The sequence below is a fragment of the Xenopus tropicalis genome, chromosome 2, assembly GCF_000004195.4.
Source record: "Xenopus tropicalis strain Nigerian chromosome 2, UCB_Xtro_10.0, whole genome shotgun sequence".
NCBI lineage: Eukaryota > Metazoa > Chordata > Amphibia > Anura > Pipidae > Xenopus > Xenopus tropicalis.
This window is the reverse complement of record NC_030678.2, coordinates 77,765,648-77,837,736: the sequence shown is the minus strand read 5'-3', so window position 1 is coordinate 77,837,736 and position 72,089 is coordinate 77,765,648. Positions and strand designations below refer to the sequence as shown.

General features: G+C 39.6%; 4 protein-coding genes across 6 annotated transcripts; 2 read left to right on the top strand and 2 right to left on the bottom strand.

Annotated features, from left to right (window-relative positions):
* Positions 1–14,538: 14,538 nt before the first annotated feature.
* On the bottom strand, positions 14,539–18,874 carry trnp1 (TMF1 regulated nuclear protein 1). The gene is made up of 2 exons (XM_004911547.4): positions 18,776–18,874; positions 14,539–18,679 (listed from the first exon to the last, which is right to left on the bottom strand). Exon 2 carries the CDS (start codon positions 18,399–18,401, stop codon positions 17,220–17,222), a length of 1,182 nt encoding a protein of 393 aa, XP_004911604.1. The 5' UTR covers positions 18,402–18,679; positions 18,776–18,874; the 3' UTR covers positions 14,539–17,219.
* An 11,096-nt stretch (positions 18,875–29,970) lies between these two features.
* kdf1 (keratinocyte differentiation factor 1) lies at positions 29,971–40,776 on the top strand. 3 transcript variants are annotated; one of them, XM_031896165.1, is made up of 5 exons: positions 29,973–30,189; positions 30,794–31,740; positions 32,748–32,822; positions 38,436–38,494; positions 39,964–40,776. In XM_031896165.1, exons 2-4 carry the CDS (start codon positions 30,810–30,812, stop codon positions 38,471–38,473), a joined length of 1,044 nt encoding a protein of 347 aa, XP_031752025.1. In that variant the 5' UTR covers positions 29,973–30,189; positions 30,794–30,809; the 3' UTR covers positions 38,474–38,494; positions 39,964–40,776. The 3 variants fall into 3 exon arrangements, with proteins under 3 accessions (XP_031752024.1, XP_031752025.1, NP_001072939.1); XM_031896164.1 differs by lacking the exon at positions 38,436–38,494 and having other exon boundaries at positions 29,971–30,163; positions 39,964–40,393; NM_001079471.1 differs by lacking the exon at positions 38,436–38,494 and having other exon boundaries at positions 30,090–30,189; positions 39,964–40,772.
* Positions 40,777–40,834: 58 nt separating this feature from the next.
* On the bottom strand, positions 40,835–51,303 carry nudc (nudC nuclear distribution protein). Its single transcript, NM_001253789.1, has 9 exons — positions 51,211–51,303; positions 48,778–48,855; positions 47,810–48,004; positions 47,668–47,724; positions 47,396–47,524; positions 43,356–43,550; positions 43,193–43,276; positions 41,315–41,433; positions 40,835–40,886 (listed from the first exon to the last, which is right to left on the bottom strand). The coding sequence occupies exons 1-9, from the start codon at positions 51,289–51,291 to the stop codon at positions 40,835–40,837; spliced, it is 990 nt and encodes a 329-aa protein (NP_001240718.1). The 5' UTR covers positions 51,292–51,303.
* Positions 51,304–51,693: 390 nt separating this feature from the next.
* gpatch3 (G-patch domain containing 3) lies at positions 51,694–65,876 on the top strand. Its single transcript, NM_001126999.1, is given in 6 exon segments — positions 51,694–52,022; positions 53,873–54,279; positions 56,006–56,180; positions 56,831–57,009; positions 65,264–65,391; positions 65,473–65,876. Coding segments are annotated over 6 exon segments (1,368 nt in total). The 5' UTR covers positions 51,694–51,712; the 3' UTR covers positions 65,642–65,876.
* The last annotated feature ends 6,213 nt before the right edge of the window (positions 65,877–72,089 follow it).

Genomic DNA, 72,089 nt, shown 5'->3' with positions numbered 1-72,089 from the left:
GAGTTTCCAACGATGGAGCGATTCTATTTCCCAGGAATCCAGGTGTCATATTCCACACCCACAATTAGAAATTACATTCAGTGCAATGGGGAAATCACAGCAACTTCCCGCTCAGTGGGTTTTAATTTCAGCGAATCCAATAGTTTGAATGACAATGCTTTCTTTGTAAAATCTCTAGATGAAGGGTCTCAGCGATTCGAAGTAGTATCAGTATAGGTACTGGCAATTTATATTCTTCTCTATGTAGAGACAAAATAAGCGACTTGTCACTAGAATTCGCTTTTTAAAAATCGCAGCGACTAATCTCTCCGTGGGACATTAGCCTAATGCCTCCCCATACAGTCATAAGTCCCTGGCTTAAGGTGGCCATACAGGGGCCGATTGTAGCTGCCGATATCGGTCCCTTGGACCTATTCGGCAGCTTATCGGCCCGTGTAGGGGCAGAAACGATGGCCATACCCAACCGATATCTGGCCTGAAATTGGCCAGATATCGATCAGGCAGGTTTAAAGATTCAGTCGGATCCGGGACCTCGCTCGTTGATGCGGTCCCCGAACCGACTGCCCCATTGCCACCACTATAATTTGATTGTTTGGCCCAGGGCCAAACAATCGAATTAGCCTAGATGTTCCCAGATATCACCCACCCGTAGGTGGGGATATTGGGTGAAGGTCCGCTCGCTTGGCGACCTCTATATATTTATGTGTATGGGCACCTTTAGTAAGCCTGCCAATCAGATTATGGCCTTTAAGGTTAAAGGCTGGTTGGAAATTGGGCTGGTGGTTTGAGGTCTGTGGTTCAGATGCTACCCTTCTACTAACCCATGTGCAGTCCTTTTACTGCATATGCTTTGCATAAATTAATTTTATATTTGACCCATGAAAATGTAGTTGGTAAACCATATAAATGATCCATTACATAGAAAAAGTTGTCTGGAATTGCAGTGTCAGCATTATCATTTAATGTTTTTAATTAGGATTGGAGTGACACTGACAGAAGTTGATATGCAGGTAAATCTGCTAGTCATAGAGATAAAACCCTTTTAACAGTAGCTGGCACCCTGCTTTGCTTTGTATCTCCTATTAAACCAGGTAATTGCATATTTTGCATATATTATCAAGGGGAAATATGAGGATTTACACAAATTACCAAAAGGATCCAAAGCAAGGTCAACATAGAATGGGTTTGCTGAGTAAAACTTCCCAAAGTGATATTGACATTTTCTTAGAAATAATAGGACTGTGTTAGTATAATTAATAAAAGCTATCTGCTGAAGGTTAATACACCGGCCAAAAAAACAGCGACATTCGACCATAGCCTAAACGTTCATGTGTCACGTGGCATTTGTAAATAGGCAGAGAGAAGCAGATCTGCACTCATACAAAACTTCGTGTAGCTGCACTGACAGGCACAGTTGATGAGCGGAGATTGGTCCAAAAAACATGCAATTTCACCTAATTTTCTCTCTATGTAGCTGTGCACTCAGGCCACCGCTGTGCCTATCCATGTAAGTATACACACGATCATATAGGAGCAGATCTGCTTTTCTCCATCCGCCTACAAAACATATGTGTGTGACTGTGGCCTTAGGCCAATGCCACACAGGGCGGATTCTCAGCCTGTGTATAAATGCAGGCCAAGAATACGCCCCATGCTCCTAAAAGCTTTTTGATGTGCCCGAGCTTTTGTGTTGGTCCGGGAGCAGCCACGCAGAGTGGATTTCAACACTAAACTGCTTATATATGCAGTTTTGAGCAACCGTGTCTGCCTGCACCCAGACCAATGCAATGATTCGGGGTTCAGGCACATCAATACGCTTTTTGGAGCATAGGGGTGGATTCTAGGCCTGTGTTTGTCCACCATCCAAAAATCGGCCCCCTGTGGCACTGGCCTTAGGCTGGAGTACAAATGTAAATGGTACACCACCCTTAGTGGGATCTTATCATTTACAGGAACAACTATGTCAGTGCATGTGGCAAAAGACTCTTTGTATTATCTATTGCCTATCTGTGCTATACACTTATTTATGTACTACCTCACACCAAGGGAATTTTACATTCCATACCATACAAACAGGAATCTAGCATGCCCTTGCATTTAACAAAATCTCAGTATACGAAGCTGGGACATGCTCTTTTAAGTCTATACAACACCCTCTGACTATGCTCTGACTATGTCTTGTTTTTTTTATACAAACGTACTGCAAGAGACTCGCCCAGGTTATATAATTAGTTAACACTTAAAAGGGGAACTACGGCTTCTGAACCAAAATTTGTTAAAGAGCCCCACACAATACAGAAACCCCTAATATACCTATCACTCTAATCAAAAAGTATAAATAAATATAATTTTGAAATCCAGCTGCAAAACAAGTCTTCATTTTCTGCATCATTTGAAATCCTGGCAGGGGGGGAGGGACTAGAACATTCATGTTACAAATTGTAACAACTTCTCCACAGCTTAAAGAAAGTATACAGGAACTACATTACACTGTGATGTTTCTTTCCTTAGTTACATTACATTTGAAGGGAATTGCTGCAGCTCATGTGAATATGGAGGATTGTGTGCCTGCTCCACAATGACTGTGATTTAAATATTATTTCTGAGCATGCTGGACCTTTATTTAGCTGGTCTGCTAGGCAGACATGACAATAGAGCATGTTTCTCACTGGGTACTAATCTAGACTGGGATTCTTAAAGTCCCTGACATTTCAAATACACAGGGACCAAAACAGCCCCCCACCATCCCAATAGTGACTGTCTATGGCATCTTACAGCAGCCTTTCTGGCATTTACCAGAATCCAGAAGATTGCCAGTCCGGGCCTGCTAGGTACCTCATGTGGTACTGGGATTGGCAAGGAATGAGCACTAGGGTGGGGGGATGACAGTGCCAGATGCTTTTAAAGGAGAAGGAAAGGTTAATAAAGAGTTAATCTCAAGCTGCAGGCATACCTTCAGTTGTCTCAATAGTGCCCTTAAGTCTCCCCATATTTCACCTGTTCAGATGATCATTGGTAAACAAGGCTTTTGGAGTACTAAAGAGCCAAAAACACAGTGTTGTCAGGAACTCTCCAGTTCTGGAAATGAACAGAAAAAAATGTTCTGCCATGTATCGTACCATATTTTGTTACTTTTCTATGGTACATTACATACACAGGCAGGTACAACACTTTTTATGCTCCAATTAGGAAGCACAAACGGTTGTTTCTGGGGACATCAAGCACAGCATGGGGGTGGCATGGTGCCTTGTACCTATATTTGCACTGTGTGTATCTATTGTAAATGAGTACTAATATCAAAAATATTTATGACTAATGAACATTTCCCTTAGGAATGTGCCAAATCCATAAAAACATAATGATTTCCTTTAATATGTGGCATTTACAGTTTGGATTTGGTTCAGCCAGGCACTTTGATTCCAAGAAAAAGGCTTAAATTTAGCTAGATCCCGCACCGAATCCTGGATTAGGTGCATCCCTAGTTTCCTTTCCTGTTGGCTCTCTCATAACATATCTTGGGACCAGGGCTGCCATCAGGAATCATGCACCATACTATGGGGTGGAGAGCCCCCAATAAAAAAAATTGCACACACAGCCCTGTCCACACCCAAATATGCCAAAACCCTGCCCACCTTCCGCAATGTAATTATGAAAAATGGCAAAAGTGACACTATCCTGATTTGCGTCAAATGGGTGAAAAGGCTGCAATGTAGCTAAAATCATGGTGATTGCATTCAAAATTGCACTTTCCACACTGTAGATCTGTAAGTAAATGACCCCTTTTGTGTTTCTTTACTCATTAATACAGAATTACAGAAATAGCCTATTGCAGGCACCGAGTCTGTTGCCTTTGTTTTTAACATTGTTTTTCTGAATATTCGTATTTGCTTTGCAGTTAGTCTTTCTTCAAAGACTTTATAATATAAACACCATACGGACATAAGTATCCCACTAAAGTAACGTCCTCAGAAGAGATTATATAACAGCAAAAGGAAGACCAACTTGCAACTTGAATACCCTTGCTTTTGGGAGCGAGATGCAGATGTCTGGATACATTTGACAATGTACTTTGTGTGTTATGTGCAAATCCACATAAGGACACATGAGAATTGGCAGCAGCTTGAAGAGTTGATGTGAGAGGCTTGCTCTGAGCTTGTCCATAACAAACACCAACCAGGAGAAGGAAGCCCTCAATCTGTCAGTATCCACTTGCGCCCCCCTTCTTAGCATTCCATGCGTAGTATGTTAGTGAGTAACACAAAATGTTTCAGCCAAAGAGAGAGTATGTTTATATTCAGGAGAATCATCCTTATATGGCTACTCATGGGGCAGAGAAAAACCAGGCAAAGGTAAGTGACAGCAGCTAGATGATTATAAATATGTATTTCTCACTCTGTGACAATGATATGGAGAAAGGCACAACGCTACTGTATCTGTTTAGGCCACTCCATAATATAACTTGACCTGTAGCTCTGCAACTCCATCCAGTGGAGAACTGAGATATTGCCAAGACTGTGTCTGTAATACCAGTTCAGCTAAATTGCCAACACCCTTTCATGTCAAAACCTGTTCCTCTAGATGCTTTCTGTACATCACTATCATTACTCATATGGGAATGCCCAATGCTTTACTTACATGTCTTATTGTGACAAGCCTAAATTCATTTTGAATTACCAGCTGGGTTGTACAGAAGGAGACATATATCTAGTAGTGGGTATTTATAAAGATGACACAGTACTGAATAGAAGGAATACAAGTCTTTAGCCTTCAAAATGCTTGTAAGCAGCCCATTTGCCCTAAAGACAATAAACATAATGTGTGCCAGCACCTGGCGGGGTCAGCTTTACAGGCAGAGAGGACAATTGCCCTGGGCCCCAATGATGTTATTTATTTTTAATATATACATCAGGGAAATTATTCTGCAGTCCTTCAGCTGTTGAATTGTAGATACCATCCAACCGACACTGCATTGTAGTTCAACTATAGCTAGAGAACTGGGCAACATCCCAAAATATTCTTTCACTTCATTTCTTTTCACAATGCCGAGGCTCCTAAATCTTTAACTCAAGCCCTGGTCTTAATGTATATCCAAAAAGAAGCAGTGAAATGGCTAAAGATGAGTGGCGAGTGGCAGCACTTTATACTTGTTTTAGAGGATGCACCATCGCATATTTGAGGGTGTTATATATTACCGAGTTCTCAGCTCAGCAAGCTCTGCACCCATGAGTATCTTTTCTATGTTTGCTTTTCATCTCTGTCCCTGAGACAACCACATCTATAATTGCCTGGGGATACATATCCTTAAAGCATAATATATTTTAAAATAACAATGACATAAAAGGTATAGTAAAGGTATATAAAACCTAAGGAGAGGCTAAGGACAAATAAAATGCAACAAAGGGCTGCGTCTGGCCAACAGGCTTCCAGCCAGACTACTCTGACACCGAGGTTTAGAATGGTGTATTATGTAAGTACAGGACCTGCTGAAATTACACATCTGGTAAACAGGGTCGCAAAATGTGCTCCCAGGGCATATATTCCAGCAGCTACTCTATTTAAGATGACATGCTGTACACAGACAAATTTGCCTCTTGCCAATATCCTTCCTATATAGTAGTATACCAGCTGTCACACTCAGGGCCGTCACCGGACGGAAGAGTGGGTACTGGTGTGCCGGGGCAAAACTCCAGTTCTGACCAGTGAATTAAAAACTTAAGGTAATTTCCACTGCCCCCAATGAACTTACTGACTTAGCACATTATTTAACTATTTTATTAACTATTTATATGAACTGCTTATTATAGAGCAACATCAGCTGTTTCAATTGGGATCTATTTACATGAGTATCTCCTACATTTTTCAGCAGGGGAATGACTGGTTTATAGGCCACACAGCAACATCATTGGGCCCTTACGTTTACGCAATTTACGTAACTTATGCAAAAACTTACGTTACTTCAGAGAACCTTTGCAACTTATTTTTAAACCCCACTTCCCCCCCCAATTTGCACATTTTTTTTACTATATTTATGACCTAATACTGAGTAGTTATTGGGCCCCCTGAAATTTACATAGTTTATGTAACTTGTGCAAAAATTCATGTAACTTTTTAAGCTTATTAAGCTAAGGCAGCGCAGAGCTGGGGCAGTGTAGGGTTTAAACTTAGGGCAAACTCCATTGACTGTTAATGAACTGACTGTTAATTAGCACATTAATTAATAGAACTCTATATATGAACTGCCTATTAGTAACATCTGTTATATTGCACACAGAAGTGGCGTGGCCAAAATTTCAGTACTGCGCGCTTGTGTTTATATGTTTATAAATAAATTGTGTGGGGCCCCACATTTTCTTATTGCGGCCCTGGTTACACTGACAACAATGAGTTGGGGACTACACTATTCTGGCATTCAGCAGCAGCCACCCCAAGTCTTCTCCCACTCATGCTCACTGGCTCAGCTTGTTTGCTTCCTTTCTGAACAGAAGACTCTTTTTGCATTTCACTGCAGACACTGGTAAAGAGAACAATAAACTGTTATTTCCTCATTAACAGCTTCAGACCAGATTTTAATTGCTGGCTGTGCTTTACCAGGACACTGTACATAAAGTAAAAGTCTGCTTTATTTCCAAATCTAATGAACTATCAATAACAACTGTATGACTCTGCTATGTCTATGTCTGCTGTTAACTCTAGAGACATCAGATAATAGTGTCCTTGGACCCTGGGTGGGGGAGGGGGGTCACAGATTGGCACGCTTGCCTTTGATGCCAAAAATGCTTAGCCCACCTCCAGGACATGGAATTTTCAATACTACTTTAGAATACAGCACATATTAAATCCATATTTACAATTTAAAGGCACATGTGACTTGATTTGTAGATAATTACTGACCCCCTCACTCCCCAGATCCTGCTCCCACATCATTTTTGCAACTGGAGAAAAGTAAAATCTATTTGGGCAGCAAGTGTCTCCAGGAAAAGGTTCATTATATTAATTCAATAAATATATATATTGTATCTGATCTCAGTTTAGGGGGTTAAGCTTTTAAAGCCTTCACTATTCTCTGTCTCCATCATTTTCTATAAATGATTTTTAGCTGGGAATATCTGTAGATGTCAATATTGTACCCACTGCATTGTGGCTATAAGTGCCAACCCTGAGGTTGAGGTGCTCAATGCCAGTGCCCCCCAGACTCCTCTGCTTGTTTCCTACACCTAAATCGGGGCACACCCCCTCCCCTTTGTATTTTTTTCCAACTTAGTGGAATGCACAGTGTTACTGGTATTTATACAGACTGTGTTTATTTAGTGTCTGGTCAAAAGTTCCGTTCTTGAGTTAGGATCGAATATTTCCGCTTTGAGGAAAACGGCAAATTGCTGGATCAAACCATGACATAGTTGTATGTTAAAATATTTTAATTGGACAGACATCTGTTAATTATACACATTCATAAACACTGGAACTCATTCATGCAAGAAAAGTAGGTTGAATTAGCTCATCCCATAGGTCATGAGCAGTACCCCTGTGACATGGCAAATATTCGATGGCCCAAAATTAATATTTTCATCAATGTGGGTGAAAAATTGATATAATGAGCAAAGTTGGTGTAAATAAAGTAATAAGATAAAGATCATATGGGTTGGCAGCCAGCTGCCTTCAGTAGCTAAAGGTTTGTCAGCTTTGTACTGACTGCACTTCAAGAAGTGATGCATGCTGCTAAAAAATGTATTATTGCACTGGTTCTTTGAAAACTACTGCTATATATAGTACAGCTCTATCTTAAAGGAGAACTATACCCCTGGGCACTAAAAGCCCTCTTAACTATCACTGCCTTGACCCCACCTCTCCTCTCCCTTATCGCAACGTTCCTAAGTTTAAACACTGTCCCTATCACTAACCCCTAGCTAAAAATGCATAGTAGCGCAGCGCATACCTGGCCAACATCTTCTTACCAACTGAAGACACTTTGGGGCAGATTTATCAAATCCTGAATGGGATAAATTCGGATTGGATATGAAAATTTCTGTAGATCGCAAACACGAAATCACGAAAATGCTAACGAAAAAATCGTATTAGTCACGATAATATCATATTGGCGATCTGAAAGTCACTAAATTTTCGTACCGAACGATTGTAAAAAGCGGGAAAACCTTTCCAATTTTTTGTGCAAGCATCCGAAAAAGTAGCGCGGGCATACGAAAAATTTGTGCGGGAGTCGACAAAGCCACGCAAGCGCTGAAAAATTTGGCGCAAATACGCTCGGAGCCAGGCCCGGATTTGTGGAGAGGCCACAAAGGCCCGGGCCTAGGGCGGCAGAAGTTTAGGGGCGGCATGCCGCCCCGCCGCAAAAATTTTTTAAAATTTGGCTCCCATACGGAGCAGTCGGGACCTCTCCCCACTGCTCCGTATGGGAGTTTAAAGGAGCGCATGCGCACTGGTGGGGTCGCTCTCGCGCATGTGCGGGGGGGGGGGGGCGCGCTTTTGCGCATGCGCACTGGGGGGGGCGCGCTTTTGCGCATGCGCACAGGTGGGGAGGGGGCGACCGACAGGGGCGGCCTCGGGGCGCCCAAAACAGAAATCCGGCCCTGCTCGGAGCGTTCGAATGAATGTGACCCTTAGGGTCTCACTGCCGATACGAACCTGCTTGCGCACGCGCAGTTGGAGGTAGCGGGAAATCAGCTTCTACTGTGCATGCACAAGCAGGTTCAGTGTCGGCGGTGAGACCCAAAGTGTCTTCAATTGGTCTTTTAATTAGAGGATCAGTGGAGTTTATATGTAAGTTCTTTAAAAGTCAACATTAGTTTTTTCATAAGTTACATAAATTGTGTAATCATAGGGCCCCAATGATGTTGCTGTGGGGCCAATAACCAGTCATTCCACTGCTGAAAAGTTCAAATTGGAGACACTGATATAATTCAGTAAATAGATCCCAAAATAAACAGCAGACATTAATCTACTATAAGTAGTTGGTATAAATAGTTAAAATGATTAGTTAATGTGCTTCATTAGTTAGTTAATTAGGGGGGGGTAGAATTTACCTTAAAGTGATACTGACACTAAAAAACTACTCTTCAAAATATTAATGTGAATTAAAATTTACCTATAGGTCATATTGATCATTTTTCTCTAATAGGGCTGTTTTTGTAAGTAATTGTTACTGGAAGTTCCTAAACCTGACTGTTTTGCCAACCTGACTGTCCCTTCTCAGCCTGTCAGTTATAGCTTCTAATGCCAACGGCCTACTGCTGCACAAATATGGCTGCCCCCTCATAGAGAAACATGGGTTATCAGCTAGATATTGTAAAATCACTGTGGAAATACTTTTAAGGCAAAATTATAAATAGCATGCAGAGACAATGTTATAATAGATGTAAAAAAAGGTATTATTTTTGGTGTCTCTTTAAGCTTGATGTAAGTTTATACTTAATTTATTCAATTTGCATAACTTTCGCATCGCTGCTGGGCCCCACTTGCAAAGATTATTTCTCAGGGCCTGGTACAGTTATAACTCCTCTTTCCCCTTTGCAGCACTTACACCACCTCTTATGCACCTTTTATTGCACAGAATTTGTCTCTCTCCTTCCTGGATGCAGAACAATAGAGCCTAGTCAGGTTGAAAAAATGTCATGTACTTTGAAGGATTAACACCTGCATCAATGAGAATCATGGTACCATTGTGACTGGATCATACCTTCTTATACCTGTCAGTTTCAGCTAACACCTAACTGAATAAGTTCAAAGGAACTATGGATGTCTGTGACTGTACTACCATCAAGGGTTTAAATACCAGGGAATTCCCTACCAGTCATTTGAAATGAAGAAGCCACTCGGATGAGTGTACTAGATACTGTATATCATGACCTGGATGAATGAGAATCTTTATAGACAACTGTCAAAGTGCCACCACCAATGTAGCCACTGCATATGCATGGAAATAGGCAGTGACAGTATACATGGATTTTACGTTCTGGATGTTGGGAATTAATTATTTATGGTTGACTAATGGCAGAGTTTAATAGCACTGAGCAGTGAGGGTGGGATCCTTCTTTGCTGTTGGCATTACAAGACCAAGGTGGTGGTCCAAAATATTTGAGACTTGGTAACCACTGGGGACCTGTCTGACATTGCTTATGTTTGTATTTCAGCAGTAGAGAAGCCAGGTCAACATTTTAACAACCTGCACCACCCCTAGCCTGCCCTTCCCAGTGCACACCTTACCCGATATTCCCCCACAAATGTTATTCTTGTTCCTGACATCAAAGGTGGCCAGGGTATTGGCACACGTGTCAACTCAGAGAGTGGGGTAAGGGCAGTGGCATCACAGGCTGTGACAGGCCATTCACCAGAAATGAAGGCCAGTGGAAGAAGTTAAACCCACCAAATGTAGTGTTTTGTTAGCACCATTGCACCTGACCTGCAGGTTTTGGGAAGTCATGGTAGAAATTATGTTTGTCACTTACCGTACATTATAAAATAAAGCCATGAGGTTTCTCTTATTGTCATATAGTATTATTGTGGTAACCAAGCAGAATACTGGTGGAGTCACAAAGAATTTTAAAAACTGCAGGAAAATAATTTGTTTGTTAGTTAATGAAACATCTTAATAAACTATGTAATATTCTATTCATAAAAGGTTAATAAATCATCCACTACAATTTGGGTAGATTTAGAGTTATGGCAGTCTCTCTTCAGAAACTTTTCTGCCACATTTATTTCTTTTACATTTAAGGAATGGAATTAGTACATTAGTTAAGAAAGTAATAAATTATTGCTTTTGATTATCAAGTTCATTTTTTATGTGACTCCAGTATCGTTCCATATAACAAGCAAAACTGGCTACAAACAGTCCAGTTTTCTGGATATTCCACCTATCAGACAATGGGACATATTTAGTAACACACAAATTTTCTCTTTCAAATCAACTCTTTAGGTGAATTTTCACTAAGACATTGCTTATATACTAAATATAGAAATTATACCTTTATTAACATAATGTGCCACAATTTTGCTGGCACAAATACACACATATTAGCATGGAGAATTTGTCATTGCTAATGAGATACAAACATGCCTGTTAATGGTAGTTAACCAGCCTGGACCCGGCAAAATTACTTTTGGCAAAAAATTGTTGTAGTTCCCCTTGAAAATTGGTTGTAAAGAGTGCTTAAGTTCCACATTGCAAAGTTAATGAATCAAAATTAGTTGTACTCCAATCCTAGTAGATGTTGGGACAAATTGTAATTTATGGCAAAAATACACAAAATTTTAATTTCTGCCTTGATGTGTACCTGTCTGAAATAAGTGCCCTTTTGTTCACTCTACTCTGGTACAACAAGGTTACAGCTGAAGGAGTCAGTCTAGGGCTTTACATGCGGAACAATGAGCATTAAACGTGACCATAATGATAAAACAGTTTGCCCAAAAAGGCCTTCATTGTTTGTTTGAGAGTATGATGAAAATTGTTGCACCTTACATACATAAAACAATAAGAAATCAATGGCTTATATTTCAACCTGTGATTATATGGAACAGGGCCTTAAGCTTGCCATAGACTTAATGATCTGCGGATCTTTCCCTAAAATGCCTACCTTGAGTTGGGCAATATTGGGTTGATCCTAATGGTAAAAGAATGCCATTAGGGTGAGGACCTTATCAAAGAGTTAAATGCAGACAGATAAACTGACAGTTGGTGTAACAGGCTTCTAATAAATAAATAAATAAATAATTAGCCTTAATGGTAAGGACACAAGGAAGACTCAGAAGAATGGCAAAATAAGCTTTTATTTTAGGCTGGGAAAAATACAAATGCCCTTTTCATTCCACGCAGCAATTATGTACTTAAACCCCCAAGTTTAAGGCATTAACATTAATATAGCCAGCAGTGTGACATTTTTTTCCCATGCTGACATCCAGACAATTCACCATTAAGGATAGAGAACAGCAGCCCTGAAACCACTTTTATTTAAAGGTTCCATATATTGTAAATTCTCCATCAGAGTCAACTGAAATCACTCTGAACTGAAAAGAATGGAGCTGCTTGCTTTAACCCACCTTTCTTAACCATGTTAGCTTTAGGGCAGTGGCACACGGGGAGATTAGTCACACACAATAAATCTTTGTTACTGCGGGCGACTAATCTCCCCAAAATGCCATCCCACCAGCAAGAATGTATGTCGCCGGTGGGATGGTATATGTGTCACTTCGGTTTCCCAAAGTTGCCTCTCAAGTAAACTTTGGGCAAGTTTGGGAAACCAAAGTGAGGCGTATGCCATCCCACCGGCTTTGGATTGTTTTACCACCAATAAGGGTTTATTGTAACTTAGTTGGGATCAAGTACAAGGATCTGTTTTATTATTACAGAAAAGAAGGAAATTCATTTTTAAAATGTTAATTATTTGATTAAATTGAGTCTATGGTATATGGGCTTCCTGTAATTGCGAGCTTTCTGGATAATGGGTTTCTGGATAATGGATCCCATACCTGTACCAGGATTATGACCCTGCCTAATAAAAGAAAACATAATTCTGAGGAACATTCATCACAAATTTTCAGTGGTTTTCGACTTATTTGTATATAAGCAGTGTTTGCCTGTCATTTCTGTTTTCTGCCCTGGGGGCTCTGGCATTTGAAACAATGTAACACAAGGCAGCAGCCTGACATGCCCTTTAAACAGTGAGATGGGGGTTTCTCACTGAATTTCATTACAACAGAATTTGTTGTAATTTGTTTCTAATTTAACTCCATAGACCTAGATGCAATTCAATGAAAAAAACTTATTGTGTATCACACGAAAACTCTTGGCCATACATTTTCACATGATAAACAATAAAATAATGTTATATCATGAAATTGACTGTAGCTCAATATTTGGCAAATTTCTTAAGTGAAATGGGACATCATCCCACACTCTGGGATCTCATGCATTCTCTCCCGTGGGTGGAAATGCAATCTTGCAGCATTTTCTCACCTGGCACAAAAAACAAAACACCCATCTAATCTCCTTTTTGTCTCTTGTTTTATGTTCACTTTACTCTAACATAACTCCATTAGAAGGACTTGTAGCCCCAATTTTTCATTTGACAAATACAATAGGGAAATAATATAAATAGGCTACTGTGTAAATTTCACCTTAGGCTAATGCCACATGTGGCTGATTTGGATAAACGTAGGCTGAGTATCATACCCTACACCATCATCAACCTTTCCCTGTGCCAAGCCGGGTGCAGGCACACAGAGCCAATTTCAGCACCAATATGCATACTCACGTGTTTCCGTGCTGAAATTCGCTCAGTGTGCCTGCACTTGGCCAATACAATAGCTCCAGGTGCAGGCACAGGGAAAGGTTAATGCCAGCGTAGGGGACAATTCTTGGCCTTCTTTTTTCTCCATAGACTGAGAATCAGCCCAGTCTGGCATTAACCTTAACGCAGCTAAGAATCAGATCCCCAGGCAAGTTATGATTGACAGAGACAATAATCACAAAAACAAGGCACACTGATATGATTAGTTCCTCCAAAGACATAAGGAGCTTTTCATCGCTGATATATCAAACTTACACCCAGAAAATAGTGCAGCTTACACAGAAATACCCCCTGGTGATCACTTAGGACCTTCCAGTTATTAACCATTTACTACTATAATCTTTTCTAACTAAAAAGCAGGTATTCATAATCTATTGGTCAGGGCTTAAAAAGGGTTCCTATGCTGTTTAGGATGAGTCTCAATGTTCTCCTTTAGTTATAGGAAATTCCTTTATGAAGCTGAGTCTGAAAACAAAAATAGCTGTAAAGTTAACCCCCTTCCAACAGACTCATGTAAATCTGCACACAATAAGATAAATTATGAGTGCACATTACATATTGCTTGCTTTGGATAAAATATTTTCCATAGACATTCACAAAACAATCTCCTCTAATTTTCACTGCTAGGGATTCTGTTGTTGGGGTCTATGGAAGGTAATTAAACCATAAGCTATGCTAGTGGACCTTGAGGAAGCATGAATGTGTGTTTATCCTAGAAATAGAACCTTTAGACTATGATAAAACCACCCGTGTATTGTAGCCACTGTTTTGCACTGACACACCCTGGTATGTTCATCTTTTCCCTTAAATATACATTCAGGTTAGTAGTAATAATGGTTATTCTAATACATAGCAAATTTTGACTAGATTTGAATATAGAAGAAAATTAGCATTTGATTGTACTATTTATGTAAATATTAAACCCGTAACTGCATTTTACTATAGAAACAATTTTGTTCATAAGTTTAACACAAGCTGGACCTAAATGCCCATTTAATACAAACTAGAGCTCTTCTGTACATGCTGCAAATGATCGCCAGACACACAGCTTTAAGAACCCTCTCCTTATATGTTGTGCTTCTCTAAGATGCAGCAGCTTGATTTATAGCAGTTATTTTCAACATGTTCCTTCTAGTAACAGAATGTTAAAAAACTATTTTTACCTTAAATTATAAATACCCTATTTTGGTGTATTGTTATCATATTAGTTATTCTGTAAAATCTAATTTTAACACAATTAAGGAACAGTAGGCAATTTTTATTTGCAAACAAGAAGGTTACCTTAAACTAGAAATGCCATTCTATACAATTTCATCTGATGTTTTACTACAACAGGCTGTCCAATATTGGACCAGACAGCAAGATGTGAACCTCCAAATGTTCTTAATGCCCCCCAGTTGCTTAAGGACTGCATAGATGTATTTATTTGACATCATTACTTTAATGCAACTCACCCCACATATGTGATATGTAAAATAATTGTTTCAATGGAAATAGTAGACAGTACTGAACTAGAACATCCATCCTTTGGCTTTCCACAAGTTCTGGAGGGGTACAGACTGGTACAGGCCACCATCAGGGAGAAGGGGAAACCACTAAGACTACAATGGGCGAGATGGCAAAATGTAGGTCAATGAAGGTCAGAACAGTATCCCTTTTTGTATGCAGTGTTATCACATGGCAAAAGGGGTCTCCCTTTTTGCCGCAGTCAAAGGGTATGCTGTATGGTAGTTATGCTACCATACAGCTACCATGATTGTCACAGGGAACCCCAACTATTAAGTTCATGATTTCTAGTTCGGGCACAGAGACTGAGCATTCCAGACCCAAACAGTGGTATTAAACACCTTACAATAAACCCAATTTAAAGAGATAATAAAACTCACTACTTTATAGTTATACTATCCCCATTACTAGCTAATGATACTAATACTAGCCCCATTATATAATGTCTCAAGTCTATGTTTTAATTTGCTTTTTCAACAGATAAATCAACAGATAATTGAAAAAAAACAACTACACTTCAAATCCAGTACGTCAATGACTTACCTATATCAGTGCTGTAAATTCTATGTAACACACTACCCAGGCTCCCTTTCTGTCAGACCAAGACATCACTAGGGGTAGGCAGATAGGGGAAGTGCTCTCAAGTTACTCTTGGAGAGAAGCAAGAAAAATGACTTCTGTTGCCGAGTAACCATAGAACATGAGGCTATCACATTTAATTATTGACAATACTATTCCCTATTAGGAATGCTTTGCTGAGCTCAGGTAAGTTGCAGGGTGCCAAAGCCAATTTTTCTCGGAGGCCTTATCCCTCCAGATTTTGTGGAAAGTGATTTGTTTTGTATAAATATTTACACAGTGCACCAGTAAGGCCCAGAGAGGGACTTCATACTAATATCCAATTCCATGGTGTCTGTATTTTACACCCTTGGTTATTATTAATATCTAGCCTGTACAAATCCAATGAATATAATTCTCATAAATATACATGTCAAACTATCTTAAATGAGTAGGATGAGAGTTTAGAAAAAAATCATGCTCAAATATTATGTATATATAAGAACCCCGTGTTGCTGCATGCTCTCCCACATTTTGCAAACATTGGTTATCTGTTGGTCCTGATTTATTATTTGACTTGCATGCTCCTTTGCCTTCAAAGGAAGCAGAATGAGAATATTACAGAAAGAAAAACCCATAAAAATTAGGTGGTAGTACACGGAATGGAAAAAGAATGGAAAGATGGGCAAAGAACAATAAATAGGAAAATAAAGGGAAAGTGAATTGAGTAAGATTTACTAAGTGATTTGCTGGCATGCAGTAAATACTGCAGAAGAAAATACATCTTTAGCTATAAAACTAAGCCTACTGTAAAAAAAACTAAATAAGAATTCATATAGCAAAATTATATCTGTATTCATATAATAAACAGCTGTCTCTGATGATTTTGCCTGCATTTTCACCGGAGAAATGTGAATACATCTGACTTAACAGTTTCCATGATCATCACAAGGTTATTTCTCAGTGTATAGGTCAGGTGCATTCATTTCATTTGCTAATTTCAAAGGACAAGGACTAATCCATTTACATATAGCACCACCAGAAATACAGAAATGAGTTCATTAGAAAGGTGCCATAAAGATCTAAATAGAATGGAACTGACATTTGTACCTGATGCTGATAGCTCTTACTGTTACTTGTTCCTGACAGAGTCCCTTTTCAGACAATCAATTATGACAAAATATACATTCTTTGACATAAACTAGTCAAAATATACATTTAAAACTGAAAAATACAATTTGTAATTTAAGGCTACATTGTAAAAGCCATTTGGTTAATGCATAAATACATAATTACGCCTATAAAGGTGTACTTAATATAAACAAATATATTTACCAAAATCAAGCTTCTTCCTACACTGTGTACCATCTTTCTGTCAGTGTATGCAGATGACACTTGGGCCCCGTTTCACATCAGTCCCAGGTAAACACCTTGAATGAAAATGTAAATTTCGTTTTATGGACTTTGTAAGTAAAAGCAATTTGAAGTGTCCAGGAAATTGTTCTACATAAAATACATTCTTTTAAATAATGACTGAGGTACCTTTTACCATTTTTATATGTACAGCATGCCACTGCAGCATCCTCTACCCACAAAGATGATGCTGGGAGAAGCAGATTATCAGGTTGTCCTTAAGCACACTAACTAGCTTGGGATGGTAGAAACTGTCAGCTTTTGACTTTCAGACAATGCTGTACTGCAGCATTCAAACACTAGACTCTAGAGGACCATGTTGACCAGACTTTCTTGAACTGGGTACAAAATAACATTCTTTAGTGAGCAAATGTAAAATTAGGCTGTATTCCAAAGCAAATGCAGAGGCGAGTTCAGCAAGGCATAAATGCCATTTCTTATTTAGTCTCTTGTGCCTGATTCCTCACAACCCACACAGCCCCTTAGCACCTGGCCTCTGCCTTGAAATATAGCACAACGGGTACGGCGAGGGTGTTGAACTACACGGTTTTCAACTCTGTAAGACCATGGAACACAGAGGGCACAAGCCAGTAGCCGTGGTTTGTGCCGACGCATGGTCCTGCGTATACGCTGTCCATGAACTGTTGCTTGCACCTCTGCCCGTCCAGCTGCCTCCACCATACGTGCCAGACCCTCTCTTTGTTTTGCTACCCGCAATTCTGCCTGAAGGAAGACATAGTGAATCTGTTGCACATGCATCTCCAAAGCACAGAGAGCCCTGCGACGGCCCTCCACAGCCATCAGCCTTTTACGAGCTTCTACCAGCTCTGACCATGGAGGGCGCGAAGATACTGGGAGCTGTTGTTCCTGAGTTGAGGCTTTTCTAGGTGCAGCTGGAGACTTTAGGGGTGAATGTGCTGGAGATGATTTTTTAGATGATTCTGGAGATGTTTTCCATGAGGGAGACAGTGGGGGTGAAGATTTAAAAGACGCACATATGGGACTGGGTGGTAAAGACACAGGGACTTTCTGTGTACTGGAGTATTTGTGTGAAGGTGACCTAAGTGGAAAGGTATTTGGAACATATATGGATTTAAGAGGGGATGATGGAGGAGAAGAATTATTTATTTTCATGTCTGGTGCCAAAGAAGGTCTTGCTGTGGTTTTGGGAGCTTTGGATGTGTCACAGGTTTGAGCATCCCCCCTATGAGAATTGAAAGGTTTAGATAAGGAGTTTGAAGGTGAGGTAGGAGGAGTGAGGTAAGAATTTGAACTCACAGGGAATGTGTAGGGTGCTGAACATGACTTATTAAGAATATTTGCAGGAGCAGATGTTTTTCTTTTTGTGGATGTGTCTACAGTAGAGGATGCACATGGCTCAGGGCAGACCTTTAAAATAATTTCCTGAGGAGCAGAAGTTGATCTTCTAGGGGAACTACATGGCACATTGGACCGTTTTCTAGAAAAGAGTCGAGGAACATGACTAGCCTTCCAAAAGGAAGTACTCTGATTAGGAGACACTGGTGTGGCCTCTGTACTCTGTCTCTGTGGTGTTTTTGAAGATCGTGGATTGGTAAAGACTTTCTGCAAATTCCACAAAGCACTGCCCTGGGTTAGGGGCATTGGGAACCAGTGCAGCGTACAGCTAGAGATAATAGAATAGTTAAAGGAAAATGTGAAAGACCTGTAGTTGCACACTGTCTGGCAGAGTATCACCTTCACAACCTCCAGACAGCTGTTTTACAAACGTCACGGGGTGAATTTTCTTGTAGCTTTACTGAGGCAGCATCTGCTCTCGTTCTAGAATGCAAAGCAGGAGGTACCCTCCAATACTCCGTACCCAGATAAGCAGGTGGAAGAATGCTGTTACAGTTCCAAGGGGATGATGCAATGCTTTTTTGCTGTAGGAATTAAAGGTGACATTCAGTTACATTATTCAACCTTTCTCACAATATGAAATGATGCAGAGAAAAAAAAACATTTTAAAAGCATTTTACCTGCTAAAAAGGTCATTATATCAGTGCTGCAGAGAGATGCTTTAGCTTCTGAGTCTAGGTTGAAACAAGGGGTAGGAGTGTCTTTTCATTTTCCTGCAGGAAATAGTCATAGCACTGACTGACAGAACTCTGCAGCAGCAGGGAAAACCCCTCCCATGTTCCTGCCTGTGTTTCTTTCTGTTCCCAGCCTGCACTTATCTCTCTTATGCTGCTGCCTGATCTTGCTTTTTGATGCTGTGGATTCTGGATCCCCTACAAAGGTATCTTATTTAATGTATGTTCTGCCATTTGAACCATATCATCTTAAGCAGCTTATTTTTTCCACTAAATCTTTCCATTTCAAGTCCCAGCAATAATAAAACAGACTGTGCTGTATCATATTTCTTTAATCTGTGTTTCAGACACAACTTGAGGGCTATCTCCACATACATATCTTTTAAATGACATAACAGATATCCCACAATCGTATACTTGTCACTTTTATATGCCAGACAAGGATTAATTTTAGTTCTCTTAAATGCTATATAGGTGATGTTCCTTCTGCTGCCTGCAGACAACTAATGTACATTTCTAATATTTCTGAATAATTTTGTATTGCTGATTGTGGAGGACCACTTCCACACATGTTCATTTATACTATAACACATATCAGGAGGTGTCCCTCCTGCTGTCAGAGAGAAACTTTACTGCCTGCCCCCTTGTAGGCAGCCGTAGTTATTTGCAATCAGCTTAATTTTGGGCAAGGGTACATGTTTGCTCCTCTGCTATCAGCCTGCATTTTTGAGGCAGGCAGAGAGAAGCAAGTAAGTGGTTACTATTTGCATGTGGACAGCAGTAGTGGCACACAAGGTCAGGCTTTTTTTCCTTGTATTAGAGAACTACTCATTATCAAAACCATAATACATATTAAAAAAAGGTTTACCAAGTTACTCTTTGCTGTGGAAAAGATTAATCAATATTTTTCAGATAAGTGTATTCATATAATTTGTTCATTGCTGTATCAGTAAGTCAGAAAGTAAGTATTTTGAATCATCAATGTCTATTAAAACAGACCCACTGTGAGCATATAACATATTGTAGGGAATTTATACAGTTATTACTTATTTATTATGCTGCCTCTTCAAACTACATTAATTCATCCTTTTACTATTAAAAGTCATCACTGTATTGGCGAGGGGCAGGTGGCCAGGATCAGCACATAAGCAACTCCCACTCTCACTAACCTGTGCTTCATGCTGATGTGCAAGTTATGGAGTGGCATAATGCAAATGCCACAGCGTGGCACTGTCCATAGGGCCTTTTCTAAGGCAAGCTGTAAGGACATTGCTTGTCTGCACCCTTGACCCATAGCTCTGGACTTTCACTCTGGCACAGGCAGCATAGGTCAGTTTTCCTGGGGTGCAAGTGCTTGTTCCTGGGGTGCAAGTTCACACTCTTGTGCCCCTTAGCACTTGTAACCCAGAGATCATTAACCTACTCCTTGTATGTTTTACTGTGTTGGAGAAAAAACGTTAATATAATTGTGTGTCAAAAAATATTTTTTGTTGTTTATCCTTTATCCCTGGCTTGTTCTACCTTGATTTTAAGTACACATAAGTCTAGCATATATTTTTTGCCAGCTTATTCAAAACTAAGATGTCAGCTTATGCTTCTGTATGTGGGATATGCAATTTTTATAAAGTTTAAAAAGTTTGTACAGTCAGCATTAGCACATATATTATGTGTAAAGTACAATAAAAAAATATGGTGGTGCGAGGGGTCAGCTAGATAGAAATAGATCTGTTCAAAATCTTTACATCTGACACAGATTGTTAAATTTTATCTATATAACTAACCAAAAAACTGATTGCAATGTATTTATAGTAAACATTTTTTTTGTTTTGTTTTTTTGCAGTATACAGCTTAAGCAATCCTCTGGAAATTCAGTAAATTCCCAAATGACCCTGTTCTTAGGAGAAAGAGAAATAACAATGAGAGAACACAACTTCCTAGGTTTGGAAATTCAGCGTGGTGTTTGTGTAGAATCAACGCTTAGACAAAGTGTGTGTTGTAATTAAGTGGAAAAGTTCAACAGCATTTTACTGAAGATTGAGCTTGTATAACTAAAGTACAAGACATGCTGCAACTGTGTATCAAAAAACATTTGCTTGAATTCACTATCAAAATTTAGGAAGAGTTATCTGTGGAATTATTACAATTGGTTAATATTTTTGTTTACTGTAGGTGTAAAGTACCTGTGTTTCTGTACTTATTTCCTATGAATGGTTGACATTTAAGTGCCCTTTAATTTCCCTTATTAATTTCTCAAATTGCCTGGCTCACCGTGCAGCGTGATCAATTTCCTGACTGTGCTGCTCGAGTCCCCGTGGCACTGTGACTGTGCCTAACCAATCAATGTGACAAATTGCCTGACTGCGTCGCTCCAAGCGGCCACTTTCGTTCTGCCCTGCAGGGTGCGTAGTGCGTAATGACGTAATACGCACCCTGCAGGGCATAACAAAAGGGGCCACTTGGAGTGATGCAGTCAGGCAATTTGTCATGCTGATTGGTCAGGCAGTCACAGCGCCACAGGGACTCGAGTGGCGCTGTCAGGAAATTGATCACGCTGCATGGTCAGACACACTCACACGGGCCACATAAAACAGCCAGGCGGGCCGGATTTGGCCGGCAGGCCTTGTGTTTGACATACAGTCATGGCCAAAATTGTTGGCACCCCAGAAATTTTTCCAGAAAATCAAGTATTTCTCACAGAAAACTATTGCAGTAACACATGTTTTGCTATAAACATGTTTATTCCCTTTGTGTGTATTGGAACAGAACAAAAAAGGGAGGTAAAAAAGCAAATTGGACATAATGTCACACAAAACTTAATATTTGGTTGCACACCCTTTGGAAAAAATAACTGAAATCAGTTGCTTCCTATAACCATCAATAAGCTTCTTACACCTCTTACCGGGAATTTTGGACCACTCTTCCTTTGCAAACTGCTCCAGGTCTCTCTTATTAGAAGGGCGCCTTTTCCCAACAGCAATTTTAAGATCTCTCCACAGATGTTCAATGGGATTTAGATCTGAACTCATTGCTGGCCACTTCAGAACTCTCCAGCGCTTTGTTGCCATCCATTTCTGGGTGCTTTTTGACGTATGTTTGGGGTCATTGTCCTGCTGGAAGACCCAAGATCTCGGATGCAAACCCAGCTTTCTGACACTGGGCTCTACAGTGCGACCCACAATCCTTTGGTAATCCTCAGATTTCATGATGCCTTGCTCACATTCAAGGCACACAGTGCCAGAGGCAGCAAAACAACCCCCAAATTTTGATTTTCTGGAAAAATTTCTGGGGTGCCAACAATTTTGGCCATGACTGTATGTGCTCTACATAGTGGACCAAAGTGCAAAAAAAGGCCCACTCCTATTGAACAGAGCATTGCCAATGTTTTGCACTTTGCATGCCATGTTGAGCATTGTGCAAATAGCCACAGTCCTCTGCGTTCCCTTTTGGAGTGCAGAGACCTGCAGACTGCACCATGAATAAATACTCTGCTTGTGTTAGTCAATGCTCTTTTCAAAAGGGGTGGGCAGGGAGAGGCACGTAGGCATCCTTTCCTCCTGCGTGTCATTCTGAAGTGCACTGAGCACCAGATGTTTTGCGAAGGAGATGAGCGCTAAAGGGCACATTCTTGTGTCCCATTGTGCTTTTGCACTTACACCCCCAGGTGCCATGAATTACCCCTTTTAAACCTGTGTAACATGTGCGGGAGTGCTCCCCTTAGTGCTGTAGCACATATCTCTTCTCCTTTGCGTAATTGGTTCACTGTGAACGTGCATGTTCCAGATTCGGATGCCACAGACTAGCCCTGTCCTTTACACCTTACATAGTGAAAGTGTTTTTCATGAGTAAAGGAGCATACAGACTGTTTACATCTTGGACACATGGTCCCAAAAACAGAATTCCAATCCTATCCTTTGTCATTCAATTTTTTCACACCAGATCTACATGGACATCATGTTGGATTAAAATAAGTCACTGATAATCCCACTAAAGACATTGCATTTAAATATATCTCATATTTCAGTAAAAAAAATATTGAAATGTCTAGTTTTCTTATTTAAAGGAAAACTATACCACCAGAATGGATACTTTACCCCAGATAGTTTATATTCAATAAAAAAAATAAAAACCTTTTTTGTTCTTTATTTTTCTTATTTACAACACAATAGGAATATGGAAATACAGCTAAAAAAGAAGGAGTAATACTGCATCATTGCTTTGTGGGCCAGAATACTGATACTGATGTTATAATAAAGTGACAGACAACAGTTATGATGAGAAGTAGCTATTAATGTGCTTGAAAAATTCAGAAAAAAGTCAAACAGTCAATTTCTTGCAGCATAACTAGATGCAGATGTGTGCCTCATTTATAAATGATAGCAAAAATAGGAATAACTGATGCTGCCATCTACATTTCTTTTCTGTTGTCTCGTCATTTTCTCATAGTGGAGTGGGTTTATTAAAATCCTAGAATTGAGATGCTACATTATTGATAAGGGTGAATAGGATAAGGATACAAAAGCACCGATTTGTTGAAGAAATAGAAAGAGATAAAATATGTTTGGTGGGCAGTAAATGAATAAGCATGAGAGGTGTGATATACAGTGGCTTGCAAAAGTATTCGGCCCCCTTGAACTTTTCCACATTTTGTCACATTACAGCCACAAACATGAATCAATTTTATTGGAATTCCACGTGAAAGACCAATACAAAGTGGTGTACACGTGAGAAGTGGAATGAAAATCATACATGATTCCAAACATTTTTTACAAATAAATAACTGCAAAGTGGGGTGTGCGTAATTATTCAGCCCTCTTTGGTCTGAGTGCAGTCAGTTGCCCATAGACATTGCCTGATGAGTGCTAATGACTAAATAGAGTGCACCTGTGTGTAATCTAATGTCAGTACAAATACAGCTGCTCTGTGACGGCCTCAGAGGTTGTCTAAGAGAATATTGGGAGCAACAACACCATGAAGTCCAAAGAACACACCAGACAGGTCAGGGATCAAGTTATTAAGAAATTTAAAGCCATTGTTAACAGAAAACCATAAGAAGTCCCGTTTGCAGTTTGCCACAAGCCATGTGGGGGACACAGCAAACATGTGGAAGAAGGTCCTCTGGTCAAATGAGACCAAAATGGAACTTTTTGGCCAAAATGCAAAACGCTATGTGTGGCGGAAAATTAACACTGCACATCACTCTGAACACACCATCCCCACTGTCAAATATGGTGGTGGCAGCATCATGCTCTGGGGGTGCTTCTCTTCAGCAGGGACAGGGAAGCTGGTCAGAGTTGATGGGAAGATGGATGGAGCCAAATACAGGGCAATCTTGGAAGAAAACCTCTTGGAGTCTGCAAAAGACTTGAGACTGGGGTGGAGGTTCACCTTCCAGCAGGACAACGACAATAAACATAAAGCCAGGGCAACAATGGAATGGTTTAAAACAAAACATATCCATGTGTTAGAATGGCCCAGTCACAGTCCAGATCTAAATCCAATCGAGAATCTGTGGCAAGATCTGAAAACTGCTGTTCACAAACGCTGTCCATCTAATCTGACTGAGCTGGAGCTGTTTTGCAAAGAAGAATGGGCAAGGATTTCAGTCTCTAGATGTGCAAAGCTGGTAGAGACATACCCTAAAAGACTGGCAGCTGTAATTGCAGCAAAAGGTGGTTCTACAAAGTATTAACTCAGGGGGCCGAAGAATTACACACACCCCACTTTGCAGTTATTTATTTGTAAAAAATGTTTGGAATCATGTATGATTTTCGTTCCACTTCTCAAGTGTACACCACTTTGCATTGGTCTTTCACGTGGAATTCCAATAACATTGATTCATGTTTGTGGCTGTAATGTGACAAAATGTGGAAAAGTTCAAGGGGGCCGAATACTTTTGCAAGCCACTGTATGACAATAGTGACAGATTAAATCCAGTGGCCAGATAATTGTAGGCCTCAGTGATCTGAGTGCAGAGACCTGCAGCTCCCCCCAATAATACAGGGCTGACTGCATTAGTTAGCACTGTATAGGTGGGGGGCAGGTGGGTGGAGATATGTAGGTTTCTCCTGTACCTTGCATGTCATTAAAACACAGATGGTAGAAAATTAGAGGGAACATTGGTGGCAGGAGGTGCCTCTTGATGTTGTCCTCTGCAGTGACAGGATTTTAAATAAATTAGTGTGCAGAAACAATATGTGATCCAATGTAAGGCGTTACAGAAAAAACAAATTTGCAGCTGTTGTTTTAGAAATAGGTAATTTCATAATGATATGGAGAAATATTATATAATCAGATGCAAGACGCTTTGGGGGGGCTGGTCCTTCCTTCAGCTCTAGTTGGTTCCAGTTCAGGCACCTGGTTGAGCAGAGGATCTAAATATTAATACAATACATGTTTTTTTATGCATGCGTTTCTAGATGCCTACAAAACGCACATGTATAAGAGCCCTTAAAGTGATTGTCACCCATTCTGTTTTTTAATCCCTAAATTGTGAAATATGGCAGTAGTTTGCACAAAAACACTGGGATCCTCTGGTGCAAAATAAAACAAAAAAGCCCAGAAACTCAAGATTACTTTTGGTCAATTTCATCTAGGGATGCACCGAATCCAGGATTTGGATTTTTTCAGCAGGATTCGGATCCAGTTTAATCCCAGCATCTGGCCAAAGCAAATTTGAATCCTTAAAATCGTTGACGTTTTGTCACATAAACACGGAAGTTGAAAAATTTTCACCAAATGCGAAGTGTGCAGTTTACTTTAACCCCTCTGTGGCCTAATGATTTGGATTTGGTTTTCGGCAGAATCTTTTAAAATGGATTCATGGTTTGGCCGAACCCCAAAACAGAGGATTCAGTGCATCCCTAGTTTCATCCATCTTCTAAATTAGCCCCTTTTTTCCCCTAAAGTGTAAAAAAATCTGGCTACAGATTTACATAAAACATGGAGACACTAAAAAATTTCTGTTGGTATATTTTAACTATTGTATTCTCCTATATTAGCCCTTTTTGTCCCTAATTTGTAAAAAAAAATCTGGCCATAGTTTGCACATAAAACACTGGGATTATTCTATGACAGAGTAATTTTAAAAGGGACTAAAAACTAGATTACTTTTGTTCAATCTTGTTTTTTGTTCTTTTCAGCCAAATTGTGAAAAATCTAGACTATTTGTACAAAAAACTGGCAACCCCTGCCACCACTCAATAAAAAATCTAAAAAAAAAAAATTACTGTTGGTACATTTCCCCTATAATATTCTCCCATACTTTATTAATTTGTGAAAATTATTGCCCTAGACTTTTCATAAAATACTGGACCAGAACTCAAACTGACTGTTTACAGGTGGGCTACAGCTATAGTGGACTCACTCCTCTGTGTAACAGGGGAAACCCCTGCCAGCACCAGTCTTCACCAACACATTTTGGGGCTTACCACTGCAGAATTCTCAGGGAACCTGCAAACTTCAGAGTTCATATTTTGCATTTAACATATTGCACTATTAGTTTTATTTTGTTTTATCTTTCATGCACTTCCTATATATTTATTTTGGATACGTCTTGAGGTCTTATTGAAGTGAACTTTTTAAGGAAGCTGCAAGCAATTTTCAGCACATCACAAAGAAGTGTTCATTAAGAGACCCGTTTGGCGCTGAGTATTACTGTCGCAATGATGTTTTAGTGTCTGACTTCCTCTATCAGAAACATCCTTAATTCCTGTGGCCAAAGTCTGCGCAGTTCTCTTCTCTCTCCCCTCTCCTGCTCCCCCCTCCCATGAGCATACTAAGAACTCCCTCCCCCCTCCCTTAGGATTGTGTGAGCTGAGCTATAATGGCTAGACAGCAGGCAGGAAGCTACTTAAAATGGCAGCTGCTATCTTAAACAAATGGAGAAAGCTTCTAAAGCTGTTTACTCAGATATAGTAATGGTTTCTGCAAAATAAATATATTGTTCTAGGTGGCACTAATGTGGCAAATCTATCGGCAGTAAAATGCCAAAATAGTAACATAGTAAGTTGGGTTGAAAAAAGACTTACGTCCATCACGTTCAACCGTAATGCCTATATATAACCTGCCTAACTTTTAGTTGATCCAGAGGAAGGCAAAAAACCCCATCTGAAGCCTAATTTGCCGCAGAGGGGAAAATATTCCTTCCTGACTCCAAGATGGCAATCGGACCAGTCTCTGGATCAACTTGTACTAAGAGCTATCTCCCATAACCCTGCATTCCCTCACTTGCTAAGAATCCATTCAGCCCCTTCTTAAAGTTATATAATGTATCAGCCAGTACGACTGATTCGGGGAGGGAATTCCACAACTTCACAGCTCTCACAGTAAAAAATCCTTTCCGAATATTTAAACGGAACCTCCCTTCTTCTAAACGGAGTGGGTGCCCTCGTGTCGGAAGGAGCTACTGATAAATAAAACACTAGAAAGGTTATTATATGATCCCCTTATATATTTATACATAGTTATCATGTCACCTCTTAAGCACCTCTTCTCCAGTTTAAACAGACCCAACTTGGCCAGTCTTTCTTCATATGACTTTCCTTCTCCTTTAAAGGGTACCAATCATCAATACATTGCTCTACTAAGTAAAAACATGTTACATTTCAAGAAATTTGATTTTTGCATAACTGTTAGAATTGTGTGTATAATCAAAAGCAGCTGCTCACTATTCCTTCTGCAAAATTTATCCTACCCCCACTTCAATCCTAGATGTGGCAGACATCTTGGAATGCACTGCTTCCTCCTAAGTATATCTTTACACCTTTTCATCCTAACTTGTTAGCTGTTGTTTAGTAGAGCTACCACTATCTGGATGTGTTGTGATTTATTCAGTATATTTTATTTAGGTTAAAATGATATATCTATGTTATATTAAGTTGAATTAGCCCGCTGTTTATCCTGTTTCTCTTCAACACTTCCAGGCTAGACCAATATACCACCAATTAGGTAAACCTAACCTGAGCAGCTTTCCCTGCACACCCACTCCTCAGCGATGCTCTCTCCATATGTCCCAATATATGGCGATTCAACAAACCTGTCCCAGCCTAACCACAAACTAGAACAACATACCTGCAGAAAGCTGTTCTAGTTCACAATTAGCCGGATCCGGTGTTATAATGGGCCACAAATAGAGAGCATTGCTGAGAAGTGGGAAAGGTTTTCCTGATCAGTGGTATATTGGGCCAGGCTGAACACAAAGGGGGGAATTCACAAAAGTGGTGATATTGAGACAAAATAAAAGTGGAGATAGATTTGTCGGATTTTCCACCTAATTCACAAACCTCTATCTCCACTTTTCTAAATTTGTCTTTTAAACAGAGAGTTTTAAGATTTTATCATTTTCCCGACATTTTTTTTATGAATTTGCCTTTAGCTCTTAATAAATCTGTCGGTGCCATCAAACCCAGTCCCACATCTACAGCAGGATTTTGCATTTCATATGCCATTTCACTTTGGGGGCATTTCCTGAGGGGTAATTTTAGTTTGCCCAGGGAAACTATAAATCATTTTTTTAGGACAATTGGGCTTTCTAATGTTTTCGATATTTCTGTGTAATTCCACTTCTGTAACAAGATTTAAGGGCCTAAATACCTTATTCTCTAGCCCGTACTCATTACTGGTCAGCAGCAATCCGGCCCACACACCAACATGCCTGGTTAATAAAGGTCCAACAGGACTGGGACTCACTGGGTTTTTATCCAGTGCCCTGTTGGGCCAGTGTGTATTTGCTGATCACCAAGATGGCTGCTGGGAACAGGTGGGGGACCAATGCTGTCAAGCAGCTCTGTAGTTCTGGACATGCTATGGGGTCACTGATAAGTTGGGGCAAATGTCAGTGAAATGATTAAAGAGGGGGCACTGCTGCTAAAACTAAAGATTTGCCTGGGAGGCTTTACTTTTCCTTTTAATAAAAATGTTTACAATATATTCACTCAAAATGTTATTATTGCCTCATTCATTAAGCTAAAACTAGCATAATCATGCAAATGTGAGGTAAAAACATTTTATATATAAGATATAAATTAAACTTTTTTTTTTACTTGTTTATAAAATGTTAATGAGGCTTTTTGCACCTATTGTTCTAGGGTTAGACAGAAACTTGTCCCCTGACAATAGGCTGCCAATGGGGCTCCTACCTTAGGTGTTTAATGGAGACTGGGGGAAACAAAACAGAAAAGCTTAGAATTGGTCTGACAGAGTTACACTGAGCTTTACTCCATTTTGAAAATGTCGGGGAAAAAATGTCGTTAAATGTCGTTTAAACGACAAATTCACAAAAGTGTCTGTAAACTTTCTTTCAACAAAAAAGGAAAAGTTGGAATTTAGGCGGATTTCAGTTTGTGAATCTGGAGAAAGTGTTTTCCACCACTTTTACTCCAAAAAAGGGCTACCTCCACTTTTGTGAATTCCCCCCAAAGTATTGAGATTTTACCTGGGGTTCTTTCTAATGTCATCAGGAGCCAGGAGATAGTCTCATGTAAATTATTTCTGAACAGCTTGCTAAATCTATGAATTGTGGGTCACATAAGCAGGGAACAGTTAAAATGTGTGCATGCCTGAGACCTAATTTTCATGTTACAATCACAAGATGCATTCCTCCCCAGAAAACTATCTTAGAATCAGTGTAGGACTGGCCCATCAGGATACCAGGAAAACTCCAGGTGGGCCCAGGTGTCAGTGGGCCCTCCTGCTCTTGACCATTTGACCTGCTTCATGGTAAAAAAAAAAAAAAGCCTAAAAACCAAAGATTATGGTTGGTATATTTTATCCATTATCTCTTCCTATCTCAGCCTTGACATAGTGAGAATACCAGGGCCTTCAAAGTAGAAAAAAATAACCAAATAAATTGATTGCTTCAGTTCACCGGCACAAGTTGGCACAATACTCTGTCCTTCCTTACTGGGAGAAGAATCCCTAATAGCACCATTTAGAGCTCTGCAAATAAAACAAACTTCCCATGAACAAATGGGAGCTCTGGGGTCGGTGACTATGACAAAAGCGGTAGGTGAGAGCAAAGAAATAAATTGTTAGCGGCCGCACGCAGCCCGCCGTGACCTGCACAGACTCCTGCGTCTCACCAGCACCTTGATATTGTGCAACAGTGAGGCACCTCGTCACTCCCATAAGGTGTCTCACCGCGCTTATATACCTGTAGCTGCCGTCACGCCTTAGTCTTGCGAGAAGCGAGACGAGACTTGTGACGTCGGATTTACCTGTCCGGCAGGAGTCAAGGAACTGGGTATTAACGGCTTTGCGGGACGTTTAAGCAGCGATCCGGGACTGCGATCCGGGACTACAGTCCCGAAAAGCGGGACTGTGGGCGGTGTGCGATAGGTGATTAGAGTATATTGATTTGAAGTGTAAGTGACCCGCAACACTCCTACTCCCCACCCCCCACCCAGGTTGTTCTTTAACCAGGCGTCGGCTCTACAGGGATGATGGGAACAGTAGTTAAGCAGTAGCGACAGGGACACAGGTTGGGTTTGTTTTTGTATAGAAACTATTTAAGTTAGGACAATGGTACAACAGGTTTTTCCCTTAAATGTGAAAATCAAACACCAAATAGTTTATGGACAGCAGAATGATTCGTGTTAAAACATAAGACACTTGTCTTCTGAACTCTTTACTTACACTATTTTAGTGCTACCCCCAGTGATGAAGTAAAATGAGTATTTTGCTGCTGAAGGAAAAGTAATGAGAGATTAAATGAAAATCTAAGCACAGACACACTAGGGACCATACTATACATCTTTGGTTGTAAGACACATTTAAATATACATAGAAAATCAGTATGTGCAGTCAATGTTTTGTGGTCGTTTTCCTTTACTCGGTTATTTTTTGTCTTTTACACAAAGCCTAGTGTGTTAAATTTTAAGGCATGCAAAACCTTTCCAAAAAATGTTTCTCTGTAATTTTATGGGTCAGTTATAAAATAATATAACATATATTTTGTTTCACTGGCAGGTTTGCATGCGAAGCAATGCCCCGACCCAACCCCGTGGCTGCCCCACGTGGGCGGACCTCACCCCTTAATAACCATGCTTCAGTCCATCGTACCTCACCAACACCGCCGGCAAACAAGTCTACCTCCAGGCGAAGGAGCCCCCCTGAAGACATAACATTCATTTCAGGCTCTGCTGAAACACCTCCTGAGGAGCCTCCTTGCTGCCCTTCACTTTGCAGAGCATGGGCTGCCTATAAAGCAGTTTTGTGTTATGTAGTGTCCTGCAGTCGCTGCCTTCAAAAAGACCCTGATATATATATTGCATACCCCTTGGAAGTCAGAGATATCGGTCCCCACAATGGCCATCCTGCTGGCAGCCCTCATCCTCCACGTGCTATTGAAAGGGGAAAGAAAGCTGGGCTTGGTAACAGCTTTAGTTATCCAGATGTTAAATTATTGGGGGTTCCTGTTTACAACAAACAGCCATGTCCAGTCAATACAGACACAGAGGCTACAAAAGACTACACAGCTCCTGTTTCACAACTTGCTCCTCGCAGCTCTGCCGGTGACTACTATTCATTGCAGGAGTCTGATCCTGAACTTTCGAGGTGGAGCAGCTCCATGTCCAGTGCAGAAATAGATGTGTTGATATGGCAAAAGCTAACTGAACTGTTCAGTCTCCATCAAATTGATGAACTAGCAAGGTGTACTTCAGAAACCGTTTTCTTGGAGAAGAGCAGCATGATAACAGATTTGATTAACAGTCTGACGCAGGATTACCAGTTGGAAGAGCAGGATGCAGAATGCCGGCTGGTGCGGGGCATTATCCGTATCAGCACTCGTAAAGTTCGTCCACGTGGAGGAGAAAAGGGATATGGAGGGCAGCATCATAACAGCCGGAATAATGGCAAGGCACCTGATAGTGGCAATGACACCATGCATGAGTCTGGACTGACAAGCCAAGATGGTGCGGAAAATTGTTCTTATGTTGATGGGCCATAATCTTTAGCAAACAAGGATATAGATTAAATAATGTGTTAGTGGGCTAAAAAAATGTTTATTCCGTATTAAGGTGCCAACATTTATAGGGCCTATATACTGAACTTTGAGCAAACAAAAATATTGCCCCATTGCTGAAATTGTAATAAGATCACAGAATTCCAATAATAATAGGGGTCTCTAAGGGCTGATCTGTTTTTAATGGACATAAATAAGTAAGCTTGCACACAGAAAATTTCACACACTGAGGGTCTGCACTTTTGTTACTAGGGAAGGAGTAGTTGCAAGTTACAGCTCTTTTTGTGTTGTAACACTTCATAGGCACTTCCATGTGTGTTTCAGGAATCCCCTAGTTTACCCCAATACATTTTCTTTTAACTGCTAGTTCAGTATGTTTTTACCTGGTTCCAGGCAACATAGGACCTGCAGATACAGTTCTAGGTTTATGTGAGTCAGGCTGTATTACTGACAACTGATGACTGCCTTTGTGCTCAGAAATCATTTCAATTTCTCTATGGTTTAGGTCTTTGAAGTCTGAATTTTAGGCATTTTGAGGTTAAGGGATCACCGCCACACATGAGACCTGAGAGTGGCACAATGCAATTCCACAAGAAAGGCTATGATAAATGGCTGGATATTGTAGGTGGGATTAAAATCCCAGTAACACTAATAAAGTCTCATAGAGAAACATATACCATACTTGCTATTTCATATGTTATGCATATGACTAAACTTTTTTTAACATAAACATTAGCTTTATTTTTACTTTTGTGCTCTTAAGTCCAAGTCATTCCTATGCATCATCTAAATCGCAGTTGAAAATAACGGAAGTTCTGGTTGAAAGGGCGGGGGGGGGGGGGGGCAATTCTGCTTTAATTTCTTGGCCTCTAGTTAAACCAGTGCTCAGTTATTATGATTTTTTTTTTTTTTTATCAGCTCCTTCTAGTCTTATCCCTTTCCTGATTTCACTTGCAGATCTGGATGTACAGATATCAGAAGAGACAACATCAGACCTCAAAGCAAGAAACATGAGGAGATACAGCACACCAGGTACATTTCAATTTTGTGTTTTTAAGTGTAAGGGCTCTGGCACACGGGGAGATTAGTCGCCCGCGGCAAAACTCCCTGTTCGCGGGCGACTAATCTCCCCGAGTTGCCTACCCCTGCCATCCCACCGGCGAACATGTAAGTCGCCGGCGGGATGGCAGGCGGGGCGATTTGCGCGAAATCGTGCCGCCGCGTCTGCCATCCCGCCGGCGACTTACATGTTCACCGGTGGGATGGCAGGGGTAGGCAACTCGGGGAGATTAGTCGCCCGCGAACAGGGAGTTTTGCCGCGGGCGACTAATCTCCCTGTGTGCCAGAGCCCTAAGAACCCATGGAGCAGTTCGCGATAGATCTCTGTAATCAAAAGTTGCACGAAGCGATGCAAAGTGTGATTTATCATTGTATCAATTTTTTTTTTTTTCTCACTTTTTTTGTGCTAAAACTCCCAATATTCAAATTAACGGTCAAAAATTTGAATGTTCGATATTTATTGATTGCAAAAATCTCGAATGTAAAATTTTGGCATCTAAAAGCATGCGAGTTCATGTAGAAGTTAATGGGAGTTGTCCTAGGCAAAATTCAAGCAATTTTTTTTAGTTCAAGATTTTCAAGTTTTTCGAGTATTTTTTGAGCTTGAAAACTTACAAATTCGAGTTCAGTCTTATTACACAAGTAAGCAAACATTCGAGTTTTAAGAGCCCATAAGTGTGTGTAATTCATATTTTAGATAACACAATATCCATTAAAGTACTTCCTTATTATGTCATGAAATAAAGGCTGAAAAATATAGATTTTAACTACCCACTCTTAACTTCTAAAAGTTAAATTGTCTCTGAATTGCATTCTGTGCAACAGCGTTCTACCCCAAATGCTCCAAACCGTTATGTCCCCAAACAACCAGCTCCTTCAAAAACTTCCTAAATTTTTATAACTAAAATTTTATAACCGAATAGCCATTTGTCATTTCCTAATGCCTTATTAAAGCATGCACTTTATTTCTGATATTTTGTATTATAAAAGTAATGCACCAGTGCTAAAAAAAAAAAAAAAAAAAAGTCAAAATACCCAAAATTTAAAGATCTATGATGTGAATAAAAGCACTTAACATTTAGCCTGGTTCCTTAATATAGTTACAGAACTCCTCGGTGCCTTCTAATCTATATTTCACCATAGGGTACATTTCATCGTGCATTTATTAAATGAAATTGATGATAAATACTTCATCTTTTAGTAAATTACTATGATATAATGTGCATAAAGCTTGCTATATGTACCATTTATTCCTAATGTTCAGCATGGGCCATTTCTAAAACTAAATGATCACCACAATCAGTGGCGTAACTAAAGGGGGTGCAGAGAGTGCAAACGAACCTGGGCCCACACCCCCTTGGTTTGCAAAGAAACATTGCAAATATCAAAGCGACAAAAGAAAACAGAAGTTAAAAAATTCTAGTGAAATAAAATTATAATCTGTTCAGGTACTACATTTGATTCCTCTGAATAGCTAAAAAGTGACCCCTATGTTATCATGCAGAACAATGACACTAAAGCTACTAAAAGTCACCACAGAGTGTTACATTGCCCCAAGAGTCTAGGAAAAACAATTAGTGAGGCACAGAAGAAAGAATGCAAGGTAATACCTACCACACAGTAAATGCATATTGTGGCTACTGTAAATAAACAGGGGAGCTGCTGCCATAAGGTGGCTGCTTCTTGCACATTAACAAGGGCATCAAAAAGACGCTCCTGGTAACTTTAAAAGACAAAATTCTGATGATTAAATCAGAATTTCAGCTCTTATAGTGCAGAGAGTGCAATTGCGGTTCCTGCACTAGTCATGCAGCCCCTCTCCACCCACACTAAAGCTCCAAACATTAGGCGCGGGGAGCAGCATTGAAAAGTCTATCTCAGGCAGCCAGGGGCAGAGAATCCCCTCTGAAAAATAGCTTATTTTAACTACAGTAACATAATTTGACCTGAGCACTCTGTTCTATTTTGACAGGGGATTAAATGTCCCAGGCTTCTAGCTCATACCCACAATATATATAAAACTGAGTTGCTGGAAAGCAGACCAATGCAGTGTTTTGGGGTGTACTGCAACCTCACTTTGTCAAGCATGATAAATTGGGGCTACGGTGCCCTCTTTGTGGACCCTCTGCGCCACATTGAGCTTTATGTGCATTTTTTTTGTTTTATGCTATTTTAAATATACAAGTTAATACAGAAATAAAAGATTTAAGCAGATGTTCTTGCAAATAAACAGTATATTAACTTTCTTGATGGCCTGTGGAAAACAACAAACGAAACAGTAAGCACTAATAATAGATATAATCTGCAGTTGCATAAGTAGATAGCCTTTGTAATACTGTGTCTTTTTAAGAAGTTCTATTTTGTGCAATGCTTTTCAGCTCACTGGGTGTGTAGAAAGCTATGAATGGCATTTGATGCTTGCTAATTTAGAATACAATCCTTTTTGCTGGAGCCCTAGAGACTTACAAGATTCTTTATAGTAGCAGTCATAACAAACCAAGTGCTGATTCCTGTGAAAGGTGGTAAAGCATCTAAAGAAAACAGGAATGTTCAGTGTGGGGTTAACATAAACCAAAATGGAACATTGGATTCAATTTGGCTATATAATATATAAATATTATGGTCAATCAGGTATGTAGAGCCCATGCCGCAGATGATCAGTATAGCAATTTAGAATGTTGTTTTTTGTTTTTTTTTTGTTAGGACAGATTTATCAATGTGAGTTTAGAGCTTAATATATAAAACTCACCCACATTCTATTCATTCCTATTACATTTTTCAGTGGGGGGAAAATTAAAACTATTATAAATATTCTTCTAAAAATCCCATAAGAATAAATAGAATATGTGTGAGTTTTTATGAATTAAGCGCTGATCTCACATTTTGATAAAGCTGCCCCTTTAATGTTACTAATCAGTGAACAAATTTAAGATAACAACCAAGGTGCTGCTGATACATATTTGCAATTGGTGAACACACATATTATTTTGAAATGGTTATATATACATTTTGTAAGGACATAAAGGTATTCCCCCCCCCACCCCGTGTGTAATAAAAGGCACAGTAACCATTGAAATAAAAATGTTTGCTATTAAACTGGTGACCTGTAAATGCTAATCAACACTCACCAGCACACCCTGGCCTTTCCACTCTGTTCCACCTGGTGCACAGAACTTTTAGAGACGTCGGTACTCTCCACCACGATCCAAAATTGCACAAAATACCGGCACAACAGGATTTGTTTTAGCGGGATAAACCCTGCTGTTTTTAATAGTAGCAAACCATGTAACGTTTCGGGGGCACGCCCCTTCGTCAGACTGACGAAGGGGCGTGCCCCCGAAACGTTACATGGTTTGCTACTATTAAAAACAGCAGGGTTTATCCCGCTAAAACAAATCCTGTTGTGCCGGTATTTTGTGCAATTTTGGACCTGTAAATGCTACCTGCTGACTGGTTGCTAGAAGTGACTTTACACCTTTTATAACATTAAAATACCCCACCCCATTTAAAACAGTGTATATTTATATATAAAATATAGTGCAGTGTATTTATAAATAAATATGTTGCCAACTGTGTCAAAATATTGTCTGACCTGTCCTAACTCATTTTCATGTGATCCATTTTAGATTCTAATTTCTTGTATTCTACCTTTCTGACTTATCTACATCTTGCAAATGTAGAATATGCAGCTCTACAAATATTTATTCAGAGTATACAGTCAGTAGCCATAGGGGGCACTTCATATATTTTAGCAAAGAGACCAAAACACCCTTTGTAGTACTCCGTGTGTTCAGTTTCTGGCTACACTGAAGGCCAGGGGAACACAGAAATCTGTTTTGAAAAATTCAACATGAGGCTAGACCTGTTCTTAGTTTCCCAGGTGCGCTCAGTCATGTGACTCTTTTTTACTACTGCGATGCAAGCTGCAGTGTTATCACCCCCTTTTCTTCCCCTCCCCCAGCAGATGATCTGCAGAAAAATGGGAAGGTAGCAAGATAGAAGCTCCCTGACACCTGCATTGCTAAAATGCTTACATGCCCCACCTAACTGCAGATATCAGAATAAGCACTCGATAGTAAAAATTCAAGTCCAGCTCAGCCAAGTCACGACTCCTCCAGTTACATTGAGTAGGAAAAGGAATAGCTTATCTGAAAACAATTCCAATGTGTATCGCTGACTTTCATGAGCTCAGAATCAGGCACAATGATTTACAACTTAAAAAAATACATCTTAAGGTTTAAGATTAAAACTTTAAACGGTAGAGCGAATTATATGAGGTGTAAGATGTAATTTAGAAATAAAAAGAACACCATAGAAATCACAATAGAATCCCTTTAACTCTTTCATGGTTTAAGCTTTTATTAGAGAGGCTGTGTATTAAGTATGCTTAATTTAAAGCAGAGGTCCCCAACCTATTTTACCCATGAGCAACATTTAAATATAAAAAAAGTTGGGGAGCAATGCAAGCATGAAAAAAGTTTCTTGGGGTTGACCAATAAGGGCTGTGATTGGTTATTTGGTAGTCCAATGTGGACTTGCAGCCTACAAGAGGCTCTGTTTGGCAGGACACTTGGTCCTCCAGAACTTGCTTCCAAGTCAGAAATTCAAATGTAAGCATCTGCTTTGGGGCAACTGGGAGCAACATCAGAGGGGTTGGAGAGCAACATGTTGCTCCTGAGCCACAGGTTGGGGATCACTGGTTTAAATGAGAAAGAAAGGTAAAAACTTAGAAAGCTTTATCAGAAAGGTCTATGTAAATACAGCCATAAGCACTCACAGAAACGCTGCACTGACTTCTCTGAAAAAAGATTGGTTGTGTCTGTAATTTCTGTGCCAGAGACACGCAGCTTTCTGTTCTCTGCTCTTTCATGCTCCCCCTCCCTCAAGAATGCTAAGAACTCAGTGTCCCCCCCCCCCCCCTTAGGAATGTGGATCTGAGCCAATCAGCAGGAAGCTGACTCAGTCTTACTAACTGAGCATGTTCACTTGGTCTCCGTGTCTGTGCAAGAGTGAGGCATTATGGGAACTTTCTTTACACAGCTCAGTGTTTTTTCTTCTTGTTTGGCTTCAGATCTTCTGAACAGGTGAAATATGGGGAGACTTAAGGGCACTATTGAGACAACTGAAGATATGCCTGCAGCTTGAGATTAACTCTTTACTAGCCTTTCCTTCTCCTTTAAAGGGACAGTATATGCCCATTTTCAGTATGATCTCCATGAATAGGGCATGTGCTGAATATACTTTTTTTCCTATTGTTTACATTAAACTAAACAAGAATAGGAAGCCAGTTAAGGGGGGTTAAGTTCAGTGAAAATATCCCAACTTTTAAATTAGTGTTTTATAATGGCAAAAAAGAGATTTTTTTTTTTTAAGTATAGTCAGAATGTAATTTAAACTCAAGTTCTATTTGTTGTATTCAGGTTTTTAGGTGTATAAAGGTGTAGGCCTCTATAATAGAACATGTTAAGGCATGTTTATTTGTATAATGTTTTATATTGAATTAAAGTGTATGAGTAGAAATTTGTTCAATGTGCAAACACTTGTCCCTTTTTTATTGTGGCATTTTTTTTTTGTTCTTTCCAAAAGAAAGGGTTAGGCATTTGTCCCCTGACCGTCCTCAATGAATATGCTGTATAAAGAAACAGGTGACGCAGCTGTTTGAGCACACTCTCTTCTGTCACATGAATTGTGGATAGGCGGCTCACATATATTTCTTTGAGCACAGGGTGATGGGAGTGTATTTTGCACATTAGTGTCTTAGGCAAACATTGGGAGAATTATAAATGGTTTGAAAGGGTTATGGCACATTTTGATAGTCAAATTAAAACATGCTGCCATCTGGCTGTTATGTTCAAATTTATAACAATGGTGACTAGAAATGCCGGGTTTTTTTTTTTAAATATTTATATATATATATATATATATATATACACACACACACAAATGCTCAGTGTGGCTGCTGATGCTAAGATTAGGGATCATTGTAAATTAAATACAAAATTAGTTTTGTCATAGAAGCTTATGACTTTTTGATGCAAATTGATTTCAAACTAGTTTCAAAGCTGCCAATTGCTAATTAGCCTTGTTTCATGACATCTATATTCTATATATAGTATATTGTGGGTCAGCCCCTAAGCTTAGATAAATTACAGCAGCACAGATCCATGTGCACTAAATTAGCAGGAAAGAAGATGGGGAGCTACTAGGGTGCCTTTAAAGGCACAGATCGTCACTGGTAAATGGCTGTGGGTGCCTTGTGCAGCTACGAAACCCCTAAAAACACGTGCAGTAGTTTAAAATGGAGATTACACTGACCAATAGATTCACTGAAATATGCTCTGCCATATAGTGGTCCTCCACCAAAAAGCATTTTTGCAAAATAAAAGAAAATGACATTACAGCAATTAAATCTTAAATGCATATTGCTTAGAAAGTTTTTGTAAATCTATTTGCTATTGAAAGATACTGCTTTTAATAGCAATTATATTAAACTTTAAAATCATTAAACATTAACAAATACCAGAAAGTTGTTGTAATTACATTTTCTTCCACTGTGCAAAACAGTTTTTAGGTAGGGGAACCCTTTAAGACAGAAGGTAATGTCAAAGCCAAACAGTAATCTTGTTACATATAGACATTGGAGAACAATGAAAAGCTACACATTTTTTTGTTTTAAAAAGCCACTGGTCAGTACAAAGTCCCACAAATACAAATAAGTAGATGGAGGGCATTTATTGAAGATCGCAGTACCTGTTAGTTTTTATAAAATAAAACCTAACTGACTAACAAAGAATTCTTAGAAATTGTTCCCCCATTGCTTTTGGTTAGATTACATAATTTGCAGTATATTTCTTAGTCAAGCTTTTACATCAGTGTCCGGAACTAAATATGTTGGTAATATCCATTAACTTTATACATTTCATACTTAAATGTCACCTTGTCTCGTTTTAGAACAGATATTAAAATGAAAGTCAAATGTTTGATAGAACATTAGTATAACTAAAAAGTGTGAAGTCACGCGTGGCTCTCCTGTTAATGTATTTTTGCGGTTGGGTGATCATAAGTCTCCATTATGAATGCACTTTAACTGGTTTTTCATTGGTTATCTTTACAGGGACACCTTTGTTGAAAGATGATTCTTTACAGGACACAGAGACAGATTCTTCAGGAACACCTCTGCTAAAAGTATATTGTTAACTAAAGACTATAGAGAGCAGAATCTTCTAAATGAAGGTGGTGATCTGAGCACAGAGCCACTCTGATGTACATAATGGTAAAGTGCAATATCAAACACAGGATTAAAGTTCCTTTCAAAAGGTGAAGAACGCAGCCTTTTATCAATTTCTACTGTTATCCTGCTGCCCGGATTCTATTTTTCTGTTAGTGCAGATTAGGGGGAAAGCTTTCTTTTGGAATTTTTTGTAAACAGGACTGAACTACATAATGTTTGTTGTATGAACATTTAAATAGGATTTTTAAAACCATGGTCACGTGGATTTTTTTTTTCTTTCTTATAAATATATAGACACTTTATAGAACTTGCAGATGGATCTAGTTTCTTTTCATATCACTTTCACCTGTTGGCAGAATATTTTGACTGTACACTTCAAAAGTGGGAACTTACAAATGAATTTCAACTGTACATATATGTGTGTATGTGAACAAAGGACAAATAGCCTCATTGGTAGGTGATGCTGCAAGAAATGAAGCATGCCTTTAAAGGGTCCTACGTGGCCTGCCTGTGGAAAGGAGGAAACAGACTGCAACTCTTACACTGCTCATACTGTAAATCCCACCGTCTAATGTAGGTTTTGGTATTTCACAGAGAAAATGGTACGTGGAATATGTTAAAGTTTTAATACAATGCATTCTGAATACATTACAGTTGTTGGAGAAGCAGAATCATTAAATGGATACTTGTAATAAACCTTGTATTTTTATACTTGAAGAGATATGAGTAAAGCACCTAGCCTTTGGGTATAGTTTCAACTAAACTTTGCTTTGGAGAAGTCCATTTCTGGGTGCTGTTCCATGAACCTGCAATAAAACATAATTACAGACTAAATTCTTAAAGGACACAAATTTAAAAGGCCAGGTAAATTTACTGAAGAGCTGCAGATATTTACATATATCACACACACAAACCTGTGAACACATTTCCTATAAGCTAAAGGTGTGATCATGATATTAGGTCTCCTTATCACATTTCTGTTCTACAACCGTACAGTACAGCAGGATGCTACTCTGAGCTAAAAATGGCAAAAGAAAAACAGCCTACACACAGTGATTTAAAAATACTTATATATATATATATGACTAATATATGACTAAAAAAAAAAAAAGTTGCCCTTCAAGGTAATAACACTTTACTGTTAAATCACTGCTTTTTACTGACACTAGTTATTTAAGAAAAAAGCTGGCATAGCACTTTTACCTAGATCTACTCCTTTTATTTTCATACTCACTTTTTCAGTATATCTTGTTTTTTCTGCTCATCTGAAGTTGGAAGCCCCATAGATTTTTGCCTTTGGTCATACATCATCTTTTCCACCATACTGCGGGTCTCACCGTCTAGATCAGAAAGCTAGGCAAGCAAAAACAACAAGGGAGATAAAGCAGGTAAGCTATCATATATGGTAGAAATATACTACAAGTTGTTAGTAGACTTTGCCTTGTCTGGCCAAAAATCACTTTCTCCACCGTCAGCAGGCGGCAGTTAATTAGCCTGTGTATGGGGCACTAAGATGTGCCTGCCAGACCAATATCTGGCCAAAAATCAGATAGATATTGATTGGGCAGGTATAAAAATCATGTCGTTGATGTGGTCCTTGTCCTGATGGCCTGCATCCCATCAGTACAATCCTATCATTTGGCCTGAGGTCTGAACAGTTGGCTCAATCCAATATCATCCACGTCAAGGTGGGCATATATGAGAAAGATCTGTTTGTTTGGCTTACTATTATGGCCTGAACTACTAAATCTTACTGTGCAGCACTGGCCACAGATTGCAACGGGTTTTTTGCCTGGATTTATTCCCAGCAAGCGCTTCAGTTAACTGCTTGAAGATATAGGAAGACTTTGTAGGGCACTAAATCTCCCATCTGGGTCCAGTGTAAGACTTTACTATATTGGCTGCCTACTATATTGGCTACCTATTGAACTCTTGCTGGAGTCTACTTAAAACTGGTGACATTTGACTATCCTATGGTGTAAATACCAAAATGTGATTCACCTACAGGGAGGGCAATTTAATCTTTGATGAAGGTTCAACTTGCCTGAAATATGAACACTTGAATGTATATATGAATTTTAAATATTTACCCCTATATGTAAGTTTGCCCAGTAGCAGTAACGCATAGCAACCAGTAAGATGCTTGCTTTTAGTCAGGTGACCAATACACGCTACCTACTGATTGGCTGCTAGTAGTTGTTGCTCCTGGGCAAACTCATGAATCATGTTCAAAAAGCAGCCCAGACAAATGATGCATGACGTATGGACACAGAATGAAGTTCATACCATATGGGTACAGAAATAGTCAAGCTCTACACAAAAAAAACCCCTGCTGACATCGGAACTAACAGACACAGGCTGAGCATAACTTTAGTAAGAATTTATTTTGTATTAATCAGTCATTTGAAGGCTGTCTGCTCCCTTTGCCAGTGTTCTGTAAACTACTACTAGCATAAGAGATTTCAGAGTTAATGGAAACACAGTGGAGGCCTTTAGGTGAATGATTTCTATAGATACAACACTGTTCTTGCCTGCTATATGTTACATTCTACCTGCAGGGTATATACAGGAAAATCAAGTCAAGGCATCCTGAACTACAGGTCCTGGTATTTTTGAAATGGAGACTCCCAACTGAAGACCAAACAGTTAAGGTGAATAGTGAACATATAAAGTAAATATAAAAAGTCCCACAGGATCTTCCCGGGGAACTTGAACCTTCACTGGTAATCCCAAACCCTCCCCTTCTTTAACAGAAGTTGAACATTACCTCGAGTAGGATACCATTGACTACCTAAACCAATGTACCGTATATATCCTGAACAAAACACGCTTGTAGAACCAATGTCAATTACTTTTTTAACATATAAAAAGTCCAACATTTATAATGCATACTATTAAGCATGATATTGGTTTATAAAAAGAAATGACACCCTACAGATTTACTCAAGGACTGAATCGTCAATAAATACAATAATATGCCCTTTAAATTGTCCAGTGAATATGCAGAGTCCATATTTTTTAGTGTCAAGTCAATGCCTTCATGTTTTTTTTGCAATAGCCATTACATTATTTTGTGTTGTTTATAATTTATTTGAAATAATACACAACATACCTTGGAGTTCTCTGGATTTATTTTCTTAGTATTAATTTCAGGATCTGTTAAGACAACGCGGCTCCACCACTCCATTGTATTGATCTACAGGGTATACAGAAAGGATTAGTTGGAGAAGAAGTGTAAATAGAATGCAGGTCACACAGACACCAGACAGACTCACCTTTTCCAGGTGCACTGTTACCACTTTTCCATCCTCTATTAGCCATGAGCATTCCTCAACTTTAATGTCATTAAACAGTTCACCATCTAAAACTGGCTTTTGTCCCCGAAGCCCAATCGTCAGTCTGTGTCGTTTGATATCCACTTGCACATCCTTCCCTTTGAGCCGGAAAGAAACTGGGAATGGCACAACCAGCTAAGGAAGGAGAAATTAAATAATTGAGATTTGATTGGCAACCATATTCTTTTTAGATATTCTGGCACTTCTCAGATATTATAGATGATGCATTAAAGTTCCTGCCTCAGTGAAGGCTATAATTGAATGGTCCCTATCACAGTAACACAAACTTGGTTAGTTTTCTTTATCAGGTTAGTTTAATTTATCTACCATTTCTTGAAATTGCTTAACTTAAAAAGGTATTGTAAATGAATGGTCACTTTGTGACTTGCATTACCACTTTTCACTACTGCTGTCTTCAAACCTTTTTCATACAATGCAACAGAGCTGTCAACACATGAATAAGCACAACAGTGATGGCTATTTTTCCTCATTTTAAAAGGAGAAGGAAAGGCTAAGTCACTTGGTGCCAAAATGTTAGGCACCCCCAAGTGACTTACGCTTACCTTGTACCCCAGGCTGGTACCCCTGTTAGGAGAAAACAGCACCAGCCCAGGGTACCTGTAGCTGAGCGCTTCCTCCTTCTGGCTTCGTTTTGCAAGGACTAAACGACAGGCGCATGCGCAGTAGAGTGAAAAGCCGACTTCTCTGTTAAAGTTCGGCTTTTTCACTCTACTGCACATGCGCGCGCACTGAGGCAGGAAGGAGGAAGCGCTACAGGTACCACAGGCTGGTGCTGTTCTCTCCGAACAGGGGCACCAGCCTGGGGTACAAGGTTTCATATATGCCACATGTTCTGGACGTGGTACATTGTTTTGCTAGTCAGTATAATTTTGAGACTACATCCCCTAAACTTTTAGACAGGAGTCAATCCACAGTGCCTATGCAGAACCAGAAGTTGGGTTTTTGGTTGTTCTTCACTATAGTTGCTCTCAGTAACCCTACTGCATTAAGCTCTTCTTAGGTAGTCGAGCTTGCATTCAGTAACCTTACTGCCTAAAGCTCTACTTAAGAAGTCGTGCTAACATTTTCAGGCTGCTTTAGTTTTGAAAATACAGCAATTCAAAAAGGTACCATCACCAGGCTATCAGGTCCTGGGGACGAAATTATTGAAATTATATACTGTCAGTATTCCTTTAATCAGCAGTTTGCAAAAAGTTGCATAAAGTTGCATAAACAGCTATAGAATTTAGAAAACAAAATGCTTCCTCGTTAAAGGAGAAGGAAAGGTAAAAACGAAGTGAGCTTTATCAGAAAGGTCTATGTAAATACAGCTATACGTACTCACAGAAAAGCTGCACTGAGTTCTCTATCAAAAGAAACACATGATTTCTTGTCTCCTTTTTTCCTATGCCAGAGTCTATGCTCCCCTCTCCCTTAGGAATTAGTGATCTGAGCTATACAGCAGGAAGCTTCCTCATAGTCTTACACACTGCACATGTACATGGGTCTTGGTCTTGGTGCAGGAACTTGGCATTATGGGAATTTTGTTTACAGAGCTCAGCATTTCTTTTTACTATGACGCTTCAGATCATCTGAACAGGAAAATATGGAGAGACTTAAGGGGCACTATTGAGAGAACTGAAGGTATGTCTGTAGCTTGAGATTAACACTTTATTAGCCTTTTCTTCTCCTTTAACTGTGTTTTTAGAACTATTAAGATATAGCATAAATAGCCTTTGGCTGTTTAACTGCTGCTGAACATGCTAGCTTCCACGTGCAACCAGATGAACACTGTAATAAAAGCATGTAAAGCACAAGAGACCCGGCCACGTAAAGCCTCTAAATTAGACCCAACCAAATCCAGTTACAGTGAGACACAACCCTGAACCAACTTTCAGGTCAGCTCCTTACCTCCAGGGAGGGAGCAATACAAAAATTACTTTTTTACTAGTATGTAAGGCTATTCAACAACTTTATCCAAATTCACATAAAGCTGATTTCTAATGGGCCAAATAACAAGATATCCAACAGTTACCATAGGTTGACTAGTTGGTTGTTTCACCCACACAGATGACCATGTTGCTCTGATCCAACTGAACATCCTGTATGTTGGTTGGTCCAATCGCTCACCACAGTTGTTGGCCCAATAAGTTGTATGGTTTGGCATATAACAACATATTTAGTAACATATAATTAATCAGTTCTTCTTCCACATTAATTTTTGTGGTTTGATCATCCAAACCAAAATAGGGGTCCACATATGAACTAATCATTATGCAGTTTGTTTGGAAACTAATGGAACTGCAAATATTGGTGCTTCTATGAGCAGAAATGAGCATGCCAAAGTGCGAACACTCTGCCTGGCTTAAACATATACCTGGATGATTGCCAGATCTGTAATCTCTTATTAAAGTGATACTGACACTAAAAAAACTGCTCTTCAAAATATTAATGTACATTAAATATTACCTATAGGTCATGTTGATTGTTTTTCACTGATAGGGCTGCTTTTGTAAGTAATTGTTACTGGAAGTTCCTAAACCTGACTCTTTTGCCAACATGACTTTCCTTCTGCTTTAAATGGCAGATTAAGAAGGGACAGTCATTTCAGCATTTTACTACCAATAGATTTACCACATTAGTGCCACTTGGAATGCTATATTTATTCTGCAGAAAGCTTTACTATACCCGAGTAGAGAGCCCTAGAAGTTTTCACTGTTTGCTTAAGATTGCAGCTGCCATTTTATCTTGATCTTCATAGCTTCCTGCTTGCAGTTTAGCCGTTATAGTTTAGATTACGCATTCTTAAGGGTGGGGGGAGTGGGTTTTATGAATTCTTATGGGAGAGAACTGCTCAGACTCTGGCCTGGGTATGAAGGATTTTTCTGAGAGAGGAAGTCAGATACCCTAAGAACGTGTACAAAATAGGAGAAAAGAAATCCTGTGCCTCTTTTCATAGAGGACTGCAGCATTACTGTAAGTGCTTATGGCATATTTACATAGACCTTTCTGATAAAACTTACTTTGTTTTTACCTTTCCTTCTACTTTAACAGTTTCTAATGCTAAAGGACTACTGCTGCACAAATATGGCAGCCCCCTCATAGAGGAACATAGGGGATCAGGAATGTAAACGCATCGAGCAAATACTTTTAAGTAAAAAAAACATGCAAAGACAATGTTAAGACAGATGTAAAAATGGTTAGATTTCTGTTGTCAGTATCTCTTTTAAAGGAGAAAGAAAGGTAAAAACTAAGTAAGCTTTATCAGAAAGGTCTATGTAAATACAGCCATAAGCACTCACAGAAACGCTGCACTGACTTCTCTGTGAAAAGATTTCTTGTGTTGGTAATTCCTGTGCCAGAGACACACAGCTTTCTGCTGTCTCCTCTCTCTTGCTCCCCCCTCCCTCAAGAATGCTAAGAACTCACTCCCAGCTTGAGATTAACTCTTTATTAGCCTTTCCTTCTCCTTTAAGATCTATGGAGGGTCACAGTAGGTAGTTCAGTCTCTCCCCTTGTAAAAAAAAAAAAAATCTGTCACATTTTTACTAGGAAAAACACCAAAAACAATTATTCATCCCCACAAATCTAAACAAAAACTCAGATGTACAGGAATAACAAACAATACTAAGAGCAGATTTTGCATAAAAAAACCTCTCCTCATGCAATACTGAGCTGGTTGCCCAGTCAGTGGTGTAACTGCTGTCATTTCCTCTGTGTCAGTGGTCTTTAGCATATATATGCACATAGATTAATGTTAGGACACCAGTCTGGAAAACAGCATGTCTGAAACCACTGTGTCTGACAGCTGTTTAAGAATAAAGTATTGGAGCTAAAATGGTAGGAAAGTTATCTATAAAAATCCACAAAACAAACTAAAAAAAATTGTGAGGTAAAATTTTTAGTTCCCTTTGTCCAGGCTCTTTCTATGGACATCACACGCGACTAAATATTTAGCAACATTCTTTACAAACACTTACATCAACCTCAGAGAGGGTTTGTGTCCAGCGGTAATGAGGAAGGTTGGCTCCATTTCCTGAATTTGGTTTGAGCTTTCCTTTATCTTTCTCATCATCTTCTTCCTCCTCCTCCTTTTCTTCCTCTCCATCCTACAGAATACAAAAACCAGCAATCACAGCCTATTATTCTCCTCCTTCACTATTGCTGAGACATCACTTTACATTGATCATATTTTTCCAAGAGCACATCAGTGTTTCTCCTAACAGTTATTTGTTGTTGTTTATAACCTTACCTTCTCAGGCTCTGGTTTCTCCTCTGTCTCTCTAGTTGCCTTCTCTTTCTCTTTGTTCTGCAAATCAAAAAAAAAATGTTTAAAAATATTTGCACTGCTGGAAATATAATAAGTGATGGCTTCTCATTTTCTAGTGTTTAACCTTATCAATTTCTTTTTGTAGTCTCTCTGCTTCCTCATCAGTGAGCTCTGTGATTCTGGACTCTCCAGCTTCCGTTTCTTTTTTCTTGGCTTCCCGTTCTTGCCTCACAGCCTCTCTCTCCAGACGATCAGCATCCTTCTGTTTCTGAGCTGCTAAAGCTAGTTTATTGTGGTGGTTGAAGGCCTGGGTGATGAGCTGTAGAAAAAAAAAAATAATTTGTACATTCACACAGTATATCTCTGCATTAAAGGGAAAGAAACATGTAAGTAGAGAAAAAACAAATTTTGGAAACCCTTTGCTGAAACTGACCACTTGGTCAGTTGGGTTTATCCATTCAACTGTCCCACAGTGACAACAATCAAATTAAAAGCCCAATGCTGTCCTTGGATTTTCTAGTCTGCCCAATAGACAACAGGCCGGCCATGGTTATGGCCCATACATAGACCAACAGGCTTTCAGCTCAATTTGGAGTAGGCAACTCGCATCAGCCTGTTTATCAACAGCTTTTCTCACAACATTATTGTGTTGCTGAGAATCTGCTGCCACATTTATCAACAAACCATAATGTAGGTTTGCCCCCTGTGGAGAAACTGTTCTAACAAACTGATTATAACAGAAATTAGAAAAAAAAAAAAAAAAAGAATACATAGAAAAACATTCTCCAGGGAACAACTAACTAGTCACATCGTATATCAAACAAATGACAATGTATCAAACTTGAGTATCTGGAAAAAAATTATAGGTCAACAAGGAGTATACATGTAATCATAGATGTGGAGGCCAGATAAGAAACCTAATGAAGAACAGACTGAACTAGTTAACATGCTGTGTATTGATGAGTTAGCCAACATACTGTATATTGAAAGAGCATATTAGCTGGCTTCATCTGTTTTTGTAACCTTGCTTTCAACACGAATATAATGCATTTCTGCAAAAATTTGGTGAACAACTGTTCAGCTCTTTCTCACCTTTTCAGCTGCAGCATTTTCTCCTCCAACAAAGAAGTCAGTCTTGCGCCTCAGAAAACTGAAGAATGTGTTTACCAACTTTAGAGGGAGAGAAAAAAAACAAAGAAATTAGATCTGCAATAAAGGAAGATGATTTGAAAATCTAAAGGTCCCCATACACGGTAAGATCCGCTCGCTTGGCGAGATCGCCAAGCGAGCGGATCTTCCCCCGATATCCCCACGGGTGGGCGATATTGGGGAGCTTGAAGTTAAAAAAAAATAATAATAATAATTATGTAGGCGGCAATGGGGCAGTCGGTTCGGGGACCGCATCAACGAGCCGATGCGGTCCCCGATCTGACTGGATTTTCTAACCCGGCCGGTCGATATCTGCCCAATTTCAGGCCAGATATCGGTCGGCCAGCCCGCTCGTTTCTGCCCCTACACAGGCAGATAAGCTGCAGAGTCTGTCCAAGGGACCGATATCGGCAGCTTCTATCGGCCTGTGTATGGGGGCCTTAACTTGCGTGCCATTGAATATATGAGTTTGCACACCATACTCAGCCATGAACTATATACAGCATACAAAAATACCCAGATGTTGGTGAAACACAACATGAACAACAAATAACAGGGCCTATGTCAGGGATATCCTGTATCTTTCTAAAGTTGCTACATTCCTTCTAAAGCGAAAGATTTACACTAAAAAAGCAGCCTCTATTATGTTTAACAGCCAAATATCTTGTTTATTAAAAGGGAAATTTGTTTTTTCTAATGCAGAGAGAACAATAGCGATCTCTGCACTAGCGATGTAGCACCCCATTGACCCTCTCAGACACCAAGGAGGTAAGTGCAGAGCGTGTTAGTGGCAGGAGCAGAATCAGCAACTGCGCTGCACATCAAAGGAGATTATTTTCTGTAAATGGGCCAAGGAAGAGGCTGGAAAACCTGGTAGAATCTCATTGCAATGGTCAGCAGTTCTATTGTAGGAGCAAAAAAAAAGTGGGAAAGTGCAGGGATTGGCATGGCAGAGAAGGAGCGATTGGAGAGGTGTATTAGCCTGGCAGCAGTATTCATTATGGACTGGAGTGGGGACAGTCTTTGGAGGGGAAGGCCAATTAACAGGGAGTTACAGTAGTCCAGGCGAGATATTATAAGAGAGTGAATAAGAATTTTGGCAGCATCTTGGGTGATAAATGATCGTATTTTGGAAATATTTCTTAGGTGAAAGTGACATGATTTGGTAAGTGATTGGATATGAGGAGTGAAGGAGAGGGCAGAATCAAGGATAACCCCAAGGCACCGGGCCTGGGAAGATGGGGTGATGGTAGAATTGTTAACCGTTACAGATACCTCGGGAACAATGTGGGCGTTGGATGGGGGAAAGAGAACCAATTCAGTCTTAGAGAGGTTTAATTTAAGGTAATGTTTGGACATCCAAGCGGACAGGCAGGAAGAGACGCGAGTTAGAAGCTCTGGGTTGAGATCAGGAGAGGAAAGAGAGGTGGTACTGAAAGCCACAAGAATTGATTAATTTGCCAAGTGAGGAGGTATAGAGAGAAAATAGTAAGGGGCCCAGGACAGAGCCTTGGGGAACCCCGACAGAAAGAGGCAAGGGAGAAGATGATTCCCCATTGTAAGAGACACTGAAGGATCGATCTGAGAGATAAGATGAAAACCAGGATAAGGCTGTGTCACGAAGGCCAAGAGAGCGGAGAGTCTGGAGGAGAAGAGGGTGATCCACAGTGTCAAAAGCAGCAGAGAGATCGAGAAGTATTAGTAGCGAGTAGTGTTCTTTGGCTTTAGCCGATAGGAGGTAATTTGTTCGTTGGGTTAGAGCAGTTTCGGTGGAGTGTTGTTATCTAAAACCAGATTGTAGGGGATCCAGGAGGTTATTGTCAGAGAGGAATAGCGTCAGTCGGTTGTAGACTAGGCGCTCAAGCAGTTTGGAGATGAATGGGAGCAGAGAGATAGGTCGGAGGTTAGTAGGATTGAAGGGATCAAGGGAGGGTTTTTTCAGAATAGGGGTTACAAGTGCATGTTTCAGTTGGGAGGGAAAGATTCCAGTAAAGAGTGAGAGATTGAATAGATGAGTTAAGGCTTTGATAAGACAGGGGTTGGCATTACGTAGAAGTTTGGTAGGAATGGGATCAAGCAGGCAGGTAGTAAGGTCAGAGGAAGACAACAGTTTTGAGACTTCCTCTTCAGTGAGTAAGATCAAATCCAATTTCTGGTATATTTCCCTAAGGAACAGCAATATTTAAGCCCTACAACATGAAGGGTGTGCAGGAAAGCTACATTTAAAAGAAAAAAAACGCACGCAATAGTTATGCCTTGGCCAACTTTTGCAGCATTTAAAGCGACTTGAACATATTTTGACTTCTGTAACAACTGTGATTTTGAAAAATATAAATTAAAACACAGGGATTACCATTGCCTTAAATAATTTCTCACCTCTTGCACTCCTCCTTCATGTTGCTGGGCCATAGCCAACAACATTGCATCAAATCGTTCATCCTCTCCGGAGGCCGCCATGCTGCTCAGTTCGCCAGATGCTGCACTGCTACCGGGTCTTACGCTAACCCCGCCCCTTCCAGGAGCTTATAACCAATCAGCGAAAAGAAATCTACACTGCTAGAGTTGCTATAGCAACATTAATCAAGCTACACGATGGTTCTGGAATATATGGCGTTTTAGAGATAGGGCACCAGTCGAGCATGCGCAACAAACAACATGTACCGAATACCAGAGTTGGGACACGTTTTATAATTTATTGTAATATGTTACTTTTTGCCGATTATATACTAAGTCCATTGTAGTTTTTAACCACTCCACGTGGTGACGTGCCGGTAAACTAGGTGTAGTTTTCCTCTTCTAAGATGGCGGGGCGTTATGGACTGTAATTTCCTGTAGCAAGATGGTGGAAAGTAAAGACCGGAACTACCCCACTGCCAAGATGACGGATCCAAGTGGTGCTTCAGTTGTTTTTGTTGTGTATGGAATTCCTCGTTCGTTCCGCTCTGCCCAGCTTCGCCACTATTTCAGTCAGTTCACAGAGAGCGATGGCTTTGTGTGTTTTCATTTCAGGCACCGACCAGAGCGGCGGGGAGAGAATTCGGGTACTTGCTGTTGTCCGGTTACCGTCAAACCGGAGCGATCCCGCAGTTTCCTGGAAATGTACAATATGAAACCGTGGCTGGATAAGGAAGGAAATCAAGTCCCTGGTAGATGCTTGGTTCGGAAAGTTCGTGTTGGTCCGATGGAAGGTACAAATAAACAAGTTAGGGTACCCCCGTGATTGATTTAGGGGCCTGAGCAACTGGGTGATATTGAACGATTGGAAATGTCTGTTTTCATACCATTGTGTTGACTTTTGCTTTCACTCGCTCTCAAGTCAACCATTATCACTGTAATAACATACAGTACTTTTGTGAAACATTGTCATATTTCCACAAGGAGACTTGTCTTTTTTTTTCCCAGACTTGACTAAAATTCACTCACTATTTTCTGGCACAAATGAATGTGTTTCATTGTTAATTCTGCCCCCTAGAGTATATTTTGTGGTGGGTGTAGGACTGTGTACCCTCTTTAAGTTTTACTATCTTCCATATGTGTCATTTCTTGGTGATTTTTCGATTTTTTAAATGTTGTCATTGGCATTACAGTTTTTGAATCTGCCCATGCAGAAGCTATTTTAAATGTAGACTGGCAGCTTTGCCATGGGATGAACCAGTCGTCTCTGTTCTGGCAGCGCTCCTGCAGAACACATCACACATGAGTGAAAGGTTGTCAGATTTTTTTTTTCAGTTCAAGACTCCTTGGAGGTATAACCTTTGGTCAGGGCCCTGCTCATAAAAATGTTTTAGATAAATTAAAATATCAGTGCATCAGGCATTCAGCCACTGTTCCAGGCATATTTAGATAGCAAGTAAGTTTTATTTATCCATATCTCACCCTAAGGGCAGTGACATACGGGGAGATTAGTCGCCCCGCAACAAATCTTCGTTACCGTGGGCGACTAATCTCTAAAGGTGGCCATACACGTAGCAATTTCAATGATCGCACGAAAGTTCTTTCCCACTCTCCACAGACCTTCAGGACTGAATCATCAGATATGGTAAAAACAATAGAAATTCTACTTCCTTCTGCCGATTCAGCCCTGAACGTAAATTTTCCGTTATCGGTCGCCTTCAATGGCGCACAATCAATAACTTTTAATCAGCCTTTTGCGATATCGGTCGCCTCGTCAAGCCGCCATACACGCACTAAATATTGTATGAAAGAAGGTTTTGTGCAATATCATCGGTACGTGTATGACCAGCTTTTTAAGTGACTTTCAAGAGTGTTCTCTAGGAGAGCAAAATAGACAACAATTTTTCTATCACAACTGATATCAGGAGGTGTTTAGTATTACTGATATCAGGAGGTAAAGATAATCACAAAGGACCACCTGATAATATACTAGGGATGCACAGAGTCTAGTATTTTGGGATTCAGCCAAACCTCAAATTCTTCGTAAAAGATATAGCCGAATACCGAACCATATGCAAATTAGGCCACAGAAGGGTTAAAAGATAAAAAAATGTTCAACTTCTGTGTTTGAAAAAGTTACATGATTTTAAGCATTTGGATTTGGTTGGGCCAGGTGCATGGATTTGGCTGAATCCAAATCCTGCTGAAAAAGGTTGAATCTTGGCCAAATCCCAAACTGTGGCATTGGCCTATGCACTACAGTGTAAAGTCGGAGGATAATTCCCCTCTATACAAACCCTTTGCCAGTGATTTTAACCTTGTAGGTCTCCATCTGTTTCTTAACTACAGATATCAGTTGAATACTGGTGCCCTGTTGGCTGATGGCAGCCCCTTACATCACAGTCTAGTAGAAGTGCCACCTCTTGACATCTGACATCTGTAAATCATGGCAGCATTCTCATGAATGTTGAGGCTCAAAGCAACTTTTAGTATAGAAAAAGGAGGATTTTGAGAGTTGCAGTTCACCACTACAAGCTTGGAGCACTGTACGCTAGAAATCTTTTGAAAACCAAGCCACTTGTTTGTTTTGTATCCCCTAATTTATAACTTAGATAATATAGCCAATTTTATAAAATATCCACAGACACCAAGGACTTCCCCTACAAAACGAGAAAAGAACAGTTTGCAACTCGTGACCCAGGAGCAAAAGAAGAACAGCTAGTGACTGCTACAGAGCTAAACAGGATGTCTGAGATGAATCCTCCTGCAATGATGCCACAGGGGAATGTTGGTACTCCTCTCAAAGTCTTCCTGCAGCTCATCCGTTCCTGTCGACTTCCTCCTAAGGTCATCACCAAGCTGGGTCTGTGCTTTCCTAGCAATGGCAAGCGTTATGCCAAGGTGCCCTTCAGCTATTCAGGAACAGAGACAATAGAGTGCCAAGAAGGAGTGTATACTGCCAGTGGACAGGAGATTACTGAAAGTGTTAATATCAGAGACAGAGTTAAACAGGCTGAAATGGAACAGGAGGAGCTCTCCCATTCAGATGATGTGAGTTGGTATAAATTATACATACTTATTCTAAGGGCAGTGACACACATGGAGATTTGTAGCCAGCCTTAAAGGAACAGTAACACTAAAAAATAAAAAAGTTTTAAAATAATTAAAATATAATGTACTGTTGCCCTGCACTGGTAAAAGTTGTGTGTTTGCCTCAGAAAGACTACTGTAGTTAATAGAAATAGCTGCTGTGTAGCCATGGGGGCAGCCATTCAAATTGAAAAAAGGAGAAAAGGCACAGGTTACATAAGAAGATAACAGATTACTGTGTAGAATACAATGGGAATCTATGCTACTTATCTGTTAGCTGCTTAGTAACCTGTGCCTTTTCTCATTTTTTCAATTTAAATGGCTGCCCCCATGGCTACACAGCAGGGTATTTATATAAACTGTAGTAGTGTTTATGAAGCAAACACACAACTTTTACCAGTGCAGGGCAATAGTACATAATATATTAATTATTTTTATACACTTTCATTTTTTGGTGTTACTGTTCCTTTAAAGTATTACTACCACTAGCTACAAATCTTCCCAAAAATGTCCTTCCATAGACTAAGATTGGCATAATTGTGGGAAATTGTCTCCCTACTCACAGCGTTCCCAATGTTAGACAATGAGGAGGCATTTTCGGGGAGATTTGTAGTTAGCAGTAGCAATTTTTTAACACTGGCTACAAATCTTTTGCCCTAACAAATTCTGTCTTTTACTTATCTGCCCCCTTTCCACCTCAATATGTTGCTTTTAGTTTAACCATACCATCCATTAATTCATTTAACACCTATATTTGTGCAAAAAGCCAGAATGAAGGAACTAAGGAAGCAGTGGTTTTACAAAATTAATCTTTGCCGAGTACACATATGCAATAGAATGTTGGACAATCTCTTAAATTGTTAAATAATAAATGCATCACCAGAAAGTAGTTCTCCCTGTGAGTGCAGTCAGTGACTTTTCACGTTTTGTTTTCTCTGGTCAATAGCCATGGCTTTACATGGTGATGCTGACAGTTTCATTCTCATTTGCCATATGGGGGCCCAAATCAAATGCAACGTTCTGTTTAATATACAGAGCTACTTTTACAGTGACAGAATTGTTTGTAATATGGATAGCCCTTTGAGGCAGTTTTACTACACACTGATAAAAAGTTTGTGTGCATCTATGCTTTGCAGCTCAAATGAATAACGTATGATGATTTCTCTCCTCTCCTTTCTTGCTAATGACTTAAGGTGGCCATACACGGACCGATTTTTTACTTACAAACGACCGATTCCCGAACGATCCGATGCTATCGTTAAGTTATCGTATAGTTGGTGGTGTACGAACGATCGTCGCCCACTAAACGAGCCGACATTATCGTCCCCAAAATCGATCGGCCAGGTTTAAAAATTTTGGTCGTTTAACGATAAAATCTGCCAGTTGGTGTGAGTGTCAGACATTTGTCTTTCAACGATTGTTCTCTGCGCATGTCACGATTGCCAGCAGCGGAAGTCAACGACATCGATCGTACGTAGATGTACGATCGTAGGTATTTTACGATAATGATGCGACAAAATCTTTCCCGAATTATCGTTGCCCGTGGATGGCATATCGTATGGGAACTCGATCGCCATACGATCGTTTGTCGATATAATCGTTCATCGCACAACGAGCGAAATCGCCTCGTGTATGGCCACCTTTAGGCATCAACAGTTACAAAGTGATTTTTGTAATTTGATTCTAGGATGATGACACATGTGAGGAGTGGGAAAGGCATGAAGCTTTGCATGAAGATGTAACCACACAAGACCGGATAAAAGAACGTTTGTATGAAGAGGAGATTGAACTGAAGTGGGAAAAAGGTGGTTCCGGTCTTGTATTCTATACTGATGCCCAGGTGTGGCAGGAACAGGAAGGAGGTGAGCTTCGTTTTTTTGTTTTTTTTTTTGTCCGTTGTGCGTTTCCCTTCTTCACGTCTTACTTTCTTTTTTTTTTTACCAGTTTGTTCATTTTAGTAGTTCTTACTTCATTTATTTATTTCAAAAATTTCCAGGGATCCAGGAAAGGTACACAAAATATAGGATCTGATTTGTGCCTATACAAAATATTGAATATTGGCATATAGCCAATTTTTTATTATTCTGTAAAATCTGAAATATTGTTGAAACATTACCTTTGATCATTTTAGAATAAAAAATGAAACGGTCGATGGCTAAGCAGTAAGTACAATAGCACAATAGCAGATTAGTCCCTGCAGTTAAGTCTTGGCTACTGTGGGCAACTATTGCCATTCCTACTGGGAATAAAGTGAATCGCCAGTGGAATGCATAGGTGTTGCTTTGTTTTCCCATTTTCCAAAGTGGCCCTAAGTTTCCTGCACAGGAAACCTGTCCACATTTTTTTTTTTTTTTTTTTTTTAAACAACTTTTTTTAAACACATGATCGTCCATGAGTTTGTTAATACTAAAGAGACAGCTGGGGAAGGGAGGTACCTTTACTAAAGTGTTCATTATCTTGGTTTTGTTAACTTGCAGTTCTCTGCTCTCACAATTGTGTTCTAATTATTTAGATTTTGATGAACAAACTGCTGATGACTGGGATGTAGATATGAGTGGCTATTATGAGGAAGATGGTGGAGATAAAGATGCCAGGGACTACTTGAAGATGCGTCTTGAGACTAGGAGGCGTGATGGCTTAGCGACTGCAGATGTGGGCTACAGTGTTGGAGGATTTGAAAAACATACCAAGGTTAGAGATTGGTGCTGGCTTGTGCCATTATGGTTTCACAGAACTGTCTGGTAATTTCTGATTTCCTTTTTATTAGCCTTAACAGTGCATTTTTAATAAACTGACAATGTTATTCTAAACAGTAGAGCCAAATCCAACAGCATCACTGTTGGTAAATTTGTCCCGAATAAAATCATATTCATATCTGTTACTACACAAATCATATGAGACATGCCTAAGAACCATAAATAACATAAAAAAATACAAAGACTGCTAGGCAGTACTGTGAATAGTTGGCATAAATGTGGTATGAAGACCAAAAGTTTGAAAGAACTGCAGATCAAAAGACTAAAGCTACCATGATGTACCATGGTGACACCTCCCTTCCTACCATAGCCAATCAATAACCGATTCAGATTTTATAATCTTAAGCAGTTATTTAAAAGAAGAAAAAAAAAAAAACCCTTCCTATAGCTGCCAATTATTTTAAGAAGCATTTACCCTGCCATTTCTGTTCTCAGTCAGTTTATTCAGCAGTTCTAATGTGTAGCGTTGGCTCCTTCTGAAAGCTCATAATCAACGAAATTGCACTAAAGGTGGCCATACACATAAAGATCCGCTCCTGGCGAGGTTTCCAAGTGAGCAGATCTTCTCCCGATATCCCCACCAAGGGATGGGCGATATCGGGGGAATTTAGGCTAATTCGGTCGTTTAGCCCTGGGGCCAAACGATCGTAACGATCGAATTATAATGACTGGAATAGGCGTAGTCTCTTTGGGGACCGCATCAACTAGCCAATGCGGTCCCCAATCCGACTGAATTTTTTTAACCTGCCCGATCGATATCTAGCTGATTTCAGGCCAGATATCGGTTGGGCAGGCCAGTCGTTGTTTCCCCTACACGGGCCGATAAGCTGCCGAATCGATATCGGCAGTTACGATCGGCCCATGTATGGCCAACTTTAAATAGCTGCCTGCACACCAATATTACAACTAAAATAAAAATGTATTTGTTGGTCCAAGAATAACATTTTCAACAGTTTAATGAATTATTTGCTATATAAAATTTGCTATGTAAACAGTGTAATTGTAACAAAATGTGCCTTACCGGCACGGCGGGGACGCCCGCCGCGCCGCCGTCAGCGGGGACGCCCGCCGCGCCGTCCTCTTCATGCGCCGGCTTCCTTATAGTGGGCGCGCGCACGCGCGCTTCCGCATTTAAAGGCGCATGCGCGCTGGCGTGATGACGTCAGCGCGCAATGGCGCGAAATTCAAAGGTATTTAAAGGGACGGTTGTTTACATTTTGTTGCCCGTGATAGGATTTGATCCTGGTGCTTTTCTGAGCCTTGTGCACTTCGTTTCTGTATCCTGCCTTGTTGCCTTCCTGTGTTTTGACCCGGCTTGCTCCTGACTATTCTGATTATCCATATCTGACCCCGGCTTGTACTTTGACTACGATTTCGTCTCATCCTGCTGTATTGATTACCCGGTTTTGACCCTTGCCTGTCTGACTACCCTTGATTGCTGCCCGCCCCGACCTAGCCTGCCTGACGACGACCTTGTTTTACCCTATTCGTACCGTGATCTTTGGCCTAACTGACTTTCTACAGTCGTGCCCCATTGCTAGCCAGAACTCCTGCTTTGCACCTCTCGTATAAGTCCAGGTGGCATCCGAGTAGCGGAGGGCTCCTCCCGAAGCCAAAGGCGGTCACGCTACTGGTGAAGCACGAGCTGAGACCAGGGTGCTTGGCACTAGCTCTGGTATTGGGTGCCGACCGTGACAGTAATTTAGAAATAAAAAGAACAGAATCCCTTTAAAATCATTTGTTTTCCCTGTATACTGAAAATTACAAGTGCAGGTAGACCCCCGTAGTAGTACTTGAGACAAAATCTCTTCTAAGCTTTCCCTGTCTAAAAAAAAAAGCTGTAAATTTGTCACCGTCAATCAAGAAAACTTGATGAATCAGCTGTTAGTAGATGCCAATGCTTATTAAAGATTTTTTTTTTTACATATACTTGAAATGCTGTAGAAAAATACATAATAAAAGATGGAATTTTTTCTTTTATATTCTCTTTTTTGGCCTTAATAATGTGGCCCTTGGTCTCTCACCACATACTCACAAGTCTTAAAAACTGCCCAAATGGGCAGTATGCATCCTATTTGCATGGATGCATACTTTTAGGATGCAAATAGGAGTTGGAACTGAACGATTTAAAGTGCCATTAACAACAAACAACACCAAGTCTAAGAAGAACAACTATGTCCTAGAAACTGTATGGGTAAAACGTAGATTAAAAATATTTACATTCACACCATTGAAAAAAGTCCTCCTCATCTCCTTTCCAAACTAATACACCACAAAATCTGCTGAGGGTTGGAAGTTTTTATATAATGATGTTTCAAATAAATCCATGTACAGATTGGCAAAACTCAGAGGTGTTACCTATCACCATTACAATCATTTGCTCAAAAAAACTGGTTATTGAAAACAAAATAGTTATGAGAAAGAATGAATTCAATATACTCCAATATAAATTCCAGCTGTTTTAAACTCAGATTACTAAAATTGGTTAAAAAGAACTTACCACTTTCCACCCCCTCTTTATGAGGGATGCAGGTGTAGAGGGATGCAGTACATCCAATGTGCCTAAAATCATGATCTCCTCCCACTGGATACTTTACACCACCTGCAAGATGTACATAGTATCTTTTAAAAAGGAGGGCAGATCAGCTACCAAAAGTTGCAGGAATTTATCTACATACACCTGTTTATGTTGACATGTTGACGTTTGTTTTTTTTTTTCCTCTGGGGGTAAATCAGCGAGCATCTTGAAATCTGAATTGATCTTACTAAGGTAGCGCCTGTCAATAGTTGATTTAATAATTGTAGTTTCTTTGTTCTAAAATTCATAAAGTTGTCTATTGATTAAAAGTTTTCTATTGTAATTGTAAAACGTGATGATTTTATTTTACACTTCTGTGACACTTGATACTACTATTATTAGGATGGACATATTTTATGCTATCGGTGAATGGATGCACACAGACTGCTGGATGCTTACATTATAAGAATGGACTGGATTCTTAATAATAAGAATAATAAAATGTGCAAATATAAAAAAAAGAACACTTTTTTTGTGAGACACCTGTTTCAGATTAAAACCACTCCCTTTAATGTCCAAATCATTTTAAACCACCAACAGTGCTCTCAGAGTGTTAGAAAATACATTTTCCATAAAGTAAAAAGGCCACTTTAAAAGCTACTTTTTATACCTGTTAAATCAGCCCTTCTTCTGTCTCTTTTCAGAGAGTTTTCTGAAAGGATGGGAGTGGCCTATTTTGAACCTGACACACTGAGAACTTCCTATATGCTTATACCATCATGTCCAGGCTTTGCCCTTTTTTCCTACTGGACCAGTTCATTGGTTGCTTGTGCACAAGTCGCATAAACTGAAAGGTCATTGGTTAACTTCTCCCTTGCAAAGGCATAGGCAAACAGGCTCAGCATATCACAAATATAACATACTGTTATGTTAGATTTGCAGCGGTCTGTCACAGGCACAGGAAGCAATGTCAGACTGACTGGAGACACAGCCAATAGGAGTAGAGTCTGCTGCCAGTACAATGCGTGACATCATATAAGGATGTTGCTTTAATTCCGGACTTGGTGGCAAGTTTTGTTTGAATAAAAACAAGATGTACTACCAAATAAAGCCTCCTGTAAGCGGATAGTGTGCATAGAGGATACCTAAAAGCCAATCTTAGTCTTTGTTTGGCACCTCCATAAACTTTTATGATGCTTGAGTTGCTCTCCAAGTCTTTTTACATTTGACTCTGGCTCACGAGTAAGAATGGTCGGGGACCCCTGGTCCACATGCTGTATATGCAAACATAATTCACATGACTTAACCCTTTAAGTGCCAGCCGAATTCGTCATTTCAGTTCCCCCCAGTGCCAGACGTTTTGTAAACATTCTGTGCTCTCTCAATGTAGGGGCTTTTACTGGGGGCAGGGTTAAGTTTAGGTAGGCAAACTATATATTGTTTTTTTCAGGAGAACATGAGCTTTCCAAATCTACCTGAGTTTTTGTGTATTTCCACTTCTGGAACAAGATTTAGAGCTTGAAATACAAAAAAAAAAAGAAAAAATGCTATTTTTCATGATATAAGGATTTATACCAGAAACACATTTTATTTTATGGACAAAAATTCAACTGATTTGGAAAGCCTCATGTCTCCCGAACGTGCCAATACCTGATATGTATAGTTTTATTGAGATTTCTGACTTCTATAGATCAAAAACTCCCAGCAGTAAATTACTAAATTTTCAAAGCATTACAGCAGAATACGGCATACTTTACATTCCAAAGCCAAAAATCCTGGAATATTAGGTTTACCCCAGGAAACCATACATTTTTGAAAACTACACATTCTGACGAATCCGAAATGGGTAACTATGTCTTCCAACTCCTAAGTACCAAACGGCAATGCTTTACTGAATTTAGCATTTTCTATAAAAAATTATGAAAATTCTAAAAAATCACCTCAAATCTTCCATTTTCAAGCACCTTATCTCCCACATAACATTAGGTACGAAGAAAACACACCCTAAATATGAAAGCCAGGGGTCCACTGAACAGTTTGATGCCCATTGTGCATAGGATCACCAATGTATCTGGAATTTAGAGACCCCAAAAGGAAGTTAGTACATACAAATTGCCCAGGAGATCTCTTTAGCTACTGAAAATTCAACACGTTTACTGCATTTTCTGTGGGGTAAAAACCCAAAAAAATACATTGACCCCCCAAAACCATATATTTTTGGAAAGTACACATTCGGGCGAATTCAAAATTGGTACCCATGTCTTTCTACTCCAAACTACAGAGTCGCAGTTCTTTCCCAAAATTGCTAGTTTTGGTGAAATACCTGAAAATCACATCAAATCTTCCACTTTCAAGCACCATATCTCCCACATAACATTAGGTACAAAGAAAACACACCCTAAATATGAAAGCCAAGGGTCCGCTGAACAGTTTGATGCCCATTGTGCATAGGATCAGCACTGTATCTGGCATTTAGAGACCCCATAAGGATGTCAGTGCATAGAGATTGCCCCAGGGGTCTCTTTAGCTACTGAAAATTCAACACGTTTACTGCATTTTCTGTGGGGTAAAAACACAAAAAAATACTTTGACCCCCCAAAACCATATATTTTTGGAAAGTACACATTCGGGCGAATTCAAAATTGGTACCCATGTCTTTCTACTCCAAACTACAGAGTCGCAGTGCTTTCCCAAAATTGCAAGTTTTGGTGAAATACCTGAAAAACACATCAAATCTTCGACTTTCAAGCACCTTATCTCCCACATAACATTAGGTACCAAAAGAACACACCCTAAATATGAAAGCCAAGGGTCCGCTGAACAGTTTGATGCCCATTGTGCATAGGATCACCAATGTATCTGGCATTTAGAGACCCCATAAAGAAGTTAGTGCATACAAATTACCCAGGAGATCTCTTTAGCTACTGAAAATTCAACACATTTACTGCATTTTCTGTGGGGTAAAAACACAAAAAAATACATTGACCCCCCAAAACCATATATTTTTGCAAAGTACACATTCGGGCGAATTCAAAATTGGTACCCATGTCTTTCTACTCCAAACTACAGAGTCGCAGTGCTTTCCCAAAATTGCTAGTTTTGGTGAAATACCTGAAAATCACCTCAAATCTTTCACTTTCAAGCACCTTATCTCCCACATAACATTAGGTACCAAGAAAACACACCCTAAATATGAAAGCCAAGGGTCCGCTGAACAGTTTGATGCCCATTGTGCATAGGATCAGCACTGTATCTGGCATTTAGAGACTCCATAAGGAAGTTAGTGCATAGAGATTGCCCCAGAGGTCTCTATAGCTACTGAAAATTCAACACGTTTACTGCATTTTCTGTGGGGTAAAAACCCAAAAAAATACATTGACCCCCCAAAACCATATATTTTTGGAAAGTACACATTCGGGCAAATTCAAAATTGGTACCCATGTCTTTCTACTCCAAACTACAGAGTCGCAGTGCTTTCCCAAAATTGCTAGTTTTGGTGAAATACCTGAAAATCACATAAAATCTTCCACTTTCAAGCACCTTATCTCCCACATAACATTAGGTACCAAGAAAACACACCCTAAATATGAAAGCCAAGGGTCCGCTGAACAGTTTGATGCCCATTGTGCATAGGATCAGCACTGTATCTGGCATTTAGAGACCCCATAAGGAAGTTAGTGCATAGAGATTGCCCCAGAGGTCTCTTTAGCTACTGAAAATTCAACACGTTTACTGCATTTTCTGTGGGGTAAAAACACAAAAAAATACATTGACCCCCCAAAACCATATATTTTTGGAAAGTACACATTCGGGCGAATTCAAAATTGGTACCCATGTCTTTCTACTCCAAACTACAGAGTCGCAGTGCTTTCCCAAAATTGCTAGTTTTGGTGAAATACCTGAAAAACACATCAAATCTTCGACTTTCAAGCACCTTATCTCCCACATAACATTAGGTACCAAAAGAACAGACCCTAAATATGAAAGCCAAGGGTCCGCTGAACAGTTTGATGCCCATTGTGCATAGGATCACCGATGTATCTGGCATTTAGAGACCCCAAAAGGAAGTTAGTGCATACAAAGTGTATACACTGCAATATAAGCTACCGGCATGTGCATTATGCGGCATAAGACCCACTAACAGTAAGGAGACCCTAGAAAACTATACATTTTCCGAAAGTACACAATCTGACAAAACAAAAATGGGTAAATACATCTTTCTACTGCAAACTACAAAACTACAAAGCTATGCTAAACAGAAAGATTTTTTTGACATTTCTGAAAATTGTCACAAAGCTTGCATTTTACCCCATTATGTACCCCCACATTTTGTACCGTATCAACATAAAACATTCTAAATATGAACGCCAGGGGTCTACTGAACAGTTTGATGCCCTATATGCATAGATTTACCAAACTATGTGGGGTACAGGGGCACCCAAGTAAAAATAGTGCATATGAATTTTCACATAAGATGCTTCGGCTCATGCAGTTTTTGCACCCCGTATGTGTATTATGTGCCATACGACCCCCTAACAGTAAGGAAACCCTAGAAAACCATATATTTTCCGAAAGTACACATTCTGACAAAACAAAAATGGGTACATACATCTTTCTACTACAAACTACCAAACTACAAAGCTATGCTAAACAGAACGGTTTTTGTGACATTTCTGAAAATCAAGCGAACAAGAACTATGCATAACTGAAAATGCTATAAAATAGCTAAACATGCAGTAAAATACCCCAAAATCCACCAAAATCACAGAAAATGTAGTAGAAACACCAAAATAATACACAAAAGATATTGCGCAGTGCGGTTAGCGAATACACTATCCGCAATGGCAATAAAACATTTTTTTCAGGCAGGAATAAAAACGATGCGATTAGAAAAAAAAAAAAAATTACAAAATTACATAAGTGTGTAAGTGTGTGTGTACATTAGGTAAAATGTGTTTTGTGTGCATGTATGCAAGTAAGTGTGTGTAAGTGTAAGTGTTGTGAATGTTTGAAATCTCCCAACTCCCCTAAAATGTATGTGTTTGTGTGTAAATGTGAGTATAAGTGTGTATTAGTGTATTATGTGTGTGTATGTGTGTTTTTGTGTGTTTTTGCCACTTACCTGTGTAGGAGATCGTGGATCTGCAGGGAGACACACACGCAGCCGTTCCAGAGTGAGTATCTGCAGCAGGAAGGAGGGGGGCCAGCAGGGGGGGGAGCAGAGAAAGGCAGAAGGCGATAATCCAGGAATGGATTTCACGTGCCTGCCTTTTCTTATGTGGCCCCTGGGCGATCGCGCCCCAGGGGCCACTCGTTCCCCACCTCTGACTGTTGTCTGGAGGCTGGGGAACGAGCGGGGAGCGAAGGAGCGGCTTGAAAAGCCGCTTCTCCGCTCCCAAACCCGGAAGTGCCCCAGGACGTAGAATCTACGTTCTGTGGCACTTAGGTCCTTTAGTACCCAGGACGTAGATTCTACGTCCTGTGGCACTAAAAAGGTTAAACTGGTGTGTTAAAAGTGCAGTGGACCCCCTATTCAAAAAATATTGATCTGGGTATTGGGGAAAAATGCACTCTTTACATTTAAAAATGAATTGTTTACTGCCACAACATTTTCATGTTCTTCCTCATGAGTGTATGTATAATTTATAAAATCATTATTTTCTTTATTCAGGGCTTTGGGCGCAAGGTAATGAAGCGTCAAGGTTGGACAGAGGGCAGTGGACTTGGAGCTAGTGGAGCAGGGATGGCAGAAGCCTTGGAAAACGAGGGACAAAACCCTAAATGCAAAAGAGGCTTGGGGTAAGTAAGGAAAATTTGCCATAATGACTGTAGTGATGGCTGAATAGGTACTTTGCTAATTACAACGTTTTTTTCTGACAGTTACCATGGTGAAAAGTTGCAGACATTTTGTCCACCAAAGAAGAAACAAACGCACTTTATCTCCACCATATATGACCAGCCACGTGACGAGGATATGGGAGACACACTGTTAAGACGACAACCTCACACTGCAATGAAATACATGGAGGGTAGAGATTGCAAGTTATAAGATAGAGACTACTTAAGAGCAACCAACAGCTTGCAACTGAAAGTTCACAACCTACATCTGTGCAACTGAACATAAACCTGTATGATGTGAACTCTAAGAATGACTTATTTGAAACATTTATTTCTCACTCTTTTTAATCTGATGTCCTATAGCAAATTAGTATAAGTTATAATTAGAAAGGCAATGTTTTTTATTTTTTTACATAAATATTTTATAAACAAATATTTATTATGAATCGTGATTGTGCATGGAGTTCCTAATTTGAAGTGCCGTGATTTAATTGTTGCTGATTAAGTAAGGCTGAGTTTGCAAATTATGTTGTTGTTCTTGAAATTTGAAAGAATCTTTACCCAATCAAAGTTGGAGCTTCCCAAATGATCAAAGGGTTGAGACTAAACACTATTAATGATAAGATCTCTTTATACGTCAACGACGTACTTATTCACTTAGCAAAATCAAATACGGAGCTGAAAGCAATATTGCAATTGGACTCAAAATTTGAAATGTTCTCTAGACTACAAATGAATAAAAGTAAATTAGTCATCTTCCCCATAGACCCTCTTCCTGACACTCCCAAATTACTCATTGAGAATTTCCAAATGGTATCCTAGGAATAAAGGTCTGCAAAGATCTTTCTATATTTGAGACATTGAACCTCCTGCCAAAAGTGACACAGGTATGGCATCTCCTTCTTTCCCTCCCAGGCAGGATCAACTTGCTCAAATTGGTATTTCTCCCATAATTTATAAACTTCATTCACAAATCACCCCCACCCCATGCACAATTGTTTAACCATCTAAATAAAAAAAAATCCAGGGTTTTCTTTGGGCAGGTGCACACACCTGTATTGGTTTCAAAGCATTACAAGCACCTACTACTAAAGGTGGCCTATTACTAGCAGACCTTAAACTTTATTTCTGTCATCTGGGCTACGTGCACATGCTTGAAACTGCAGCACCGGGGTCCTTTGAGGCATTGGCCCTACTGAGGCTCCTCATGCCACAATACCATGGCCAATGACAAATGTACTCAATGTATTTTCGAAACCCCTCCAGATGGCACAGGGACCATCCTGAATTCACAGGTCTCCCCAAACATCCCTATAGGGAAAAATCTCACCCACCTTTCCTCTGTCCCGGAGATGTTGATGGGCAGCAATGGGGATAAAAACACTTCAGGTAGCAAATGGAGAATATAAGCAAAAATCCAAAAATAGGAAAAAAAAGCTCCAGCAGATTAACTGCAAAACATTTATTATGGGTAGTGGTAACACGACATGTTTCGGGTTAATACCCTTTATCAAGTGTACAAAGACCATAACCATGTGATCTCATTTAAAGCCAAATTGACCTATGACCCACCAAGCACACAGCATTTCAGGAAACTTTCTTAAAGTGATAGTATAATAAGTTAACAAGTTAAACATAAGTGAAGGGTCATTATATAATATACCTTGTGTAAAAAATGCTATAGTTAAATATGGTAATGTTTCATTATACATTAACATTAAAGTGATAGTGCAGCAATTAGCATAAATAATGCCACAATGTGCATAGATTTGTTTAGGTTTGTTAAAATAGCATAAAAGGTAATAATTTATAAGATAATCAAAAACAAGTGCAAAGTGAATAAAGCATACAGTCCAAATACTAAGTCCGTAAGTGTTGATCCAATGTCCTTGGAAATCCATTAAAAACAGTTCCATAAAAGAGGAAGGGAGGTCCAGTTGAACCGAATCCACAAGAAACACTCCTGGGGGCCACTGCACGTTTACACGTGTCTAACCACACCAATGATAGGAAACTGCCCATACAGGGCCTATCCAGGGTAATGTAATCCTTTATATATTGAAATTGCCTATACATGTTTAAATGCAACATTTTCAAATCATTTACGTAAAAATTATTGTTACGAAATGGATACAATAAGCTGCAAAATATGCAAAAAGTTACTAATGAAGTATTACTTTTAACAGGCCGGCCTTATTATATATCTCTATCTCCTGTAATAGGTGACTCACCCATACCAATTTTTTTATTTTTATACAGCAGGAAATCCGTGTTTCGCAACGACTAGCAGGCTAACTTTATTCACCTGAAAAAATAGAGTGGACAATACATAATTGAACCTACAGGAAACAGAGTAAACTATATTGTTCATTCATACCTCTGGGCATGACACAGTCTAGGCGCCTTATCCACCTAGCCTCTCTTTGTAATAGCAGCTTCTTCCAATCCCCACCTCTTACAGGTTTTTGTACCACCTCCAACACTTTCCATTTTAACTGACAGGCACTGTGCTTATTATCAATAAAGTGCCGTGACACAGATGTATCCGTGTAAGAATCCTTCTTAAAATTCCGAATATAGTTCTTATGCTCTTTTATACGTGTATTAACCGGACGGAAGGTTTTTCCCACGTATAGCATTCCGCACGGGCACTTTAATACATATATCACAAACTTGCTCTTACAAGTGGCATATGCTTTTAAAGGGATTTCCACTCCACTTAGTGGATGGTGTATGTTAGACCCCTTAATAATGGAACTGCAGCAATTGCATTCCATACATGGAAAAGTGCCTATCTTAGGTTTGCCTTCAAACAATGTCTTTGTACTAAATGATTGTGTTGGACATAAGATGTCCTTAAGAGACGAACCTCTTTTATACGCAAACCTAGGAAGCTTGCTGAATAAACTGCCATGTTTTGTATCTGATTGTAATATGGGCCAGTACTTTCTAATCACATTTTCTATTTTCCGGCTTTTCTTATCAAATTTCCCCACAAAAGTCATTCTATTGTCATTACAAATATGAGATTTAGGCTTTAATAATTGCTCACGAGGCAACTTACCAACCTCATTAGCGACATGTTCTAATTTTTGTTTGGGGTAACCCCTATCCATAAAACGCTTTGTCAAATCATTAGCAGCATCTCTATACAAAGAGTCATTAGAAGCGATTTTCCTTGCCCGAATATACTGACCCTTAGGTATTGCTTTCAATGTAAGGGGGTGGTGGCAGCTCCTGATATGCAAAAGGTTATTCCTATCCATTTTTTTGCGATATAGCCCTGTGACTAGTTTATTACCATCCAATTTAATGTTGACGTCAAGAAAATTAATCTCAGTAGTAGAGGTCTCAAAAGTGAATTTAACCGTTGGGTGTGATTTATTTGCTTCAGATACCATTTGCTCAAATTTACCAATCGGACCAACCCATAAAATTAAGGTATCATCCACATACCTAAAATACTGTTTAATATATGGTAAATAGGTCTTGTTAAGAAACAATTTTTTCTCCAACTCATAAACAAAAAGGTTGGCAAGGGATGGCGCGACCGCTGACCCCATTGACGTGCCTTGTTGCTGCCAGAAAAATTGCCCATCGTACATGAAATAGTTTTTCTTTAACACTATTTCAAGGCAGTCCAGAATAAAGTAAATCAGGGCATTAGATAAATTTGTATCCAATAGTGCGTTTTCCACACAACTTAGAGCCTCCTCCTGTGGTATTGATGTAAAAAGGCTTTCAACATCAATACTACAGAGGATAATGTCACCTTCCAATGGACCCAAAGCATTCAATTTATTTAATAAATCGGTAGTATCTTTAAGGCAGGTGGGTAAATTGCTGACCAATTTTTGCAAGTGAAAATCAACAAATTTAGAAAGTGGTTCAAGGACTGAACCCACACCTGACACAATTGGTCTACCTGGAGGATTAATTAAAGTTTTATGAATCTTGGGCAGTATATATAATAATGGAATTTTAGGAAATTCTGTAGTAAGAAAATCCCTGGTACTCTTATCAATAGTGCCCATAAGGAATGCATCATAAACCATTGTATCTATAGTATTTTTAATCTTACCCGTGGGATCTGAGTCTATAGTACAATAGTGCCCCTGGATATTCAATAACCGCATTACTTCTTCATTATATTTGTCTCTATCTAGGACCACCACCGCTCCCCCCTTATCTGCCTTTTTAATTATAATGTTGTGGTTATTTTTGAGAGTAATCAGTGCATGTCGTTCCCTTTTAGTGAGATTGGGGTGATATTTGGTTCCTATATCATTATCCCAAATATCTTTAACTTCATTAGTTACCACTTTGACAAAAGTATCCAAAGACACACTTGTAACATCAGGTAAATAATTACTTTTCTTTTTAAGACCCGGATATTGGACCTGGGTCCCTGTTTGGGTCTCAGTAAAACACATTTTTATCTTAAGGGATCTAATAAACCTAAAAAAGTCTACTTCCCAATCAAAAAATTCAGTGAAATAATCAGGTACAAAACCCAGTCCCTTATTAATAACTGACAGTTCAAACTCAGTTAAAGTGCTGGAGGATAAGTTAACAACCAGGCTATTTACCTCCTGCTGCTGGTGCTGCGTTCCCTCTGAGGATAAGCTTCTCTGGGAATGGGGTGCCGTGGATTTCTCCTTCTCGTAATAGCCATACTTCTGTTGGGTGGTTCCCCTAAAAAATGTGCAGAACTTTTTCCTGATAGATACTCTTCCTCTTCAGTACTGGTGTATGCTGAGGAATTGGTATTGCTTATGCTGTAGTGAGGTTTCCTTGCGGTACGCTGGGGTCTGCGTTGATTATAATCACGAGATCCTGCAGCTTGTCCCCTGATGTTACAAGTGTGTCTTTGGATACTTTTGTCAAAGTGGTAACTAATGAAGTTAAAGATATTTGGGATAATGATATAGGAACCAAATATCACCCCAATCTCACTAAAAGGGAACGACATGCACTGATTACTCTCAAAAATAACCACAACATTATAATTAAAAAGGCAGATAAGGGGGGAGCGGTGGTGGTCCTAGATAGAGACAAATATAATGAAGAAGTAATGCGGTTATTGAATATCCAGGGGCACTATTGTACTATAGACTCAGATCCCACGGGTAAGATTAAAAATACTATAGATACAATGGTTTATGATGCATTCCTTATGGGCACTATTGATAAGAGTACCAGGGATTTTCTTACTACAGAATTTCCTAAAATTCCATTATTATATATACTGCCCAAGATTCATAAAACTTTAATTAATCCTCCAGGTAGACCAATTGTGTCAGGTGTGGGTTCAGTCCTTGAACCACTTTCTAAATTTGTTGATTTTCACTTGCAAAAATTGGTCAGCAATTTACCCACCTGCCTTAAAGATACTACCGATTTATTAAATAAATTGAATGCTTTGGGTCCATTGGAAGGTGACATTATCCTCTGTAGTATTGATGTTGAAAGCCTTTTTACATCAATACCACAGGAGGAGGCTCTAAGTTGTGTGGAAAACGCACTATTGGATACAAATTTATCTAATGCCCTGATTTACTTTATTCTGGACTGCCTTGAAATAGTGTTAAAGAAAAACTATTTCATGTACGATGGGCAATTTTTCTGGCAGCAACAAGGCACGTCAATGGGGTCAGCGGTCGCGCCATCCCTTGCCAACCTTTTTGTTTATGAGTTGGAGAAAAAATTGTTTCTTAACAAGACCTATTTACCATATATTAAACAGTATTTTAGGTATGTGGATGATACCTTAATTTTATGGGTTGGTCCGATTGGTAAATTTGAGCAAATGGTATCTGAAGCAAATAAATCACACCCAACGGTTAAATTCACTTTTGAGACCTCTACTACTGAGATTAATTTTCTTGACGTCAACATTAAATTGGATGGTAATAAACTAGTCACAGGGCTATATCGCAAAAAAATGGATAGGAATAACCTTTTGCATATCAGGAGCTGCCACCACCCCCTTACATTGAAAGCAATACCTAAGGGTCAGTATATTCGGGCAAGGAAAATCGCTTCTAATGACTCTTTGTATAGAGATGCTGCTAATGATTTGACAAAGCGTTTTATGGATAGGGGTTACCCCAAACAAAAATTAGAACATGTCGCTAATGAGGTTGGTAAGTTGCCTCGTGAGCAATTATTAAAGCCTAAATCTCATATTTGTAATGACAATAGAATGACTTTTGTGGGGAAATTTGATAAGAAAAGCCGGAAAATAGAAAATGTGATTAGAAAGTACTGGCCCATATTACAATCAGATACAAAACATGGCAGTTTATTCAGCAAGCTTCCTAGGTTTGCGTATAAAAGAGGTTCGTCTCTTAAGGACATCTTATGTCCAACACAATCATTTAGTACAAAGACATTGTTTGAAGGCAAACCTAAGATAGGCACTTTTCCATGTATGGAATGCAATTGCTGCAGTTCCATTATTAAGGGGTCTAACATACACCATCCACTAAGTGGAGTGGAAATCCCTTTAAAAGCATATGCCACTTGTAAGAGCAAGTTTGTGATATATGTATTAAAGTGCCCGTGCGGAATGCTATACGTGGGAAAAACCTTCCGTCCGGTTAATACACGTATAAAAGAGCATAAGAACTATATTCGGAATTTTAAGAAGGATTCTT

Excerpts from the sequence above, each read along its gene's own strand:
- trnp1 (XM_004911547.4), bottom strand. The coding sequence starts at position 18,401 with ATGCCCCTAACCCAGGGCAGTGCTTTGTGGAATTTGCAGAAAGTCTTT.
- kdf1 (NM_001079471.1), top strand. The coding sequence starts at position 30,810 with ATGCCCCGACCCAACCCCGTGGCTGCCCCACGTGGGCGGACCTCACCC. Across the intron at positions 31,741-32,747 it reads TGGACTGACAAGCCAAGATG|ATCTGGATGTACAGATATCA; the intron begins GTGCGGAAAATT and ends TTTCACTTGCAG. Across the intron at positions 32,823-39,963 it reads GAGGAGATACAGCACACCAG|GGACACCTTTGTTGAAAGAT; the intron begins GTACATTTCAAT and ends TTATCTTTACAG.
- nudc (NM_001253789.1), bottom strand. The coding sequence starts at position 51,291 with ATGGCGGCCTCCGGAGAGGATGAACGATTTGATGCAATGTTGTTGGCT. Across the intron at positions 43,277-43,355 it reads TAACAGTGCACCTGGAAAAG|ATCAATACAATGGAGTGGTG; the intron begins GTGAGTCTGTCT and ends TATACCCTGTAG. Across the intron at positions 40,887-41,314 it reads AAACAAGATATACTGAAAAA|GTTCATGGAACAGCACCCAG; the intron begins GTGAGTATGAAA and ends GTTTTATTGCAG.